The sequence below is a fragment of the Scleropages formosus genome, chromosome 14 (genome assembly GCF_900964775.1).
Source record: "Scleropages formosus chromosome 14, fSclFor1.1, whole genome shotgun sequence".
NCBI classification, from domain to species: domain Eukaryota; kingdom Metazoa; phylum Chordata; class Actinopteri; order Osteoglossiformes; family Osteoglossidae; genus Scleropages; species Scleropages formosus.
Window position 1 is genome coordinate 10,172,667 of NC_041819.1, and position 60,948 is coordinate 10,233,614.

The following is a 60,948-nucleotide window of genomic DNA, read 5'->3' on the forward strand; positions in this document are numbered from 1 at the left end:
ACAAGATTAGCAGCTGACAAAGTTCCTGTTTATATGACGCAGCTGAGTAGCATCTAATTCAAATGCAGTTTTTATTGCATCCTTTAGAAACTGAGCATTGTCTCAGAAGTTTGAGCTTTCTTACAGACATACATTTTTGCTTTGCTTTATAAAGTTAGATTCCATGCTGAAGAATTCAGTGTTAAAACATTTAAAAAATGTATATGTAGGATTTACATCCCCAGCCTGTATTACTAAGGCAAAGACTTCAGCGAGATCAGGAGTCTGCCAGCTGACATCACAGCTCACCAGCACATCCTTCAATTACTCACAGTCAGTGTCAACAATGAAGGAACGTGTTTCTGCCCACTGAGACTGGGAATGCCTCGGCGTGGGCCGAAGTGATGAATGTGGTGTCTGTTAGGGCTGTAGAAAAAAAAAAAATGTCCCCAAGAATACAGCTCCGCATCACTGTGGCTACTGAGAAAGTGCGAGCACAGGGAAGGGAACAATCTATTGCGGCAAGATGGGATCCAAGTTCCCCCTGAGCATGACCATTTCCCTTCCTTATCAGTTGCTCAGTAACACTCGTGTTAAAAACCCATGAAAATTTTATTTTTGCATTTCTGTTTTCAATAAATGTCCTTTGCTCACATTCTGTCTGATAAATCTCTCAAGTGTTTTACCTGCTCGCGACACGATTTTCCAATCATGAGCATTCCTGCAAGAGCCTGCATTATGAAAAAAAATTGACTTATGAGGGAACAATTACAGTAAGGAAACTGTTTTCATGCACAAATTGTAATATTTCCAGGGCTGGTTTACCAACACTGTGAAGTTTTGCCTGTGTGAACTCCAACAGTGTGGTGACCAGGACCAAATACAAATCGTGACAGGACAATACATAAAGTGCCAATTACAACTACTATATATTTTCAAGATTTTTAAAAAAATTCTTAAATGATGTTTTATTGTTTCCTATCAGTGTCTCAGTCTACTGGTCTAAGCGATGCTTTTCTAGTTGTAGCATATTTTAAATTATTTTTGAATGGTTATTATTGTTTGTATCTAATGAAACTTTAGTGCTCAACTGGAAAATTCATTAAAGACTTGCAATGAGTGGAGTTTTGCTCAGACTGGAGTTTTTAATTATTATACCCAGAATGAGGAAATTAATGGTTCTCTGTGCAGAATCCAGCATGTTCTCCTGGCACCTGTGCTGTTTCATAGCCCCAACAAAGAAGACTGGGTCATGTGACTAGTTATAAACATTAAATAAAAGACAAAATAACCTCTCTGGAGGACTGGATGATGTAGCCCTTAATACACGTGGAAAGGCTTTTGTCTACAGTGGGCCATCTTCTAAATAATGACATTTTAGAATGACTGAGGAAAGTGCTTCTGTGCATTACCTCAAGTCTGACTGTGGATCTACAAAGAATAACATATTTCCAGAGGATGTATTGGAGAAAACTGCTTACGACATTGTTCTTGCTAAAACTGCTGTACCTTTCAAAAAAAGCGTGTCTCCGAGGTCGGTTCGACGCCCTCCTCTCCCACACGACAAGGCTACAAGGCTGCGGCCTCCAGAACGTTCTGTGTTACAAGCGAACCGTGGCCGCTGTTCTCTCAGCCCCGGCACTTTCCTCACCTTCCTTGTACCTGAAAACTCCTTAAAGTACGTGCCATTTCTTTCAAGCGTTTGTTTGGAAAAAGGACTCTCGCATTCTCACTTCACTAAACTGTTGTCATTGCCGGAACGGCGGCTTCAGGCAGCTCTCCGGCCGTGAACCAGAAAGCTGCCAGAAGCCAACAAAGTAAGTTGACGGTGCCGGAAGGCTTTTCGGACAACATCTGCAGGTACGATTGTGATTCAGGTAACGTTTTTAGCGCACGACTGGTGTTTTTTTTTTCCTGTGAATAACATTCGGTACGGGCGACCTTGTCGGTGTCCCTTCCTGCCCTAGAAACGCGAGGACTCGGTCCGTCTTCTTCCCCGCAGACAACAGCTGCAGCCTTTCAAAACCGCTCTAATTTATTCGCGTCAGCCGCGAAATCGGCGCGAGGAGGGGGGGGTGGAAAATGAAAATCGCTCTGCGTCTCCCGCGCTTCTCACACCCTCGCGGCTGCTCGCTCGCTCGCTCGCTCGCTCACTCGCGCGCTCACGCAGCAGCAGCCTGCGCAGGGACGTGGCGCCGACGGCTCCGCTGAGCTGAGCAGCGTGACGGTGTTTATGAGCGCGACCTCAAAGCGTCGCCGCCCCCACCCTGCCCGCGCGAAGTCGGAGGAGGAGGAGGAGGAGGGGGGAGTACTAGGCAGCTCAGCAGCCCGGAAAATCCACAGCATTGATTTAGCACAGGCGGGCACGCGATTTTTTTAATGGATACATTAACTCCAAAGCAGAGAGAAATTACGGTTAAAACGGCAAATTCACGACAGCATAACCTAATATAGCCCTACATAACAGATCCGTAGGAACCCTGCAGAGCTGGATTAAGACCCCTCTCGCACTAACTGGAAATGCGTATTAGTAGGACTCTGAGTCTGGAGGCTAGGCGCGTGGACTTTCTGTTTCACTCTTTGGGTTACGTCGGTGTAAGGTTTCACACCTCCGACAAGGCGTTTGCATGTAGTGGCGTGAAAACCCCAAAGAAAAACAGTCATTTGCTAAAGGCGACCGTGTGGATCGGGAAAGGGGAGAGTCCCCGAGGACGAAAAGGTGCTCTGTGCTTGAGAAACGCTGGAACGGCGAGTGCCACTTGAAACGGCACCTTAAGCGGTTACCCGGGGCAGGGGCGGGCAGCGCTTCTCCTCTTGAATGGAATGGAATGGCACGGCCCCCGGGACGCCGGAGGCTGGAAGACGGCCTTCTTTCGTAGATGGTCACGAGCGATTCAAAACAATCCGCAGGTGGCTCGCGCTGATTAATAGCGGCTGCCCGAGAAGACTTCTTGCAGCCCGAGGTCAGCCGGAGACATTCTTCTGCTCCGGTCATCTTGCCCTGCTCGTGTCACAGCCCCTGCCACAACCACAACCTGAAACCGTACGCTGCTGTGAACCCAGAGAGTGGTAAAACTGTGGTAACTAGTGGTTTGTGATGATGGAACAGAGCGCTGGAACACTGCTTCCTTCTAAAGAGCAGATGTTTGGTTTTATTATTCCGTAACCGTGCTGTCCTAAATTAATGTCTCTCTTTCGGTTTGGGTCAAGTTCAAGACTTCTTCGGCTACCGTATCAGTCCAGCTTTGCGCTCTTTTGTACTTAACTAAGCTCGGTGGTGTGGAAGAGCACTTTCAACAATTCAGTGTGGTATTGAGGATTCAGGCGGTATGCAGTTTCTTTCCTGCCAACATATCTCAACATCAAAAACCTAAACACATGCAGGCCAAGACAGTACTAGTTTAAACTCCTATTTAACTCTGCAAACCTGGTAATAGAGGTTAATAAACTTACAAATGGGATAAGGGCTGGAGACCTGTTCTCAAGTCGTTGTAAGTGAAAATTTATTGGAAGCTGTGTGTAAAATTTCATTACAGTGTTAAATTCAGTAGCAGAGTGGCCCATGCCAATAGCAAAGGTGATGTTTTAAGTTTTTTTCACTTTGTTTAACTTTATTACTTTTATTATTTGTCACCAAGACAAATTCCTTGTATGTGCGAACATACCTGGCAATAAAGCTCGTTCTGATTCTGATTCTGATTATTTTACAACTATTTGACCCTGGTTGGGTTGGGTTGGCCCTGTCATCATTTTTCATTCACGCTGTATTGCATTAGTGAGCACAAAACAGCAAAAAAACATGCTGCAGTAATACAAATGCCAAATGACCACAATGATGGCAGCAACTTGGCAGAAAATACTAGTGAATTCTGTCATGTCTGGTGAACAAAATCTTTAGTGATGCAGTGGAAATAACTACCACCCGGTAGAGGAAATTGGACATATGGCTAAATTTGTTCAAACTGGACATTCAACTCCGTTCGTTAGCATCTTTGAAAATTATTAAATGGAAAACTTGTATATTTCTAAATATGTTTGTACAGCCAGGAAGAAGCATTTCCTGATCTCCAAGAGGGGCCTCCAAAAGGCATGATATTTTTGCATCAGAATTCGTTGCTTTCACAGATGATTGATGTTCTGCTCATTTTGAATGTTTAGAGCTTGCAGATCCAGTTAGTTTACGTATCCATTATTTCATGGTTGTGATTCAGCTTCAGAGTTTCATAAGCGCTGTCTGGGTTTGAGGGGTTTGACTTTGGGTAAAGAAATATACTTTTATATGGTGACAAGATGGCTACATCTGAGTCTGCACTTCACTTGGCATTCTGGTCTGATGTCTTCATCGTATGTCCCAAGGAAGTGTGACACTTTTGAGCAATGGTGTAAAGGATATCTGTGGATGGATGTGTTATATTGTGCCTCTGGCTGAAGCTCCTCGGGGCTGCTCTGTGGAAACCCCTAGGGTCATGTGTGGATCTTTGTGTCCCTTCCTAGCAACTCCATTTTCCCCATTTCATCCCACACTAGGTCTTCGTGTGCTTAGAATGTAATATCCCCATGAAACATGCAGTGAGCCGCTACAGTGCTATGGGCCCCAGAAGGCCAGGCTGCTTCATTTCCTTCGTGAATAATGCTATCCTTTCAGTTGGGCTCGACCAACTTCAGCTGGAAACATCCTCCTTTTTGCTCATCAGTGCTGTAGGACTGACAGGTATTGTAAAAGGCTGTCTCTCATCTAATTAACTTAGAAAGTATTTAATTTGCTGGAGGATGTTTTTTTTTTGTTCTTCACCTTAAAACTTGTTTGTATTTCCAACGGGCCATTTCACAGAAGACCTTACTAGATGCGCTCTGCACAGCTACTGTAATAAATGGCTCCCTCTATGTGATATGCTTACCCCCCTTTTATTTCATAATATTTACAGTAGCCCAAAGCCAGCTCTGTCTTTTTCACTCTAATGTGACACTTTGGTCATATTTGTTAATTTCTAATTGAAAAAACCATGAAGTCCTGCAGCAGATGTACTAAGATGGCAAAGAAATGTACCTTTTGCAGTCACTGCAGAATTTTATTTTTATGTTTACTCAGTGTCGTTAAATCTTCATTCAGGTATTTCAATGGTGCTAAATGCTTAATGTTAATGTATGAATGACCACATGCAATATTTTCTATTTACTACTGAAGCTGCAATAATGTAAGTTTAAACATGGCAAGGTCCCCCTCCACCCCAGAAGCCAAATCCCTTTCAGCATTCAAGAAGGGTCTCAAATTGTACCTCTTTCAGACCCTCTTCTCTCCCAATCTTATAATTTCTCCATAAACTTCCATCACATCATCTGTCACAATCACATTTACATTTCCTCTCAGTCTCTGTTCTATGGGCAGCTACTGGCGTAACATGTACACACAAAAATGTTAGTATCCGACTGCTCTATATGTTGAATTAATGAAGGATGTGATAGACAGATGGATAATGTTCTGCCAGTTAAATGTTGCAGTGTTAGTTGATTTGAATAGAGGTGTGTGGCCAAAGTTCTCTTCTACCCTTAACCATTGTGCCCTTAGAATTCTGTGGGCACAATCAAGTAAAGGAGTATTATTATTTTAGTTTTCTAAACAAATACAGACAACAATGAGTTCCAGTGGAAATAGCCCAAGCTGTAAATGTGTGTGAGAAAGGATTATGAGAGGCCAGTATGGTGGCAAGAGTTGACTGTGTTTGTGTGAGTGGAGGGGGAAAAAAAAAAAAAAAAATCACCGAATCAGTCTAACCATAAAGTTCCCAAGTTGGCTAAAGGCAGCTGAAAAAATGTGAGAGCAAACTGCATTCTTACTGTTTCGAGTAATTTAAGGAATGAATGTGCTACTTTGCGATAATTTTGAATTGAAAGTGAACGTACACTGGCACTGGCTGTAGAAACTGAAAACAATCAGAAGCTTAGTTGGAAGCAGGTTGCGTAAACACTTAGATGCTGTTTGTTTTGGTTTCCCTGGTGTGTAAACACACATTGATCTGCCTGTGCAAACAGGAGATTCCCATAGCACAGTGGTGTGAGGCAGAGCAGAAGCCTTTGCTGCTGCTGCTGCTGCTGCCGATGTCAGTATAGGTTCTACACGGTGAGCTAAAACAGAGAACACCAAGTCCTGAACATCACTGCCAGAGTTCATGCTGTTCCACTCTCAGTTCCTTTGTGTTTAGTGCATTTGACTTCTATCATTCGCACTTCAGGAAGTTTTATCTTAATTAGTAATTACTAATTGCTATAGAGTTAGGATGCAATGTACCAGTCGGCAATGGAGTATAATATGCATTGATAAAAAAAAAGACGCTTCATGATTCAAGACAGAGATAAATCCTTGTTTGCCACTGAGCGACAGCAGCACTGAGCGCTGATGAAATTCCAAGCCATAATAACGTAATGACAGGCGTTCAGGATGATCCGAGAAAAGAACCAGTTACCCCACAACTTTCAGATGCAAAGTAAACATGCTTGGCATTCCTCGCTTGAGAAATGAATAACCACATTAATGTTTTCACTTAAAAGTTGTCAAATTTGAAATATTTATAATATAATGTGCTGAATTTTTTGTGGCTGTGCAATACTCTACGCAGACTGCTGATGATGGCTTGAAATATGAAATTCCTTTGACATGAAAAATATAGCCGCCTCTCCATTCATTATCAATATAGGCCAGCCACAGCAGGTCCAGAGGCTATCCCAGAAGAGCAGGGCATCCAGCAGGATAGACCGTGGATGGGACAGTAGTGTGTTGCAGGGTAGTCAGTGACAAACACACATGAAGCACAATATAAAGTCAGTAATTTACCTGAAATACATGTCTTTGGACTGAGAGAAGAATAACAGCACCTAGGGGAAACCCACACTGTGAGGCTCTAGCACCACTTGCAGCATTGTTGTGCTGCCCCTGATGTCCATATACAAGTGGCAAATGTGCATAATAGTAGGTTTTCATTTGTTTACTCTTATTTGTCACTGTTTGAAAAGTTGCAGTAATGCAGATTCACAAAGAACAGCAAGACAGGATATACGATACTGTCATTATGCCCTTGGGTGTGGTGGTGTTTTAAAGAGAAGACTGCTTTACGATGCTTTTCACATTAATTTTTGTTAGTTTCAGTGTGTACATCTTATAACACAATAGTCTTGTTGCTTTTATGTCAGTTAATTTATATCGAGTGGTCTTGGAGGAAGACAGATTTTGATGTTGACATATCTCCCATATGAGAATTGTCATTTCTGTTCTGAGTATAGGCTGAAAGAAATGGGATTTATTTTAGCATAATTTCTGTGCTGTAGCTGAAACAAAAATTTTGTTTGAACACCTGCTTATTTTCTCAAACTTTTAATGATATTGACTAAGGCCTACTGATGACTATGTGAACTTAGTATAGCCGGGTTCCAAATATCTAATACCACTTCCTGATAACAGAAACGCCGTCTGAAACCGCTTGTCCCGAGTGGGGTCGTGGTGAATCGGAGCCTAACCCGGCCACATGGGGTGCAAGACTGGAGGGGGAGGGGACACACCCTGGACGGGACCCCAGTCCACCGCAGGCACCCCAAGCAGGACTCGATGCCCAGATTTGCTGCACAGTGGGACCTGGCCAAACCCACTGTGCCACCGCGCTCCCCCCCATTTCCTGATAAAAGACATCTGTATTTGCAGTGGAAAGTTCTACTTCCATGTTGTCTGGGTCAGATAATTCTTGTTATGCATTTTTTCCTGCAATCTCTTGATTTGGAACTTGAGGTGCATCACAGCTGGCCCACAGGGACAATACCTCTACGGGCCAGAGGAGGTGCCACTCAGTGCCACTAGCTCGGACCCATACACCTGTTCACAATCTGGTTAGCGAAGCACAAAAAGAACTCGCAACTGAGGATAGATGACAGATTCTTAATCAGTGTTCCATTGAGATTTCCTAGTGAACTTTAGTTATCCATTCTCAAGTTTTGTTCCATAGGTGTTTATGTTCCAGTCCTGAGTGCCTGTCCTGTTTACGCCTGTCTTTAGTGCTCCTGATCAGGCTTAGCATTCCAGTCTGGTGTTCTGTCACACCTCCGTATTCAAGTCCCACTCAGATTCATGGTTCACTTCTCACCTTTATGAGAATACACTGTGCGCCTCTTTGTCCCGTGTTCACCATTTCACCTTTACTCATCTTCACAGTTTGCGTTGTGCACTTATAAATACGCTGCACATGGGGTCATTATACTTTACGTCCATGTTCGGACGTTAGAGCAGCACGCGTCCGTGTCGGACTCAGGTCCAGATGCGACAGCATCCACCCCATGGGAAGCTCATTGATGTCTAGGTGAATGTGCTGTAAAAATGTTAAACTAAGATGCAAAAAGCAGACTATCTGAAACATAGTTCACTATATTTTTCATATTTAAGATCAGAGAACCTAATCATAATTAGGAGCTTTGGTAGAAATGGTAGCCTACTCTTAATGAGTCGAAACATCATAGCCTATAATACGTCCACAAATGATCAAAGGCAATAGCTTCAACTACAACTTAAACTAGCTTAGAGGATAAACTGCAAAATTAAAGCATTTTAATTTAATTAAGGATAGCACTAAGGAAAACTTCTGATCTCTCCATTCGCTCTCATTTAAATAAAATGAAATGTAGACCTACCTGTGTATTTTGGCTTTACTCCGTAGCTGCTTCCTGTTCCTCTGCCTTGTGGCTTATAAAAAAGTTTTCTATTGCCAATAATCCTATGTATATTATTCAGGCCCATATGTAAAAATCTGCTCCAACTCAGAGCAGAACCTTTTAAAATGTAAGCAGAGCTAAAAGAAAGACTAATCAAAACTTCAGCAATGCACTTTTTGGTGTACGGTATACGCTACATACAGTAAATTGTGCTGGTGGAATAGAGTCTGTGCAAATTGTCTGCTGGATCAGACACTGATCACAACACAATGACAGCCATATGGTCTTTCGATTGTTACAATAATTCCACCACTAGTTGGCGTTACACCAATTAGCTAACACCCCTCAGCTGAGTGACGTGTAGCTCATGGTCTATCTTGTTCAGGTGAATCACGCAGTTCCATAGAGTGTACCTGGTCCTATAAAATGCCCTTGTATTCCTTAGTATTATATGACAGTGCAGAGCGATCATCAGATTGAGTCACACCCACAAAATGAGTGCCCATCCCATTGAGGATCCTCCACTTGCCATGCATCTAGCAAGATGCCGGTCAGACTTCATGCATGGAAATTGTTGTCCAAAGTGTCGTGATCCGAAGAGCGAGGGTCATGATCCGAGGAGGTTGGGTTCGCAGGCGAAGGTTTTAGTCCATGGAGTCATGCTCATGGTCTGAAGCAAGGGTCGTTATCCAAAGGGCAATTGACAAGGCATAAAGAATAATGCTGAGCACGAGGAGAGGTTTCTCAGTGAGATTCCACCACTACTGCAGGTAGGTGGTCTTCCTTTACAGGGTGTTTTTAATGAGCTGTGGGTGTTTGTCATATATGTGAATTTAGCTCTGATGACCTTCTCCTGTGGTCCTCTGGTGTAATCAACCCGAGATCGTGACACCAGCCATAAGCTCCATATGTACAGTTTTTATTGACCGATCACAGAGGTGCTGATCTGATTCTGCGGTTATTTTTGAGGCTGTTCTTTTGTGGCATTTAGCCACAACACATTACTGTCTTGCTGAATTGGTCAAGTTTCACCTTGTGACCATTGTTCCTCTTTGCCAGTGCAGCTTGTCCGCTGTTACTCCGGTAGTTACCTCACTTTACTTTGAAAATTCACATACCAAAGGTTTAATTGCCAGACCTCTTTTATAGGTCATACATACTACTAATTGCCAGTCGGCCTAACATGACTGACCTTTGCGGCTTACGTTTGCAATCAATTTAGTTACTTCAAAATTAAGCTCCTTTATCATTGGTGCTTTTATTACTTTTATCCACCCTCCTGTATATTAAGAAAGAAGACAGGTCAATGTCACTGTCACGGTTTAGGTAGGTACAGTAGTTGATTCAGGCAGATTAAACTGTCAGCACCAGTACTCTGCAAGTAGTGCAAAATGTTGCTTCTGCGGTTGTAGCTGAAAAACATCTACAGGTGGTCCCTGATGTACGATGATTCAACTTACAATTTTTCAACTTTACGATGGTGAGCTGACGATAGACATTCAGTAGAAACTGTACTTCAGATTTTGATTTTTTTTTTTCTTTTTTTTCCTGGGCAAGCGATATGCGGAACAATACTCTCTTGCGATGCTGGGCAGCGGCAGCGATCCGCAGCTCCCATTCTGTCACGCAGAGGTGTGTATTAGGTGTATTAAATGCATTTTCAACTTACGATATTTTTGACTTCCGATGGGTTTCGTGGAACTAACCCCATCATAAATCGGGGACCACCTGTACATGATCATACAGCGCCTCTTTCAGCATTGTGTCACTGATTACCAGGGAAAGGACTAGCAGATTACAAGTCCACACCAGACAGAAAGCAGATCATTGTATGGTGTGGACTGGCATAGCCTTTAACACCTGTCCATGTCCTAGGCTCCGTTCTCATCCCTTTTGATGCTGCACTTCTGGACTTGTGGTGAGGCTACAAAATGTTGTTTTTCACTTTACGTCCCTGCGCTGATTTGCCCTGCTACTCTGTTTTAACCCCCTTCTTTAGTGTACTTTTCCTCTCTGTCCTCCAATTATTTTTCATCTCCACAAACCCATAAATAAAACTCTAAACCTCACTGGACTACAACAAGACTGACCTTCAAGTCAAAAAAATTATTTTTCAGCATTTTTAAGCTTTAACTCAATTAGTTTTTTTTTTTTCTCTAGAAAATGCATTTTTCTTTTTTTTTAAAACATATTTCTGTACTGTAATAAAAATAAGAGGGTTAGTAGGATCTGCTGTTAATTATGTAAGTGAAATAAGTCTTTCTGGTAAAGACTACCTTTATTCAAGTGCACATCACTAATTATGCTTGTTAATATGTTTGGTAACATTGTAATAATGAGTTTTTAATTTGTTAGTGAAAACAGTTCCCCTTATATCCTGAAACACACAGGGCTTTGAATTTGTTTTATTATAAGGATGAGGCCAAGTCATAATTTATTTTTCATCTTCATGTCTGTAGTAACAAGATGCTAATATCAATTGTGAATCTGTATCGCAGAAAATAGGGTTTAGAACAAGGGACATTAAGCAACTAAGAATCAATATCGTCTGGCTCTTCTCTTGAGGGATTGTGCGGCGCGGCTGAGGATGCACATGTGTCAGGAGAGAGCTGGTGCTGCGGCAGCGGCATACTGATCTAAATTTCCTCATCATCTTCCCCAGACTGGCTGCAGCTGGCTACGGCTGACTGCACTGGTGATGACATTACGCTTAAGTTGCTTGCCTCTGGGAATATTTTGCTGACAATTAAGTATTCAGCAGAAGCTCGGCAATCCTAGACTCGTCATGACTTTGGTCCGTTTCGTGAAGACATTGGCCTAGCACCATTGTTTTCTGAGATCTAACAGAAATGTAATGTATGTTTTGACCGAGATGTTACAGTGCCAGTTGCTCTCTTTGTGTCAGTCAGTCTGCTCATTATGAAATGCTTTTGCATGTACAGAAATAGGTTGCTCAGCTGTATGTTTCTCCTGGATTTTGGCCTTTTCATTGTCAAGATTGAAGCAGTTCAGACCTTTTTTCTTCTTCTTCTCTAATGCATTTAATAAATTGCATAGTACTACCGTCACCATCATTATTGGTAAAATTAAAAGTTTAAAAGAGACTTATGCTGTGGACTTTGTAGCGCGAAGGTGCCTGATCGGTATGTTGCGTGATCACTTAATTGGTGAGATATGCCGAACCCATTGCGTAATGCAGCGGTGCTAACCACTACCACCTTGCTGTCAGTCTTTTGGGGCTTTTTAACGGGAATGACTTACTGTGATGTGACTTCCATGAAACTGTCACCTAAATTGCACAAACATTCAGTAAAGTGACATCTTGAAATGTGTATAGTGTGCAGTAATGTTTTATGAGTGTGCAAAGGAACAAGTCTGGATTGGGTTACTTTCTTCTTTCAACCTTTCTAGGGCAGCGGAGCCCATATTATGCAGGCAGCGCCACCACTGACTGTAAATGTTTTTTCGGTGACCAATCTGTTGAAACCATCTTACCGTAGTCAGCTCATACCATACTGGGTCTCCTTGCCATGTCAGGCTGTTTAAGAATATTTCCTTACGCCTACTCCTCACAGATTCCATTTGAGGCCCTAAGAGGTTGTAATCAATAGGGTGACAGAGCAGTAATTCCGGTGCGTGCTGAAGAGCGTCACTGCCCACAGAGGCACGAAATTAAGCAAAATGGTATCCTGCTTCTTTTGTGAAGGAGCTGACACCATTTCCTTCATGCTAAAAAAAGAAAGCAGGCTTAGTGACATTATTCCCAGGATGTTAGTGGAATTATAAAAGGCTGGTATTATAAGTGTGGTCTTCTGTCCTTGGAGCACCTTGTTTTGTCACGTGGTATTGCTGTTCGTCAATAACTGGAGATTTGCAATCTTTCGCAAACCGATACGGTGTGAGCAGTGAGAAAGAAAATCTCATTCTAATGAGTCCATTTTGAAGTGCACCATAGACCTGATGTAACGCGGACAAAAGGCTCCAAAATTTTGGAACTCATCAAAAGTGAGTCCCTGTTGTCACATTGATATGTTTTAACGTAAAGTTACTGATGTTTCGTAGTTGGAAACCAACACCCTAAAGGACAGACTACAGCTAACGATGGTTACACGTGAATGAGTGAAAATAAGATAATGAGATGATTTTGATTTCATTTTGATATGAACAGCTGTCCCAGTGTACACAGTAGCCCACATGCCTTACCATACCCTATGGTTTTCTTAATAGCCTTTTTGCAATTTCAGTTATTGATTTCAGATTAAAGGATGTGAATCATATCAACATTCTCTAGCTCCACCCGACAACTGTTTAAATTTGAAGCATATCCATGTGGACAGTGGAGGGATGGAATTAGGGTCCAGCCTGCATCCACATTATATCGAGTCTACAATGTAACGCCACATACCCTCAAGTATATTTCTGTTCAAATTACGCGCTGTCACTCAGAGTACAATATTTAGTATAGTGTGTGTGAGTGGCAGAGAGAGAGAGTGTGTTGTATGGATGAGTGACCCATTGTAAGTAGTCTATCTAGCAGTGTAAGTCACCTTGGTGAATAAGGTGTGTGGGCTCATAACACTATTTTCAATGGGACATTGGAAGTCGCTTTTGGAGAAAAGCGTCTGCTAAATAAATAAATGTAAATGACAATGTAAGAGGAATCGCAGTTACCCGCTGGCTGCCAGAAGCTCCGGCGGCTCCGCTCTCGGTTGTGTCCGACCATCTCGACCAGCCGCGCACCGCGCTACAGTCCAGCGCCCTCGATCGCGGTGGTGGTGATTGGAAAGGTGCAGGGGAGTCCGTTTCTTTACAATGAAGTTGGAAGCGGTAGCGCGGTGTGCGCTGGCCTCGCAGGAAAAGCGCAAGTCGGAGCGGCGGCGCGCAGAAAAGTCACGCGCAGCGCTGGAGACCGCGTACAATACGCAATAACTGCCGCGAAGCCGGCGTCGCGCTAAAGCTGATGCGTTCAAGGCTGTTGGTATTTGGCAACTCGAACCATTTGCGTGTATAGGTGTAGGAATGTCAAAATTTCGCTGTAGTATTCATCATTATTTTCAATGGGACAATCAATGAATATTGTTTAAAATACGCGACGTTTGAAAGAGGTGGGCGTTTCCAGAACGCAACTTTGGCCCAAACTAAGAAATGCAGTATAATTAGTTACTTGCTGCATCAATTAAAGGTTCAGAGTCGAGATCAGTCTGATTTCTCATCCTTGTTACCCAGAAGACTCGCACGTCTTTCAGAAACAACAAACACGTGCCACTGGAAACTTAGGATTTTATTGCCATTTAGAGGAACTTTTTTGTAAAATATAAATACAAACGGGGATTTTTTTTTAATTACAAAGTTTAAACACATCTCCAAAAACGATAAACACACCAGTCAGAAACATTTACGGTAGTTACCACCCTATTATTTACAAGTTAAAGCATGTTTCATGAAAAACAGCTTATTTTAGTATCTTAAAAGTTCTTTAATATTTTACAAAAAAACACAAGAAAGTATTTTAAATTCTCATCTTAAATAAGGGACAAAAGGAATGAAGACAAGTTTAAACACAAGTACAAAACTGTTCCTGAACACCGAACTCTGAGGAACAACACCCCGACTGGGCGTCGTCTTTCTATGAACGTCAACTCGTTCCAAGAAATATTCAAAAATAACTTTAGTTTGCAAACAATATTTATTCACCTGACCAAGGCAGGCAAGTCAATAATGCACTGCGTAAATTAGAATAAAATATATATAAAAGCTTCTTCTCTTCTGCAGTCTCATGAGCATTTGATCTCACAGTGAGCCTCTCTTTCCGCTCCATCAGCTCTGATTTCTGAGTTTTAAAATGAGCTAAAGGTAAACATTTTTCCACAGAGGAAAAACAAGCTGCATATATAAAATAAAAGATCGAAAAGAAATATATATTTGTACATTTATATTTATAAAAATAAGGTAGTAGTTAATTTAACTCTTTGAACGGAACTAGACAAATCTCCTTTGCTGTTTGGACAGTCAGCCAGATGACTGTGTTGTCCAGTCCACTGTGTTCTCTGGTATCTACACAATGTACACAAAGTGACCAGGGCCATGTCCAGGTCATGATCTTGTCAAGGAAACAGGGTCCCATCGGTCATCAAGGCACTCCAAGGATGATCCTAGGAGGGCCACTAGCTCCCTGTTGATCTCCACCAGGTCCAGTGGCTCCTTGCTATCAGGCAAGAAGCCTTCGAGTTCCTCAGGGCAGGAGAAGAGCTGACTGAGGGAGGCTTGCTTGTAAAACTCAGCCTCAGGGATGGAAACCACTTCGATGTGTGCAAAGTTTGTGCGGAAGTCCTGTGCTGACATCTTCAACCTCTTTAACACGTCTGACAGCAGCAGCCAGTTGCGGGGCCTGAGAGAAGACAGGAAAAACATCACAAATGTGCTGAAAGCAGCCTCCAGATTTTTTCTTAACCTTTAAATGGTACTTCATCACATATGGATTTTAAGCCACACAGTTTTGCACCTCACAGTTTCTAGGCTACCGTGTACAGCAGGAGAGCCTCACACACACCACACACAAACTGGAGAGGAGCAGAACCTATGCAAGTGATGCCACTTGAACATTTGAAGGTCATTGCTTTTTCGTGGCCAGCTGAGTGGAGAAATGGAAATGTGCGGAGCTCTAACAGTGCAGATCAGATACAGCCGACTGTGCAGCACAGCAGAGCCATTAATCCTGCATCAGGATGAAGTGACTGCTGAAGAGGGCTCCCAACAGCCCCTGGATGGCTCCTAGAGGGCCCAGGCCATAGTGCCAGCAAGCAAAGCCATGTGGCAGGCAACGAGGTCCATCTGAACAACACCGTACCACCGACTGCAGTGGTCATGTGGCCCCTCAAGCTCTGTGTATCCGTAGGGCCGATAAGCTGACACAGCAAGAGCTGTTCCAGCCCCAGTGCTCCCCTCCCCACGCTACATAAATTACTACCTCCCAGACAGCCCCCGTGACAACTCCCTGCAGGCGGCTGGCTAATGACCCCCCTGGCTCCCAGGTGAGACTTATTACTTTATCAATACTCCAGTAATAATGATCCCTTGCTCGGTCATTTAATTAAAAGCCCTACATGAGTGCGGCTGCGAAAGCGTGCCTAGGCATAGGAGTCTGGGTAACTGGCAATTACTAATCTTGCACGAGAGTGACTCAGACAGAGATTACATGACGTGCTTTTTGACTGATAAAAACTTGAGAAAGAGAGACTAAAAAAAGTTATAGAACCAAATGTTTTGCCTACAGTCAGTGTTTCTGTCAAATTCGTTTCTAGTTCTTAAAGAAGAGCCATAAGAATTATTTGTATGTCATGTACATTCCCACATTGCTATATTCTGGGGGTGCCAAGATGTGGGGGCACTAGATGTCTTGCTAAACACGTTATGAGGAGACATGTTGTGCGTGCCTAGCATAAATTAACGTGAGTTACTCACCCCTGGGAGAGGGACACCTGGATGTTGTAGCACGGCAGCAGCGGGCGATCTGAGAATTCAAACTCAAACACCTCCCTCTGCTGCTGCTCGTCGTCATTGCCTGGGCCGGGTGGGTTGGCCAGGACGTCGAAGGCTGCCAAGTCCTCCGGAGGCTCTGTAAACATTGAGGCACAAAGGGTTTTAACAACCTCGCATAATGCCGGTGCAGACACACACGCAAACTGCAGCTGGAGCGTAGACTGAGGAAGCCCCGTGAGGCCTCCGGAGTGGGGTTTGAACGCGGGTCACATGACATACTGGGCATGCATCCGTCTGTGGGCGATTTAGGGCAAGCTCTCTACAATAACAGGAGGTTACGGTGCGTTGCTCTGGGCATTCTTGCATGAGCTGCGCTACCAGGTGTTTCCCTACGGCTAGCTGTTCTGCTCTGCCTGAATAATTTAGATGCAGGACCATCCCAGCAGACCAGCCTGACAGCTTTGTATTGGAGGGGGAGGCCTCAGTCTGGCTGTCTGGATGCACCACTCTCATCATTTTCCAAGGAAATTTATTTTAAAATCACACCTTGTTGTACAAAGTCTGTTTTCTGGAGAATGGTGAATATGCAAAAACAGTGTGACCAAACAGCAATTAGCTGAACAGAATTTAAATTCTGTTATCTCTGTTTATAAAGATGTGCCCATACTGTAGCCTGCATAACCATATCTTTCTTGGGGTTAGAAGAAACTCATTTTGGAAAAAATTAAGGCTCCCCTGTCCTGTCCACCATGGCAGGAAAGTAAAAGGGCTCTGAAACAGAACCACTGTTCTTCTTATGGTAGTGGCACCAACAAAAGAGTTATGGGAAATCAGCAGCAGAAGAGGACTTTTCACACTCTTTTTTCACATTCTCTGTGTTCACTGATAATTATCTTTACAGCAAATTTGAGTTCAACAGCTGATTAAAGGCTTCAAGTGATAAAATATTTACATTATTGGCATCTCTAGGGACAAACTAAGAAAACTGATGGTGCTCCTTTTAAGAATAAAAAAATTATAAACAGTTCTGCCTTTCTCTGAATCTGTGGTTGTTATATTCAGACTTTAGGGCTTTCATTCTATTTTTTGTTTTTTGCCCTCCTGCTCCTACGTCCTGAGCTATGTCAGTTTTGCAGAACTCACCGCAAACTGAGCTCCCGTACAGTTCCCAGTACAACCTAGGGTCATCATCGTCACGGCCCTGCAGGTCAGCAAAGTAATCTGTAAGACAAAAAGGGGAAAAGTACAGCCCATCTGGGGGAGTCCAACCACAAAACAAGTGTATTGAAAACAGTTGAGGATAGACCACGGCCGTTCTTCATCTGCAGGGGATAAACTACTTGTGTTACTGATGTGAAACACTAACTACCAGAGGCCAGCGAACATTGTTATGGTTTATGCCGAGGTTTCAAATAGGCTGGAGAAGTTACGGTCAAGTTCGTGAGTTAAAGAAAAGAACACCGTGCGGAGCAGGACTGGGTGGCAGCTGTGTGACTCGGTAGGACTGCTGCCGCTATAAACGATCGCGGGTGCATTCCCGCTGCACAGCCGTTAACAGCTGCGCCTGGCAGCACGCTGCCCTCATTAATATAAGCCGAGGCGCAGCGCGGGCAGCGAAGGGACGGGATGGGGCGAACGAGGAGAGTGGGTGCGCAGCGCTTGATTAGAAATCTCCCACCGTGCGGGCAGAACAGGCCGGGGGAGGGGGACGTAAATCAGGCAGGCAGACAGCGCGACGGGTCAGAGCTCTGATTTACCACGCTCTTTCTGCCGTGCGCCTTGACGATACCCTTGGAAAGGATGAATCAAGCAGACAGGAGGAGAAAAAAACCCTCCAGCATGTGACTGCGCTGGCCTCCGTCGCTCTCGCCGCACATCCATCACAGGCTGCCTTGGCCCAGCCAATAGGGGAACACTACTGAAAGCCTCCAAAACCGCTGTGTGAGAACAGGGCACCCTTTGTCAGACGACACCCTGACACCCAGTTCAGTGTCTGCCCTTTTAATAAGAAACTATCCAAGACTGAACTGCCAGTGACACACACTCGCACAGAATCAGGCAGCACGCAGCAGCCGGACAGGCAAGCAGCATAAACGACATGTAACATGCCTCACTATTCTCACCAGTCAACACATCATCTCTGTCCCACAAGAGCACGTGGTGGTACTGTGTGACGAAGGAGGTGCAACTGGGAAGGTTTATTACAAGAACTTGAGCATGAAAACCGCCTTGCTCTGAAATCTCAATCTACTTATCTGGGGCACTTTGCTGATCCCAAAAACACCAAGTCCTATAGTAAAACATATTCAATATCCACAGCTGAATTTTATCAATCTACTCATTCAATCAGTTTAATCAATTAAGAGTATTGTTTTTCATGTCAAGAAAATGAATATATTTCATATTTTCACACACACACATACAGACAGTATCTTATCTGGGTGTTTGATTAGGTATTTCTACAACAAGCAATGGATCCTTTAGAGATCCAAGTTTCATGAGAACATAAACAGAAGGGGGACTAGTGAAAGAAAGCAGGAGACACTAAAGGAAGCTTCATCTTCATCTTGACGACTGTGGTTCTCCCCGGCAGCACGCAGTGGGGAATGCGGGGAGCAAGTGTTTTAAATGCTAAGCAGGAGATAATGATTAGAGGAGGAACGGCACAAGGACCCTAATTGCAGGCTCTCGTTTGCACTTCCCTGCCCCCCGGCGCAACGCTCTCCTTGACTAATGTAGGTCACGGCGCTGCAATTCTCGGCACGCATTGCTCTAGCGAGCGCTCTCCAGACGCAGCAGCCACCTCGGCAGGGGGCAAGCCCTCATGCCAGCGGGCACCGCCTGTCACATGCCCACATATACAGCTAGACGGACACACAGTCATGGCAAACACAGTAAACGTCGACGGCTGCCTTTTCCACACAAAGTTCCGCTGTCCTCGACCTTGTGCTGACCCTGCGAAGAGTTTCTACAATACACCAGTTAGGAAGGGAATTCTATTTCAAGAGAGAGAAAGCAAATGCAAGAAAAAGATGTATAATTTCAGGATATGCCACAGCCAGAGAAGAACAAAGCAGTGGGAACAGGGATAAGTCAGTAAGACTGCCATTTATGACCTTTTGCCCTAGAGGCTGAGAACACAACTTGTCTCCCATGCACAATGATTATGGAACTGTACAAATGCTTAATATGTTTCCACACACATAAGAGAAAAGACTTCAAGCCAGTAAATGACAGTTTCCAGGTGAGTTTAATGATTTGAAAACTTCAAGAGGCAAAGGAAGCACTTTCATCCCATTGGGCAAGATTATGAAAATAGCATCTGCAAAATCTCATTAGCAGAGTTGTGGATTAGTGTGGACCTCAAAACACTCAATTCTGGTAACTCAGTAAACTTTAAACTTGCCTCAGGGAATGGCCCTTTGAAGGGGAAATGAAAATTTGCCCATCTAATTTAATCCCCAGTGTTACGTTGGGGTAAATATGATGAGAACTTATCTTTGACAGGGATATTCTGTGAAGGTGCTGTTGGTGTATCAGGATATTTCCACTTACGTTCCACTTGCTAATATTCTGTCTGCTAAATGACAGTTTCTGTTCTGCTACAATATATGTGAATGAGTAATTTATTTCTTTAAAACTTGAGAGAGAAAGTAGTTATTCACAACTGGAGATGAGTCCACAGCTAGCGCCACTGGATCTTTGGCCTGATGTGTAGTGGAAGGTGTTGGCAGTGGTGCTCTCCTGCTCTCCCCTTGTCTGAGTGAATGCTGAAATTAGGACCTTCTTAACACAGGATACACAGACCCAGCCTGCAACACTGAAGCTTTGCGTATGGGCGAGCATGTGTGCCGAGCGTCAGTAGAGAGGCACGCAGGAGCGTACGTCTGCCTCGGGCCTGGCTGATTAATAAAGCTCTGACACACAAGGAGGGGGAGGGGCACCATCAGGGCTGGGCAAAGCACGTGGCAGAGCTACACTAGCACGTGCTTTGCCCTTTACATATCCCTTTGAAAAGAGATCCTTGCATCCATCTGTTGAGGACAGTGCCAGCGCCTGGGATGACAGCATATGCTGCTAACGTTTAGCTGTCCGAGACTGCGCTCCGTCGCAGCCCTAATCCCATGACACATTTTATGCGACTTTCGCAGCCCTACTGATGGGTCTTATGGTTTATATTACATCACCGTCAACCTTCATTTTGACAAACTCTTATTTATGGCACTTTATTCATTATAATTTCTGTCATTGTTTAAAAGGATTGAGGCTGAAAAATATTCCAGACAACAGCAAGAAACAAAAAAGAACAAAGGACCCACAAAAAACTATGAAAATAGTTAAATGAGCGCTGAATCTGTTATCAGGAGCAAACAATTTCCCTACTCCAGGAGAACTGGCACTTAAGCAAATACATCAGCCGTTGCTTAGTAACCAGACACCACAGCCAAGCACAGCAAAGTCTGAACAAGAGTCTTTTTCACAAATTCAAAAGGGATGGCAGTCATAGGGATGGGTCAGACCAGAGGCACTCACCTAACAGGAAGCATTCCATTACGTCACTGTGGGTCATTTTGAGGAGGCCACGGCCTGAATAGGTGGCCAGTGTGGGGTCTGCCCCGTAAGACAGCAGCAGACGGACAACGTCCAAGTGGTCGTTCTCTACAGCGTCATGGATAGGCCTTAGGGAGACAAAAGCCCACAAAGCTTTGTTAATGCAGTGCAAGTGTCATTCTCATTCTCAGACCTGGCCCTTAATATTTCAAGTTAAAACAAATAAAACATAAGAGTGACGGCAGACAGCAGTGAAAGATTCGGTCACATGGTAAATGTACCTCATAATTAATAGGAGTTCTCCTGGAAGCCAGCTTGCATTAGCCATGTAATTCTACCTCTTAGTATGATATTGGCAATTGCTTGGGCACAGGGGTTTGGAAGAAGAAGGAGTAGTCACTGAAGGTGTACCTTGTTCCATCTTGGGCACTGCAGTTGATGTCAGCACCGTGCTCCACGAGATGCTGCACAATGGACAGCCAGCCACGGGCACAGGCTTCGTGCAAGGCGCAGTAGCCAGCATTGTCACGATGATTTATGTCACACACCTTATTCTCCAGGCAGTAAAGCACCACTTCCTACAGAAAGGGAGAGAACAAAAAAGAAGTCAGAGGAGCGTTACTAGGACTGTGATTGGAATGAACCCATCCAAGGTGCTGGACAAGTCAACTCTTAGCCTTCAGTCTGTTCCAGCCAGACGGCAGCTATGACAAAACATTTCTGCATACCCCCAAGGGTTCCACTACTTTGTGAAGTCAACAGCCCAAATAGAGTGCAACACATCCATTTATAACAATATCCACAAAAAAACTTGATGACACTATTGGCTCAATGATATTATTCTGTTCATAAGCAATTTTCTATATACCTCACATTATTTTGACCGGTAACAAAACAAATTAAGAGGGTTAGAGGAAGCTGATAATTGGTTTAATGTATGGGTCATTCTGGTAAACCCTGTTTCCATCTTTTTTGTGGACAGAAACAGAAGAGCAATGGAGCTACGTTTAATAGACTCTGGAAGAAAACAGCTCATTTGAACTTCAATCTTTTGAAATTCCTATTTCTATGCAAATTTTGGCAATTCCAAACAAGGCTTTTATAATTTTCTCCCTTCTTTGCAAATGGCGGGGCTGAGAGCAGCTCATCCAATCTGTCCACAATGGTCAAATGAATATTTTGGACATCTAGATAATATAAATGTAGTTCAGGAAACTGCATGTTTTTCATCAGCTGAATCTCCACCTCTGTATCAGTGGGATGAGGAGGAAAGAAACACATTCAGTTTCATCAGTGTCTTTTACTGATGAAATCTCCCTACGACATAATAATCTCCACACAGCCAGGTCAGGAGAATACACACACACACACACACATTTTCAGAACCGCTTGTCCCTTACGGGGTCACGGGGAACCGGAGCCTACCCGGCAACACAGGGCGTAAGGCCAGAGGGGGAAGGGGACACACCCAGGACGGGACGCCAGTCCGCCGCAAGGCACCCCAAGTGGGACTTGAACCCCAGACCCACCGGACAGCAGGACTGCGGTCCAACCCACTGCGCCACCGCACCCCCTCAGGAGAATACAGTAAGTTAGAAAAACAAAATAAAACGCTTGCTCACGGCTTCTTTGACTTGTCAGTCACATTGGTTCCCCATAAGGATCTGATCAATGCATGTTCTCCCCTCTGCAGGTTTGCACTCTATGAAAGACAACTTGCTTTCTTAGAGCAAGGTGTACCATAAGCATTTGAGACATTCTCATCCTTGATCTCTCTACCATAAGTAATATTTGATGAGAGAGATGGTTCATTTAAAAAAGGTGTCTTGGTACAGTGTTAAAAAACGTGATTAACATGGGGTAAAAACTTTAAAGTGATGACTCAGATCCAAAGTTATACTCACTGGATGATATGTCTAAAGACAGAGTGCTTTGGCTGGCAGGCAGAAGGGTTTAGACAACTTAAGGAAATGCTGCAAAGTTATCTGTGTGTTAATTTCTGTGCACATAAAACCTGTTAATTTCAAGAGCACTGAATGAAAAAAAGACTTCAATTTACGCCCCCAATTTCTCAAGGCTGCTGCATGTTTCATTAACACGTCTTTGAGTAGAACAATATAAGTAAACATAACAAAGCTATATTAACTCAACTCTTATGCAAACACTGTCCTTTGCAATCTTTAGTTCACTTCAGCAGTAACTGCACTAACACCACTTCACACTGTCAGAGTGTCATCAACTCAGACTCCTCCACTGTAGCCTTAACCACAAAGAGAGTTTCTCACGATCGTGAAGTTAGGAAAAAACAAAGCTTCAAACTCAGACAGTGACACCTAACGAGTAAACTGAACCGCCTTTGATAATTCTCTTGTAACAATCAAGTCTGTGGTTTGCGTTTCTCAATAAAAAAATCTACTAAAAAATAACTGAACAGGAAGGGATGGAAAAGGCCATCTCAACCCAGTGATTAGTGAAGGGAACGCAGGCAGAATATACAGCCAATTTCCTTTCAACAACTGTCCTTCTCTTTAACCTACTGCCAAGTGGATCCATTCATCCCAGAGACCAGGACGCAATGGTACACGTGCTTACACTGCTGCATCCATGTTCGCTCAGACAGACTCCAATGGTGTGGGGACTGGTTTCTAGGATACAGCACGGAAGAGCGGCAGTGAGGCCTCCACGCCAACCAGGTTAACATGGACATTGGCTGACTAATGAGCAAAACTCGTGTCCATCAGCAGTGCAGCAGACACCCCGGCTGCCTGCTCGTGTCTCACAGAAGGAGCGAAGACATGCTGGGGAAAAACATCCCAACTATCCCACACAGCATGCCTGTAATTCAATCCCTTCCCAAAGGAGACCAAGTTAGACCAGCGGTACCTTCTCCGGAGAAGAGCAAGTACAAAGTCCACGTCCTCTGTGGTGCACAGCTGCAGCGTACCTCTGAGTTGTTGCAGTATTAAGCAATGGCAGTCCTCTTGAACATGACAGGAGAGGGACATGCCTTGGGAGCTGTCACCCATTGACATTACACAGTGCATTAAATGGACCAATAAAGCTGTTTAATAGCGCGAGGAAAGAGCACGTTCTCACTGAAAGCCCTCAATTGTAGTAAGGTGCTTCCGCAGTAAGACAGGAATCCTAAGTCTCCTACCTACTTCTCATTTCTGCTCTTCCTTTTAATCATCTTTTTTAGAGTGCTACCTGTGTATACTATACTAGTGCTGCGAAAACAAAAGGTTAAAAGTTCTTGCTCAAGTTAAAGCAAAGACATTAATGTGCACATTAATCACAAGTAGGTGAGGTGCCTTTCGAGGATATGACAGAAATTTTCCTTAAAGACAACAAACTTCTTACTAGATGCTCATTGTACAAATGAAAACATTGCAGAAATATGTAAAAAAATTGTCAGTGATAAATATAGCTATTATAAAAAAGAGAATCACCTTACATTAAATGGGCTGGTGTGCACAGCGGGATCAGTAGAGTGCATAGCAATACGCGTAGCAGAGTGTGCTTGTTTGCACCAAACCCCCCAAGCTGTCAGTGCTGAGCTCATGTGGGTCTAATAAAACCCGATATTCAGCTGGAAGCCTCCATTTTCCCCAGTGAAAAAAATTTGCGAGCTGTCCTTGGTATTGTCCCTAGCACTGTCCCAGCCTACCTCCATCCAGTTCAAAACGTACAGTGTTGGTATGAGAGAGCTCTGAAATAACCCTTCTGTAGGCAAACGTGCTGGAGAGAGATCAGCATCTCGGCCCTCTCGGTCACATTCTAGCACTGGCGCATCCACAGCTCTGCGCTAATTTGGAGCACAACTCGGAGGAGGCCACTGTCAGGACTTGCTGTTTGGCTGGTACACTAAAACAAGGCTGACTGGAAAGAGTGCTGTGAAAAGACTGAAGATCACTAAGTGGGGGCTTTTAATTAAGAGCAAGCGTTGTGAGCACACAATCAGCCAGCTAGTGGGAGCCGTGCTGATGGGGGGGAGAAGTGTCATTACAGTCTAGCTGGAATTTTCTCTGACAGCTCCCGGAGACAGACCTGGAGGGGCAGTGTGGGGGCAGGGCTCTGAAGGAGGGCCAATATGGCTCCCATTTAGGAGAGAGTAGGAGCGCCTAAGATTGCAGATAAATTCAAGAGCTGAATGCGTGGGGGACAGCATCGTGTGTGTGTGTGTGTGTGTGTGTGTGTGTGTGTGTGTGTGTGTGTGTGTGCGTGCACTGTGGTGCACGTATGTGCATGTCTGTGGTGCCTAGCCATGCTTTCCCTTGTAACTGTGATTTTAACACAAAAAGCAAAGATGTTGAGACTCCTCACAGTTGCAACGCTGTTACTTCTTTAGCCTAGATGAGCCAAGTTCTAACAGGCAGAGAAAAGCCCTGCAAACATCAATAACCCATAAATTAAAAAAGGCTTTGACATGGGCTCAGTGAAGCCACCGTATAGTATAGATGCTTCTGAGTTGCAGCAATTAGAGATTATTTTTTATCATTATCATAATGTATTTAGGGGACACCTTTGTTCATGGTGACTTACAGGGACAGACTGACAGGTGCTGAATCCTTTCAATCTGCAGGTAAACAAACTGGATGGATAAAGGACAGATTCTACACACACTCACACTTCCACATGGACAGATTCATGTGTATGCATGCACTCTTTCTCACACACACACACACACACACACACAAAATAGGTTGCTGAATGGCCCTCAGAGCCATTTTTTCATGTATAACAAATAGTGTCCCCACAATGTAACTCCAATAAATCAAATGAATACCTAATGGATCCACTTCTGATGAATGTCTAGGAAATCCCAGTGGAATGCTCTCGTTTCTACTGCACTGGCCTGAATTTGTTTTGGAGGTGTCAGAAAAGCAAGGCACACTTCTCCAGTGTGTGCGCAGCAGCACTGAGTGTTGAAAGGCTGGTCTCGCGGCTCCGTCGTATTTCACTTGGCGCTAAGCCCCTGGGAGTTGCTGATGGCTTATCACACACGGGCAGTTAGAGAAGCACTTCCTGTCTGCATCCCTCTGAAGGGGGGGCTTCAGGGAAGCGTGTGAGAAGGAGGGGGAGGGACTCAGACTGCATAAACACGGGCCTGACCGCTGCGCAAACAAGATCCTGGCAATGTCCTGCCTGTCATGGCCCAGGGCAGGTTCTGACTGAGAACACAGAGGCCAAGGGGGATAGGAGGGGGCAGGGGCTCCTGCGCAGCACTATGGCAGCAAAGCAAAATGCGCTTCAGCCTCCCTGAGAAGCCTATTCATCTGAAAGGCGCACAGGCGTACATTTAGAATATGCCTTGCTGATGGCAGACCTGCTGTTCTAGAAACTGAACCACAGCATCTTCAAACAGCCACCGGGCCGAAGTGCTCATGTGCATTATAAAGCAATTAGGATGCAGTTATACAGCAGTCCAACCGGAGTAATTAGCAGGTGGCAAGTTTGTAGATATCACAAAAGTTACAGTTCACTCAGGATAATCCTTTGGTGAATAGTTGCCTATAAAATGTCTGTCTGTCTCTCTCTTTCTCTCTTACACACACATATACAGTAAATACTGTATATACAGTAAATGCAACAAGAATAAAATGGGGGGGAGTATAAACTAATCCAGCAGGTAGGTGTTAATGTGCCCTGCCCTTTGGTCAATGAAAGATGATCTCTCCAGTGACTGCTGGCTCTCCGTGACTAATTCTCCCCTCCCCCATCCAACTCAGCAAGTAGCTGCGATGAAGAGCACCTGACCTAAGGGCCACTTGCAGGCCAGGCCCTTTGGACAGCAGACAGCTAATGGCCTCAAAACAGCACCTATTTAGCACCTTCACTGCAAACCATCCTCACAGAGGACATTAATAAGCAGCAGACAGAGGAGCGGTAAAGTCAGGTAACTGATTCTGATTCTGGTTACTGAACACAGGACTGTTTGGTGTCAAAGTCACCTAAAAGCAGGAGCATCCAAAAAACAAAAAGGTTGTTTCAAGGGCATCACAGATGCTTGTGTCATGGTCATACAAAGTTACTCCGTTAAGTAAGTGATAGATTGCGAGTGTGCGTGCCAGACTGCAGAGAAGGGCGATGATCAGACAGAGCCAGGAGAGAGACGGCCCTAGTTTGCCTGAAGCACAAGCCCTCAGACTGGGCCGGAAAACTGACATCCTGTAGCTGATCGAAGTACTGCTTTCCTTTTGATGTTGCTAGTGCTAACTGCATGTCTTTGACTTTCTCACTTTGGCGACGAGAGACAAGAGTAGGAGGGAGGCAAGAGCAAAAATAAAAAGACACATTTGGCTTCGAATCCATAGAAGTTTACAGCATCTGTTACACAGGTTATTAGATTTGTGGTGAACACTTTAAGACTGAGATTAATTCTAGAGAATTTCAAATTCTGTTTACACCATCCAAATTTATAATGAAATTATATCATATTCTGCTGTCTTTTGTGTAATCACGTCTGAGTAAAGAGCTAGAAAATCTATTGACTGCAGGAGAAAATAATTCATTTACTGGGCTTTTTCTTGTTAAAATGTGAAAAAAACGGAACTGCTTTTTTATGAAGGTCACATCCCCAGATATTGGCAAAAAAAAAAGGTTAAGGGCTGAGTCTACAGCTACAAGGAGATGTATTCCAGACCCCGTTTCTGAGGGACTGTGAGCAAGTGCGTACTAAACGATCGCTCCGTGCCTGTCGTGGATGCTTACATGCCACACTTGGTCTCGCGGAGAATTAACGAGGTGTGAGGAAGCAAGGGAGAACAGCAAGCCGTGCTGCACAAAAAAGGGAAGGGGGGGCTTAGAGAGCGTTGCAAATGACAAGTGAACTCACAGCAAAAAGAAGAGAATAGGGAGGGGGACACACACAAGGGAAAACTGGGTGGAGCAAAAGGAGATTCGGGAGGGGGAAGCAACAAAGACAAAGCAGTGTACCTCGTAGCCCAGACGGGCTGCCCTCTGCAGTAACGTCTCGCCGGCATTTTTGTTTACGATGAGCCTCCGAGCCTCAGGTGGCATGGGCCGGCTGGCAGGGGTTTCCACCGGGGGGTTCCCAATAGTTTGCGGGGAAGGCTGGGAGGGGGGCTGTGAAAAGGGGCTCTCAGTATCGATGGCGAAGGGAGATTGAGGGCGGGCCTTGACAGGAGAACAGTCGCTGATATCCGATAGCGATTCTGACCTCTTCCGTGAAGATCGCTTCAGAGTAACCTGTTCAGGGAAATAGGACCGCAGTAGTTCAAGAAATAAAGACTGCCAGTATCAAATGCAGCACTACAAAATAGTAGGCTATAAATGAAGTACAAAAATGGGCAGCAAAATCAGCAGGGAAACAATATAGAACAAAATGGGGATCTGGAAGGGATGAAGAGCCTGGAAGCATCCACAATGATGGGATTTAGACTGGGTCTTCCAAATGACAGATTGATGTAACAGATCCAGAAGTATCTACTGTAGATACAGACAATGAATAATGAACTGGAGAACTGATCACCAAACTACCCTGCTTTAATTTTTTGCTTAATCTCTGTATTATTTTCCTCTAGTATTTCCATTTTTGTCTGTCTGCAAAAGCATCAGATATTTTTATTCCAAGCCTGGGTGATGAAGAGGATTCCTGGAAAAGTACATTTTCAGCTTCTTCCTTTCCTTTGAGGCAAGAACAAAACAGCAGCATTCTTATAAATCCCTTATCATACAAATGAGCACTGTCATTGCTAAAAATTAGCAGGGCGTTCAATCACCTCTGAAGAGGATGAGGAGAGATCCTGCTCAGTACATGTGTATGTGTTTGTGGTGTGTCTGTGTGGATATGGGGGGGAGGGGCATTGCATCCAAAGCCCACATGTATAAATATCAGCATTTGATGTAGGGAGGGGGTGCATTTACAGAATCATATCATTTATATCCTATTCATACATGTCACTCTGCAGTAATTGGAAACAAGGCTGTGCAATGTGAAGGAGAAAAGCTCCAAAGCATCACACGTGTCAGGCAAATAAACCTTCCTGCATGATTGGGGGAAGGGGTGCCGTTTTCACAGCAATGCATTGCATCGAATTTCTACAAACTGGGGCAGAACCATAAAATGCACTCATAGATGTATATATTTTTAATTTTCCCATGCGGGCAAAAACATTCAATCACGTGAAAGCCTCCCGTTGCTTCCTGCAAAAAAATGTTGGTTGTCAAACTCATTCACAACAAGGGAGCACTCTGCAGGAAACTGGTCTTTCCAACGGACCGAATTCTTTCAAGGAGCACAAAGAGCGTAAGAGGCAATGACCAAGTGGGAGGGCGGCCTGATGTCCACCCACTCCTGTGGAATTACGCAGCAGAAGGGCCACTGGCACAGCCCAAGTAACACCGCGTGACTGCCAGTTCCCAGCAAACACTGAGCTATGCATTGGGGTGAGGAACAAACACAGGGACTGTATGCTGAGGGATGGGGTGGGTGAACAGGCGGGAGCCAAAACGGGCCTTTCATTTGGCCTCTCTGCAGAGCAATGGACGCCCACAACACTGAAGCCGACAAATTCCTGAAAATCAGGACAAAGCCCTGAACTGAGCGCTACGGGGGATCCAGTCGGAGCTGGCTCTGTATACTTACAACAGAGGTTATATCAGAAACATTGGGGGCTTCTTGTGTTATGTAAAGAGCTCACATTGTCTTAGCGCAGGACACTGACAGTTCTGCTAGGCAGGGCTTGTGCCAGGATCTCTAAAGGGACTGGCTCCTCCTCCCTTTACCCCCATCGCCCTCTCCTCTGGGAGGCTGCGTGTCAGTGCATGAGGAGGTCACAGCAGCAGCGCTGCAAACAGCACATTTCCTCTCCATAGCCAAGAGCATGACTTATGCAGAGGTGGGAAATGGTAGGGCAGGAAAAGCTTAGCAGTACTGCAATTGAAATGACCGCAAGCCCACCTTCAACCTGCCTCCACAGCAGGCTACAGCAAGACCTTTAAGGGCATGGATCATTAAGAAAGCTGCCACCTGCAGCATATTTCAGTAGCCCTTTTCAAACTCACATATTTTAGGCGCCATTGATGCTATTGTTGGAAGGTCTTGTATGAGGGCTGCTGACAGCATTGACCCTGAAGCCAAACCAGGGTTTTTGTATGCCACTGGGTTCCTGCAGGCTCACCTTATGTTCTAGGCTAGGATCTGTGTCCTGGCAGTCCTCTTCTGTCTGCAAGGCCCTCCTGCGCTCCCTCAGGCTCATGTGCTTGGTCTTGCACTGACGCTTTCCCTTAGGCTTGTCCGAGTCCCCTTGTCTGCGTAGTCTTGGTGCTGGCTCTGCGTCCATGCCCTTGTCCCCTTCCCTGTCCGTCGAAGGAGGCCACCATCCACCGGCCCTCTGCTGCTCCAGCTTCAGCCTCTGCCGCTTGTCTGACAACTTCTTGTGGGACTGCAAAGATACCCTCTTGACACCAGTGTCTGGGCATGATGAGCCCACCCGGTCCACATGCACTGGGGTGAGTGGAGTGGTCTGCAGTGCTGAAAACACAAAAACAAGGAGTTTTTGACCATGAATATGATCTCCTTCAATAACACACCTTGGAGGAAACAAGCTGCCTGGATCAAATTTAAGACCCTGGTCATAGCCTACAAATGCGTTAATAGAACTGCTCCCAGCCAAGACTTGATCAACCACTACACCCCAACCAGGGTAAGGTAAAGCACGGAGGTTCTCGGTTCTGGCTTTGTGGCGGTGGAATGATGTCCCCCTCTTACTCAGAAACGCTGAAACTCTGTCCACATTTAAAAAGGGTCTGAAAGCTCACCTCTTCCAGACTCACCTTGCCCATGATCTCTTAAGTTCATGTAAGGTGTAAATGTTCATGCACCGTAACTTTATGATCATACCCGGATAAGCCTTTATGCAGCTACTCCTGTAATGTACATAAATGTTTGTGTATTTCAGTAAAATAAAAAAAAATTAGTATGAAGGTGATCAGGAATTGGGGGGGTGCGGTGGCGCAGTGGGTTGGACCACAGTCCTGCTCTCCGGTGGGTCTGGGGTTCGAGTCCCGCTTGGGGTGCTTTGCGACGGACTGGCGTCCCGTCATGGGTGTGTCCCCTCCCCTTACGCCCTGTGTTACCGGGTTGGCTCCGGTTCCCCGCGACCCTGTATGGGACAAGCGGTTTTGAAACTGTGTGTGTGTGTGTGAGATCAGGAATCGTTGATGTTCTGAGTTTTATGCAGCTACTTGTGTGATGAACATTGGTCCATATGGTGGAAAGAAACAAACTAACTGTACTTAAGAATCACACATCTGCAACTATGTCTCTTTCTCCGAAGGTAATGCACAAATGATATTCTATGAGAGTACGTCACTTTGGAGAAAAGCATCTGCTACATGAATAAATGTAAATGTAAATGTAAGACAAGGACAAACAGCGTTTTCAAGCAACAGGAAAACTGCAACAAAATGAAGGCCACAGTGTACAGACAATTGTATGCTTTAAACAAAACCAAACTAAACATACATATGGACAGGCACACTTCCGTCACCTACACTGCACAGAAAGCACTACGAAAGTGAGGAATCAGTAAATATTTTAATGTGAGTTTTCACTAATAAAATTTTCCTTTCTGTTTATGGCGAGCTGCTGTTAAGAAATGTATGAAAAAATTGAAAGAATGCAGCTTGGTTATGGCTACGACTATAGTGGACCATACATCTATTTAACCACATTTGATCACTTGGTGACAACAAAAAAGGTGGAGTCAGAAAGATTCATTTGTTTATACATCTCCAAGACCGGCTGAAAACTGTAATCAACCTCCCACAGATTTTTCAGAAAATCCTCCCAAAAAACACTGTCATGAGTTTTCCTCTTTATTCCTAATACATTATTCATCAGGATGCCAGTCTCAGTAAATGTGTCTTTGAACAAACCGGTAAAAAAAAACTCAGTTGGGACACAAGTTTGCCAAGTCTTAGATGCAACGCTTCCAAGACACAGTCATTGACAGCAGACGGAGGGTCATGCATTTGCACAACAGTCACTCACAGACGCATGACACGTACAAAGGGTAACCCCTCCGCTTTACTACTAAAAAAGTAAAGCCTTCATTATAAAGCCAGGGGCTGACGGGAGCACAAAAATCTTTGTTTGCCTCTCTGGGGACAGTGAACCTTCAGTGGTACTGATCTGCACCCTTCAGACCGGCTGGTCCCTGATTGATGGCTAAATCCTGAGTGACTTACAGCTGTTAGGAAATGCATTTTTTTATTGCCGTATGATTATTGTTATTAGTTGCAATAGCAGTAGTGGAAGCATCTGCAATGATATACCTGCTCAGTGAATAAGGAATTAGCCAGGAAGGGAATTAAGACTTAGCTGCTGCCATTGTAGGGGCGCCTAACTGTGTAAGCCCCAGCAATAAGACTGAGATCAACCCCCCTCCCCTGCACCCTGAACACTGCACAGCATGTTCTTGCGTAAACCGCTCCAATAAGGCTTAATTAATGGCCTCCCGTATGCAGCCCCAAGGAAAGCAGTTAAAAGCCCGTTTCTGTGCTTCGAGTACGATATGCGACGGCACAGCAATCTGCCGCTGGTACTTCCCTGCCTCTTGGATTACCAAACGAGCCTTGAGAAATCGTCTGTTTATTGCTGCCACATCAGCCCAGACTTACGCTTTGCGTGCGCGTCTGTATTTGAGGAGAATTCAAAACAAATCCACAGAGAACGCTTGCGGTGGCGGCAACAGCGAGTTGTCGTTCATAACAGACGGCAAACAAGCAGGGAGACCAAATTCCACAGTCACTGCTGGAATGTTACATAGAATTACTCTACTCTCTACAGTCAAGTATTCAAAGTATCTATAGCATTCAGAATACACACACACTTTCCTAACCGCTTGTCCCATACAGGGTCACGGGGAACCGGAGCCTACCCGGCAACACAGGGCGTAAGGCCGGAGGGGGAGGGGACACACCCAGGACGGGACGCCAGTCTATCGCAAGGCACCCCAAGCAGGACTCGAACCCCAGACCCCCTGGAGAGCAGGACCCGGTCCAACCCACTGCGCCACCACACCCCCTATGCATTCAGAATAATCGTGTCCAAAGACCGAACAAGTGCTATAGAAGACTTTTTTATTAATAAAATTCTATTAATGAGGCTCCTCAGAGACATCAACAAGATACTTAAACACAAGCCACAGATAATAATACAAAGCTTCATGTGTATTTTGGTTCTGCCGATGATTTTATGATTTTAGAACATGATTTTAGACTTGACTTGCTGCAGTCTTTAGGCTCTTATCCAAGGGGTTAGTTTCAGATTTTTCATTGATACAATGACAGAAAGAACACAGAGGGGGAAAAAAGTAAAATAGGAGGTCCACCGGGACTGGGTAGCTCATGTCACAGACAACTGAGGCGATACTACCACAGTATCCAGGGGATCTGGAAGACCCTGCAGACAGGCTACAGTCAGCTGTTTCACAATTTGTAGGCAGGGGTCTCATTCTATGTGTAAGGAAGGAGTCACTGGCTTTGCAGTCAAAATCAGACACACAACCACACTGCACTTTAATAGCTACGTCACACAAGATGCGAGTTTCCCTTTTGCCACCCTTGCTTTCCCCTCACTTTCTTATATTTCACCTACAGCTCAAATGATTCACTGAGTCTTCTTCAAAACACAAGATTAATCATACTTTCTCAGTTTCTCTTTGTTTTACATTCTTGGCACATTACCGTGAGAATGCACAAGACTGTAATCCAAGGAGAGCAAGGCAGCTCACGGCTATACAGATGACATTCTCCCCTTGACTGAAGTGGCAGGGCTCAGCAATGCTGCTCCTGCTCCTGAACAGGTAGACCTTGCGAGCATGAATCAAAGAGACACTCCGTACAGAGGCCATTTAGAAGGCCATCTACCATAAAGAGAGGCAACTAAACTGTCTCTAACAAAGGAAACTATTAGTCATAGGACTCTTCCCTGTGATGGAAAAGGTCCTTAAACACAGAACCCAACATGCTGCTGTGCGCTGCTCTGGTATTGAGTGACAAAGGCTTATCTGTGCTGATTTTCAGTGTGTTTTGAGAAAAGGCAACATTGTATGAACACTGACTACTGAACACAGAGCAATATGCACAAATCCGCATGCTCTAAAGTTCAAGTAGGCAGATCTCTACCCAAGGGAAGGGGTATTGCTCTGCAAAAGGTAACTAAACAGTAAAGGAACAGTTGCCTGGTCAGACAGGTCCACATCCTCATAATCACAACCCCTTCGGACTACCTTCAGTAGAATCAGGAGATTGAAAAAGCCCAAGTGTGGCCAGTCTCAGCTGTGGCTGTAGCTTGGTGTGGGTACCTTGTTCAGTGTCACTGTTACACAGTGCCTTGTTGCACCAGCTCCTATTCACCTCTGACCTGTCCTTGGTAGGCTTTTCTTCAAATGAGGGGCCCCTGACCTTTCTGTCAACCTCTTGCGGGGAGGGCTAACCTGTTCTATCCTGCTGAGGTTTGGGGGTACTGGAGGGTAAGGGGCTTGTCTGTGCTGACCTTTGACCTCTCTGTAGATACCTGCTCTTCACACAGCCCCTGGAGGTGCTGTAGGTGCTGTGGCTTGCAAAGCCACAGTCCCTTCAGTTCAGTACACACTTTCAGGTTTTTCACCTCCTCCAAGAGAGGCTCTGAGGGGTGGGTAATACCACTCTAAGGCCAATCATCTGAAGAGACAACTTGAATTAATGAACAACACACCACAGACTGCACTAAGCTCAAACAGATGCCATGTGTCTTCCCCTCAACACTGAATTTCACTCGGCACAGTTTGAAAACACATCTTACACAATGGAAAACCTGAGCTCATAAAAGGTTATTTTCCCATCTTCTAGTATAGCGAGGCAAAAAAGAGGTTGTCGTTTCCATCTCTTTAACCTCAGTCACCAATACTAACGCCTCCAAACAAGGTTCTTAGATTCTCAGCTTCATCAGTGCTACCATCAGATTTTCCTCTGCCCCATCGGTGGCTTCAAAGCCAAAAATGAACACAAAGCGGCTAATTACCTTGGCTCCAGCACTCTCTCAGACAAGGAACAGCCTGATAAAAGCCAGCCTGAGGGCAATGCTGGGGTTAAATTAATTGAAAACTAAATGTTCCAGTTGGACAAAGTGATCCATCACATGCATCCCTTCCGACCCAAAAAATAAATGCTAATCACAGGAAAGCATTTCCAACAGGATTGTAAACAAGCCAAAATCGAGGGAAATGTAACCTCTCAAATCTCTGAAGAGGAAGGAAAAAAAATCACAAGAGCATGCAATTGGCAGAGGAGGCTCAAGTGAAGCAGAATAAATGCAATTTTTTTTTTTACCAATGTTCCCAAACATATGCCTGATACAAAACCGTGGTGTGACAAAGTCTCCTCCAGAATTCCAATTTTGTGGTTATTTGCCTTCATATTGCAGAAATAAAAAAATCCCAAAAACACAATGGGAGAGCTGGTAGAATACTGATGAGGAGGTAACTTCATGAGAAGCTACCACTCTCCTCATCCGATGTGGGCATGTACACATTTGTGTTCACTTATTACTTTCTCTGAGATGTATGTCGCTTTGGAGAAAAGCATCTGCTAAATGAATAAATGTAAATGTACTTATTAAATATGATGACTCACAAAATGCTGCATACAGAAAAAAGAGAACAAACAATGTAAGAAATAAGGAAAGGGAGAAAATATACAGACAAAATACTTTAGAAGCAGATGAACTTGTCCGTGAGAGATGAAGGGGTGCAGCACTGAGCCCAATCTGTTGATTTGGAGAAAAGCAGCAGTGTTTTCCTTCATACTAGTAGAACATGCCATTAAAGGATTGTATCCATGCTTGTCAGTGAAGTGAGCACTGACAGAGGATGGGAGGACAAGATGGTCTTCATCACTGAGACTCTTACCCGTGACTTGCTTGGATCTCTTCTCTCTGAGGACAGCTCCCTCCTCCTCCTCTTCTCCTTGGTAGGCCTGGGCCTGCTCTCTTTGGTGGGGGCGCTTCCTGCCGGGCATGGTGCCGAGGCTCACATTCTCCAGGGGTTTCTCTTCTGCTGTCAGGGGCCGGCCAGCCGGCTCCTCAGAGGCCACAGCTCCCCCCTCCCTCGTCCTCTCTCTGACCCTCGCCTCTCTGTTGGCCCACCCCTGCTCCCTCTCCCGGAGGGGCTGACTTTGATTCTGTGTGACACATCTCTGCACAACAGGTACCTTGTTGTTCTCACTCACAGGTCTCAAACCTGGGGATGAGTAAAGAGAGACATTACCCATTAAACACGTTGTCTAGATCTCAGCACAGATGAAAATGCTAAGTCAGACACATTGTGAGACCCCACCACTGGGGGCAATCAAAAACACCCTTCACATGAAAACATTGAATGCATAAATGAGTAATGAATTACTATGAATGACGTTCAGTGATTCAAGAAGGCAATTTTGGACTATTACAGCAAAGCAGAGTGGAAAATTTAGGCTAAAACAAAAACATTAACCGACCTACACCACACCCGTCCCACATGCAGCGTGACTGGGGCTCACCAAACTAAGCTCTTTCGTCGCTCAGTTCTTTAATTAAACTTTAAACGTCAGCTCCGGCCCCATTCCAAAACAAGTACGCTCTTGGAAATTTCCCCTCCCCCTTATTTTGAGTGTGCCGTGCAGATGAGGACTGTATAAAGGCTTCTTGAGAATGCAGCGATGCGGCCAAAAACGGCACACTAGATCGAGCCTGCCGGCCGGGGCCTCTGCTCACGCCTGCTGCAGCTGGGCCCACACTGGCGGCTGTACAGAGCTGGCCTTATGCTGGCCCGAACAGGAATGTGCTCGCTGCCTGCTCTGCCCCGGGCACTCATGGGAGGCACAGATGTGGTGGAACGCCGCTGACACAGGCTTAAATCACTTGATCTGTGAACAACAATCATATGACTCATGGCACATGCATCCCATAATTTATCACCATGTTTGCGCTATGGCAACTCTCTACCGTAGGGGATCACTATAGCAACAATGTCCACTTTGCCCATAGCAACTGAGCAGCTTCACTATTCACTTAAAATGTCCAATGATTACCAGACATGCAGAAAAAAACACTGGGCACTGAGGGGTCATCCTTGCTTTACATTCACTGTTAAGGCTTGTTTTTCTGCCATTTTCCCTTTTCATCAGCCAAGGCTCAAAGTTTGGGTACAAACGCTCCATCCAATGGCTGTGGTGCAGTAATGAATGACGCTTTCACAATATATTCAACAAAATGCACAATAATGAGGCACTAAGTTTCATTTAAAATTTGGATTAGTTGCCTAATCGAGAAATTCACTTAGATACATTTAGCTTTGAAAATCAAGATGTGATGCTCTAGTATATTGTTTTCTAATACTGTAGATGAAAACAAATATATTTCAAAAACTAAAAATGCAGTAAATGACAAAGTCAAACCAAGAAAAGATGAACAGCATATTGCCCTCTTTTTACATAGAATAAACTAGGCAACGACCACATCAAGACTGGCAACAACATAAACACTAAAATAATAAAAAATGTGTTTTTACTTCAATCAAAATCTGAAATCTTTGCATGTAGCAATATATTTAAGAGAGAATTAAATTTCAAAGATGTATGGGGCAAAGTTTTCTAATGAGAAAAAAATGATGTCAAAAATATAGGTATTAAACCACTCTGTACCAAAAACTCACTTATGCAATAAGACACCAAAACTGTACCTGAACAACTGCTTTTTTAAAATTTCTTTCTCCTACTACTACACCATTATTGCACTATGGCCTCACCCCTACTGGATTTACTAGTAGATACACTTCATGACAAAACCCCCAGTTTCTGCTGCACAGTCCCTGCTTGGCAATAGGTGTTACTTTTAGGAACTGGACCTGTGACCAAAGGATTGCAGTTTACATACAAGAAGGGGGCCTGGTATTGTATCTTTGGGAAAGGTGCTAAACCTATACTACTTTAACAAATATCCAGCTGTTAAAACAAGTAAAAATTCCAGTGGTCGTTAAAATACACTTTGGATAACAAATTGAATAATAAAACATTCACTGATGTAAAATTGTTTGGTTGTGTTTCACTATTGCAGCAGGAGGACATTTTTAATTTTACCTTTTACTTTCCCTCTGTTTCTATTCCACATCTGCAACTGCTACTACACCAAGGGGCCTGACATCAGCCATTAGCATCTGTTCCTTATGGAGCGACTGCCCTGCTGTGCTAGGAGTGAGTTCAGAACGCTGACTCCTTACCCTCCTTCCCAGGGTCGTTGGACAGGGCTGTGCCCTCTGGCCGGGTGCTCCGCTGGCTGCCTTCCCAGACCGCCTGGCTGTGCTGGCCTCCAGCCAACTCACGGCTTGCCGCGGCACCTCCCTCCTTCTCTTTCAGTTCCAGCTCAGAGAAGCGCAGCATTGCACGCTGCAGGCACACACAAACAAACATACATGAAATAGCCATGAAAACCTCCAATACCTGCTTCATCTTTCTTAGCCCATCCTACGTTCCTTCTCTTCTACAATTTTGTGCTTTACAAAGGCTCACAATGACAGAAATCTCTGAGACATGACAGACAGCTGCTGTACCAGGAAAGTAATTCCACCTTGGTATACAGTATACTTTCAGAACATACATTTGTCTTCTGCAGTGTACACAATTGGAAGTTCTGAGACACGAGAATTCAGTATAAGAAAACCTAATACATTGTAATAAACTTTTGAAAAAGTATTTAAGTAAAAACATTTTGTATGACAAAATTAACTGACCTCCCAGTAAGCAGCAGATTGCTTTATATTAGTGTCCTCTTGTGATAAGCCTTCCATCTAAGCAATTAAAATAGGTGTTCAATATATATTTCAATAATTTTAATTACATAACATCTGTATCATTATATGCATAAAACCACAGACCTTTTTTATAACTTACAATCTGTAAAAATTAATATATACGATAAACCAGATGTGATGCTGTAGTGTCTTAAAAAAATCTAGAATGGATTTTAATTTTTTCAACAGGAAAGTGAATTCATTACAGACTGCTATGTCATTAGTTCTATCCAAACATGTGCTGCTGTTCTTGGTTAATAAATAAATTAAAAATGACACTTTATAAAAAATTATTATTACAGAAAGCAGAGCCTCATATGTTGATGTTTAATCCAGAAATTCAGCTTTAATTATTTTGTGGTGCACATCCAAAGTCTGCAAGCAGAAATGAAAAAGAAAAATCCCAAGAACTTTCACCTGTGGCTCATGGAAGGTACACGTGCCAAGTGTTTGCATCAGAGTGGGACACTTCTTTTTCTAAAATAATCACATAGCTTACACATGACAGTAAAAAATATAGAGTCCTTCAAATGAGCAATGCATTGTGAAGAATACATTAATATTTATAAATCACCCACAAGTGGGCCACTTCACTAGTGTACAGATCAAATAATAAGCCTTGACACAAAAACACGGTATACATTATCTGGTTGGGCCAATGTGTACAAATTTCTCTTTCACAGAAAAGGTCAAAATTTCAGCAAGAGAGCACAAGCTGACTTCTTCATTTGTCCTGAGGGAGCAGAGGGCAGGGACACTGAAGGATGACAGTGACCTCCGGCTGCACACAACTACACTTCTTTCACTCACTCTCACACACAATAAGCATGCGGATAATCTTTGCTCTTCGGTAGTCTGGAAGTGGGGGGGGGGGGGGGGGGGGGGGGGGGTGATAATGCAGGGTCTGTTGAAGACTCTTGCAGATGCACTGACAATCATAGAACTTAAGGAATGCCTCAAAGTCTCTTTTTCGTTCTGCCCATCACAAATTAGGTTCTGGCAGAAATGCTAGCAAACATGTTCTACACATTCAGTGTGTGATTTTCAATGTTTTCAACATCCCCACTGTTTGTGCATTTGAACTCAAAGCCACATCAGCCAATACGGATTGGGTCCAAATGCATTTTTTATTCTTTCTGCTGAAGGAGCTGTCAGGACTTATTTAATGTGTAAGACAAATTATGACTGGCAACAGATTTATACAGCTTCCTTTTTCCTATACAGACTTTTGACAACTCACCTGTAGAGCACGCTGCTCCCGGCTGAGTTTACTGGAATCTGCATACAGCTCGGTTGTGATGCACTTGAAACGATCTCCCACATAACCAGAAGAATTGGCAATTCTTTTGGCCAAGCTAGACCTCCTGGTCTTGGAGGAGCTATGGCTATCATCATCATCTTCATGGGACTCTGTTTCTTCTGGACCATGTTTATTCAGCTCATTGCACAACTCGGTGCCTTGTCTCTCAGATTTACGACTCTCCTCTGAGGTCCTGTCACCAGATGTCCTGGCACACCGCAGAGTCTGGTGCTCAGGCAGGTCCAGGAGAGGGCTTTTCTCAGCAGGACTTTCCACACCATGGCTGCTCACAGGAGAAGCATGATCTTGGCAGACAGAAAGTGGCAGGCAGCCCTGCCCCTGTAGCTTAAGTTTGCCACTGATCTCTGCCCGTTTGTCTGGCTCAGCTAGGCTCTGTGAGGAAGCCTGGTTAGACAGGAACTGTTGCTCTTTTCTGTCACTACTGTCACTATTTCTACTGCTTGCAGGCCTGGTGGGATCTCCTTTATTGGCAAGAAAGTCACTGTGTCTCTCAGAGCCTCCTCCATTTGTGTTATTCTGAATCAAGTCAACGCAAACTATCTTCTCTTTCACTGTTGCCTGAGGCTTGGTCTGCAGCTTAGAAGTTTGGCATGCAAAGTTTTCAGATTCTTTCTCAGGCCTACGAGTTGTATCAAAACCCTCTGTAGTGTGGCAAGTCATGTATGCAGTGTCTTCATTGTGCCTGTGCTTGTCCTGGGACTTGGGCCTTCTTTCTAACCGTTCACTGGATTTGGTATCGAGAGTTATGTGGGGAGACATCAAAGGGTGCACCATTTCCTGTGAATTGTGATAGGTTAAGAATTCCCCATGACTGGAAGCCATTCCATATGGGAGGTTGTGCTTTGGGGTTAAGCGTGCAGGATAGAGGCTACTACTATTTAACAAAACAGGATGAGGGTAAACCGGGACTTTTCCTGGCAACGGTAAGTGATGAAGGGGCATACTATCAGGACCGGGATATGGTAAGTATCGGTTTCCATACGGTAAGCTTGGAGCCATAAAAGTCTCATTCTGGGACAAGTACAAGTGGCTTGAAGTTTGACCATTCTCCAGGAGGGGCTGTTGTGGTTTATAAGTTACTTCTTGGGATTCTGATCTTTTAGGGGCTTTCACTGACTTCCCTGTTGCAGGCTGACTGCTTACATAGCCAGCCATTGGAGATTTTTCAGTAAGGTTAGGACTCGACTTTGGACATTCACCGTTTACGGTGGGAGAAGGAGAAGCAGAAGCTGGGCGACCAATGGAAGTCACTACAGTGGCAGTGGGATTAGTAGGAGGGCTGCTGTTAGACTCTCCAATCCTAGGACAGGAGGAACTACGCTGCTGAGGTATCACCTGTTCCAAGCTTTTATTTTTAATTACAGAAGGGCCTTTATTCTGGCCAGAGTCCACATTAAGGACTGAAGCAGAGCCATGACTAGGTACCACCCAAGTAGAACGTAAGTTGCTGATTATTTCAGGTCTTTCAGGGGGTTTGGAGGAAGTACTGACTGCAGAAGATGGAGGTGAGACTGCTTCCTTCAGCTCTTGACTGGGGTGCAGTCCATAGCGAGTTGTTGGAGAATGACCTAGTTTAACGAGGGCCTCTAGTCTATGGTTAAATCCATTAGGTGGTGTTCCAAAATCCATTTTAGAAGACAAGTCCAAAGGCTTATCTGCAGGATCTTTAGTTGGAACTTGCTGAATGCATTTTTCAGATGTTGTTTTTGGAGGCGTTTTGCTTGACTTTCTTTCACCTCCACTACCTCTGTGGTGATCTGTGTTTCCATCCTTCGATTTGGACTTATGACTAGAACCCCGAGCGGGAGAAGAATGCTCTAAGGCTAGACTGCTCATATAGAAAGGGTGAGACACGGCTGTTGAGGATGATGATGAGGAGGAAGTGCCTCGAGGCAGTGGCTTCTGGAAGTCCAAAGAATTTTCAATAAGTAGAGGTGGAGGAGGAGGGACAAGGGGTTGGGTCTGCCGAGAAGCTGTGCGAGAAGACTGCATCAGGAGAGTTGCAGTGGAATCCACTGAGAGGCTGCTACAACTGCTACTAATGGTACTACTGCTGCAAGCACTGCTGCTACTACCAGATCCTTTGCTAGAGGAAATACGACTGGACTTACTACTATGCAATCTGTCGTCATGCGAATGGTGATGTGGAGGAGGCTGCTGCTGGTGTAGCTGCTGTCCAAAAGAAGATGGCTCATGGTGAACCCTGGGTCCAATGCTCTGCATACTTTTGTCTTGACAGTGCACCAGTGGAGAAAGTGGAGTTGTTGCAACGGTTGCTGCTGGGATCCGCATAGGAGGTGCCAGTGGAGAGGATAAAGGAGCTGGAGGGTATGGGGGCATGTAGAACAAGCGATCAGCACTTGCAGCACTGGCCCCAGCTCCAGCACACAGAGACTGATAGGCCAAATGTTGGGGAAGGTAGGGAGATGGTTGAGACATGAAGGAGGCCTTGTACATGTTAAGGGCAGCATACTTTGACGAATCCAAAAAAGAATACATTCCTGTATCTGGGTAAGGGCTCATCCAGGGTAGACGCAGGTAACTGCTCCCACCATTTAGACCTAAGTCTGTCTGTTTTTCAGCTGGCCCTACACGAATGTCAAGGCCCAAGCTATCCCCTCCTGGCACCATAAGAGGCTTTTGAAGACCTGGAGGAGGGCTCTTGTAGAGCCCAATGTAGCCATTAGTGGCCTTTCTGTTCTCAAGTGAGACGTCATGCTTGTAGTGCAGGTCAGGAACATAGCCTAAGGGCATGGCTGAAGCCTCTTGGGTTTTGAGTCCAGGGTACACAATACCGCCATGAACATGCAGGCTCTCCCTCATCATGTTGCTCCGGTCCATGCCCAAAGTTGCCATCGGGTTCATCCTGCAGGTTGTGCTCGCATCCACCTGCAACAATTATCAAATATCTTAGAAAAATAAGAGGTCTCGTGAGTCATGTAATTTATATTGTAAAAGATGTAACCCCACCAAAATCCACTGTGGTGGAATTTAAACACTCCATTATTCATAAAGACTTAGAGGTCATTTATGTAAATTTTGGAGAAAAGGTGCACCAAAAAACATACCAAACTGACCATTCCCTATACATGATTCAAACTCCACAAATATAAAAAAACCTAGATTTCTGCATTAGGGTGATGATCAGGCAAATACACAGACGACACACTCACTATTGCCAATAGTCACATTGTCCTACATACCTTCTGAATATATTGCTGACCCTATCTTGATCAGAAACACACTACAACAGTTATATAATACACTCTTATAAGGAAACTGATAATTTATGTTTTCTGTCATGTCATCCACTCAAATTCAGACAAACTCACAAACTGAATCAAAAGATCAGAGGCAGTACATATTTTAATCAAACTTGCTTGGCTCACCTAGCTGCTAAAATGACACTGAACTATTGAGAAATATTACTGTCCAAGGATTTGTGTTGAGGATTAGTGGATCTCTTCCATAGACAGAAATGTAGAGTTAATTGTGTGAGATACAAAATAAGCTTTACCATGCTTTGTGTGATGTGTGTTTCCCTTTTCAATTCCAGGCAGATCTCTTGAAGTTCAGCATCACTTACTTGTGCTCTCCTGTCAAGAGGAAAACCAAGACAGTAAATCAAACATCAAAATTTGTTAAGTCGTCATTGAACCAGTTGAAATCTAAGGTGGGTGTAAATTCTTCCGATCAGACATACAAACGCTATATTTTCTAAAATTGAGCCAGTTTAAAAGATGTCTTAATTGATATAATCCATACCTCCCAGAGTTTGTGTCTTGGCCTTTTAACAGTGCGATGTGCAACACAACAGTGTCAAATGTCATTTTGCACAGAAAAAGTTTTTGTCATTACAAAAGAGGTAGATGCAGTCTTATGTCGCACTTTAGAACAGGAAATAGTATTACAAATCTTTGCTAGGCTGCTGGATAAAGACTGTTATTTACACATTTGCAGGCCAGAGTTTTCGATCAGGCAAACCAGTCCTTATCTTCCAGAGACTTCTATCACGTGAAGAGGCAACCTAGGGTTTTGGGGGGAGGAAAGGAGGGAATAGACATGGATAGGGGGCAGACAGTCTTATTACATCTATCACACTGCCTTCTGCTTCCCTCCCACCTCCAATTAAAGTACCTCCAGCCTTTGGAAATGAAAGCACAGCAAAGCCCATTCTTATTCCATTTTTTCCAACCCCCACTCCTCCTCTCCTTTAAACCTATTCCACCCAGCCTAAAGGAGGCATTGTCAAAGACACTGAATTGCATCCTCCACACTCATTTTCTATGGCCTCCACGACCCTAAAACTCACAGAGCTAGGAGTGGGAGAGACCATTGTACACCTCAGACATGATGGCTGAAGACCATTTCACATGAAGTGTGAAATCCCTTGCTTAGGTAACAATAAACTATTTATGTACAATAAGCATATACATGTAAATCTGTTTCCATAACACAAAAGGCCTAAAAGTATTAAAAAGTAATGTCCCTTTGTTCCCATTCTGTTTAATTATTAGACCAGTACAACTGAATTTCTCACATAAAAACTGCAGTTCTTTTGAAATTATGTGACAAATTTAACTCAGCCAGAACTGCTTTACATATCTTTACATATTAATTAATTTCAGGCCAAAGGTGCTACTCTGATCAATAATAATTTCAACATCAATACCAGTGAAGAGTATGTCAATGCAATGCATCTCTGATTACATCAATTTGAAGAGCCCACAGACACCTTGTGGGTCTTTGAAGCACTGCTTCCTATGAAAATAGCACTAACTAAAATGTTAAAAATGCAATTATTTTATTATCAATGAAATAATTATTTATGTAGGTAACAAGTGTTGGTAAAATAAATGGAGTACAATATTTTCTCTGAATTTATGGACAGCATGGACATATTCTTAAAGGGGTCCATCACCTAAAAAAGTGAACTGCTGATCTAGGCTAGAAGTAGACACATCATACAGTGGCATTTGAACAGACGGCATATTACTTTTCACATTAAAACAGATGCCTAGGTTAGACTGAAAGACATGGGCCCTTAATTTACATGTGACCATGTTCACCAAGACAACTTCACACTCAGCGGAAAGGAGAACACCAGCAATAAAAGCTCTAATTTAGCGACCACCTGAACACTTCAGTCTGACGAACCTTCTCATGAGCTGCAAGATTCTAAACTACAGCGATGAACATGCATGTCCCCAGCCATCAGTGCACTGCGTGTACCGTATATTCAGATTCCAGACAACACCTCATCTCTCTTTTGTACTTGTGCTAATCCTTAACTGTGCATTGAGCTTTGGTCCTCAGATGACATCTTTCTGAAATCTGAGACAGTGAACAGCATGCTTAATACCCAATAATAAAACATTTCTTCCAGTATGTAGGCTATATGCTTAATTAAAATTTTTACCCATGCTCTAGTCTAGATTACATAAGGATTGCCAGAACAATCCATATATTAATAAACGGCGACGATGAAGCACCAGGAACAGCGTTATCGATAGATGTTTCCAAGCAGTGCGATCATAACTGTTCCGCTCTGAACCTACACAATCCCTCTTTTCTAGCGATATTACATTAATTGTTATTCGTCGTGTCTTCCAGGGTGTTTTACAGTTTCCTACACTCGCAGATAAAATGTGTGTAGTGAGGCACCATACAATGTGGCAACACCAGGACAGGAAGGCGCCAAACATCAATCTTCCCGCCAAAACTGCGAACAGCAGTGCTGTGGGAGCGGTTACTTGCCTACCTTATTTAATGAGATCTTATTTTATTCGAATTAAGCAGCAATATATTTATAACGCTGACCCAAATCAGAAGAAAACTATTTAGGTTTAACATATTAACAACCCTGTTTAGCATATTTATTATGTAATATTTACATGCTAAAGGAAGCAGCTGCGAAAATAAACGTGCTTGCTTGCTTCTGTTTTCCAGTCTTTAAAACTGTCATATGAGCGTTAATAATTTGAATGTAATAAGTTAAAAAACGTTTGTATGTAACGTACAGGTAGAAGGAAAATTCGCTTCACTGAAAAAGTCGACCGGCTCCTCGCCTCGCGCTGGAAGCAACAACAGTCGCTCGCCGGCTCTCACGCGCTGCCCCTCTCCGCTCAGCTCGCACGAGAGTGGCGTGCTCGCGCTTGTCCCACGCGCTCGTGGCTGATCTCTCACGTCACCCGACCTTAGGGTTACACACCAAAGTGACTGCGCGCTGCGAATGTGTCACGGTGTTCGCATTTCGTGTGAAATTTCACGATTCAGTAATTCAATTAGTAAGACGGCTGCTCCGCTACAAGCCTGAGTGGAAAGGCTGCGGAAGAAAAAAATGTGACGTCGTTCTTTCCTAAACTGACTAGCTGAGGGCTCCTCCAAACCAAAAACACAACAGGCGCCGTTCTCTTCTCGGTGGGTGGTTTCGGATGACACTTTGCGGAAAAGGTCGCGACGCGCTGAAATGTGCGCTTACTTTCGGCGCTGTGCACCCACTGGTATCAGATCCTGTATCAGCTGATAAACGTGTCCGAGCCAGTGCTTTGTGCCTCGGGCTCGTGACCTTATCTAACGCTGAAGCTTGCGAACACTCAGATGAAGTTTGAACTTTTATAAACCGAGCCGAGTTACGTTATCGTGTACACGGGTAAAAAAAGGGGGGAGGCGAAGGCTTTGCCTTGATGATGAACAATAAGTGTCTTCCCAATAGTTCGTCTCCCTCCTCCTGACAGATGTCACATCAGGAGAGATCAGGAGAGTCAGGAGTAATTAGAGTAATTAATTAAAGTAATGGAACGGCGCTGCGCGGAAAACGAGATGGACCACTTTATTTAACCACACACTGTACTACATTCCGTATGTTCCAGCAGGTAGTGTAGTGGTTAGGGCTGTCCCCTTGCAGTTTAAAGTCCCTGGTCCAAATCAGACTTGCTGAATTACACTTGATCGAGGTACTTACAAGCGGTTTCAGACAGTGTGTGTGTGTACATTACTCGATTTAAACACCACACATATTCCAATTATCCCAGTGGAATTTTTTTTTTTTTTTTTTTTTTTTTTGCAATGTCTGCAACCGCTTTTCCCAACCAAACCAAGGTCACGGCGAGCCGGAGCCTAGCCGGCAACACAGGGTGCAAGGCCGAAGGGGGAGGGGACACACCATGGACGGGACCCCCGTCCGCTGCGAGGAACCCCAAGCAGGGCTTGACCCCAAGACCCACCGCACAGCGAGCACAGGCCAAACCTGTTGTGCCACGGCACCTCCCCAATGAAATTAGAAAATAATGTTTTTTTCACATTACTTTCTAAAAAAACATAAAAAAAGTCTGTTTATGTTTATTATATGTAAAATAACGCATAGTGACATAAAATTACAACTTCCATAACCACTAAATCCTTATTAACATGTCGCAATTTTGGTATAACACTTCTTCACTTTTGATGCCCAAATTTCAATTTACAGAACATAAAAAAATCTGTGTAATGAAATTTATCTGATGCGTTTCCAAAAAAATTTAAAAATGTTCATTACGCCAGTGAACTGGAAGTGCAGTAATGCACTGTAGTTGGCGCATATGTTTCCAGATCTCTCTCTCTTGGTGTGTGAAGATTGTGAGAGTGTTGCTTTAAGTGGGAAGTCACCTATGGGAAAAGTATTAAATCCCATAGCTGTGTCTGTCAGCTGTCCTGAGTGTGTCCCCTCCCCCTCCAGCCTTGCGCCCTGTGCTGCCGGGTTAGGCACCATTTCCCCGCGACCGCGTTTGGGACAAGCGGTTTCAAACAATATGTGTTTGTGTGTCTGTCAGTCATATGAGTATGTTATTTAATTGAATGACTGTTAAGACAGTATATCACACACACACACACACACACACACACACACACACACACACACACACACACACAATTTTCAGAACCGCTTGTCCCAGACGGGGTCGCGGGGAACCGGAGCCTACCCGGTAACACAGGGCGTAAGGCTGGAGGGGGAGGGGACACACCCAGGACGGGACACCAGTCCATCGCAAGGCACCCCAAGCGGGACTCGAACCCCAGACCCACCGGAGAGCAGGACTGTGGCCCAACCCACTGCACCACTGCACCCCCTTGACAGTATATCAATTAGCAGAAAAGGTGCTTTTCAGGTTATGTACGTACATTTTAGTAGTAATGTGCAGTTTTACAAAGTTGTTCACAATAAACCCAACATGCTCAGTGGATCCCTGCTTGGTTTATTGCTCATCTTGAGGAGAAGTGATCAATCACAAGGAAAAGTAGAAATTAGTCTTGAACAGTACCTCCACAAAACAGCCTAGGGTTTTCTAAGATTGGTCCGGAAGCAGGACAGCAAAAGTAAGAGGTGGAATGCAATTTTATATTGTTTTCTGAGATGTACATTACTTTGCAGAAAAGTGTCTCCTAAATAAACAAATGCAAATGTGTTTTACATTGCGCTGAAATCATGGGCTGATAGTTATATTGGTGACTTAAGTGTGGGAAAATTACATTGGGATTTTCTGATCATTGGGAATGCATTATTATTTTTCCCATTTAAAATAATGGGAAATAAGCTTTTGGTATTCAGAATTTCGATGATATGCACCGTTTTCAGGAATGGACTCATTTTGTAAATCAAGGCATACCTGTATTGTGAAACTACAGTGTTTTTAGATCTGGCATTAATAAGGTCAATTACAAAACAATAAGTATATTTGGTATTCTAACAATGCTGTCCAATATAACTGGTTGTTGCTATCTTGCTGTAAAAATTACTTGCTTTAAATGTTGGAAAAAAATCTAGATGTGTATATTATTCAAAAAACAGTAAAATGGTTACTTGTAAATTTTTACCAGAACATGAGATGTTCACACACACATTTTCAGAACCGCTTGTCCCATACGGGGTCACGGGGAACCGGAGCCTACCCGGCAACACAGGGCGTAAGGCCGGAAGGGGAGGGGACACACCCAGAACGGGACGCCAGTCTGTCGCAAGGCACCCCAAGCGGGACTCGAACCCCAGACCCACCGGAGAGCAGGACTGTGGTCCAACCCACCGCGCCCCCTATATGAGATGTTCAATTAATTAAAAATATTTAAAGTACAGTACACTAAGTGAAGGTCAGTACCTTTATAGGCTGCTATTTAGTTACTTAGTAAAAGCTTTTACCAAAAGCAAATCTGCACCATTTCCTAAGTTGCATTTTTACTGCAAAAATTCAGGTTAAGGGTATTAAGCTACGACTGGAAGTTGTGTTGAAAAAGTTAAGGTTACTGTGGTTATCTTACTTCACCACAAACTGCCCAGAGGCATTTGTGTGTTAATACTGGACATCAGCAGTCACTTCTGTATAAATCTGTGTATTTTTTAAACATTTTGACCACACATATACAAGAAAGGAAAGAAAGCTCCGGCAGAATGTGTCCATTTTAAACACCCATGAATCTGTTCAGGTCATTCAACAGTGGGTGGACTGTGGTCAAGTGAATATTCAACTAATACTGCTCAATGACATGCACTCTGAAGAAACATGCAATTACAGAGCCAGTTTGGAGCATCTGAGGCTGGGGCTGACCAACTACATGCTCAGACTGGCATATGATTGCAAAAATAAGCTTCTGATTGAATTCATCAGCACATGATAACCCCTTTCCCTTTGATGGCATTGTTTGCTCGTCACATCCATTCACTCACAGCTACACTGCCGTCTTCAGTTCCTGACTGGACACCAAAAGGTTCCATATTATTCATCTTTATTTTCCTGACAGCTTTTTTTTAAGGTAACTTGCAATGTCAGATTGGCAACTTTACAGTGATTTACTCATTTATAGTGTGCTCTTATCAATTCAGAGTAGGTAAATCAATCAAGGGTCTTACGACAGGAGGGTAATACAAACTAGAAGTGTTCATATTACAAGATGACAGCTCTAACCAGGACACTATATATGGCATGTTTTCCACATAAATTAATTGTTCAACACAAGGCTTAGATGTTATGAATATGCTGATGACTTTGATCACAAATGGCATTTGACAATGTTTCTGTAAGAATCATAATCTTTGCCAGGCCATATACTATACCTTAAAAAGCCTTTTATATACAGTAATACCTCAAGATATGCCCATTTGAGTTACGAGAATTTGATCTTGAGTAATTTTATTTAATGCCCCTATTTCAGCTCATGAGGCATTTCTTTGTATTTATGAAGACTGAATTTGGATTTCAAGCACATTCCGAAAGTTGAGTGGACATGTACATGTATTTGTTTAACAGACACTTTCTTTCAAAGCATCGGCCAATGATTGGCGAGTATTTAGCTGTCAGCTTTATCCAAGGGAATTTACAGTTATTATACACTGTGCCAAACTCCCTACAATTATATCTATGCACCGAAGACACACATCACACACTCACACCCACCCAATAGGGGCATTTAAAGTTATGTCTTCAAGTTAAGAAAATTCACTTTACAAAGGGTTTTTCAGGAATGGATTGCCTTTGAGGCAGGAGAAGACTGTAATAAAGTTTTACTGAAAACTATTAAAATATAGTACTGTTGCTACATCTTAGCAAACATATAGGTGCCTCTGCATTGTGGTTTCCTAAAAAAGGTGTCTTTGCTACAACTATTGTACATAGTTTGGGGAAAAAAAAAACCTGAAGTAATTAAACGCTCTGCAAGTGTTCAACGTCTTAGGTTGAAGTTATAAAGTTATTTTATTTGAGGAGCCTAACAAGTGAGAGAAACATAGGACTAAGGTGGAGTCACAGATCTACCTTTAAGGATACAAAAATAAAATAAGTGACAAGTAACCTAGTACCAAAATGTGTTGTCGCACAAATATTTTTAAAGGAGTGGATTTCACAGAGTATCAAAGTCTTGAAAAGACTACAGCCATTGTTTATAAATTGTTTGACAATGTATCAAAATCCGGAGAACTATGTGTATTTACAGTTTATATAGCTGGAATTATAAAACATCAGCAGTCGTTTAGGATCTGAACAAAACCTGGTGCTGTATCATTTCTATAATGAAGGCATTATACAGAAAGCTATGACACAGGGGAGGGGTGGGAGTGCTATATTGTCTTGAGGGAAAAAGCCACTGTGGCTGTGGAGAACAACCCGCAGCTGTCACATTATTTGCACCAGCTAAGAGGCCTTCTACCCCAACCGGAGCAAGGATAGAACCAAACTGGCGCGACCACTATTGACAGGATAGACGCAAACAATGGACTCTTTGTGAGATTATTCATGACTGCAGCTGAAGGCAATTTGGAACAGGTCAAAGACAAATGTGATGCCCAACGTTACATAAAAATATGAAGGGGAAATATTACACCTTTCCAATAACTGTTAGACTAATGTGAATTCCCACTGGAAATGCACTTGAAACATAACTACTAAAATATATCCGTCAACGCGGGTCAGGTTTCAGAGCTGATTCTTCTCTTGTGCTGCTCCTGTATAAAAAATAAAGTGAGGAGAAAACGAACAATCATGAGCGTGAAAATAATTTCAGCGCAGAAAACCATTACGAACACGTTGGTATTGCCACATTTCAACCAGAAGAATCGGCTAATGTGTAATGTGGGGAAGAGCAGGCACCCTTGCGCCCTTCTACACGCGGGCAAGGATGGCGAGTGGGGAGTGGGGACCGCACGTGCGTGGACACACTGAAGTGTACAGCCTCCTCCTGGTGTACCGACTGAGGTACGACGCAACCACGGACCAAAAACACGCGTCTTCTAGCGAAACCGCTTATTGCGGGACCAGCAGCATTTACAATAAAATGATGTTTGAGTCCAAGGGGAACATTTTGTGTAAAACAGCTCCAAGTGTCGACTCGATTCATGTTTCGTGCGGCTTCCTGCGGCTTCCTGCGGCCCATGCTGCGGCGACGTGTGGAGGGGCTGCATTTCAGACGTATTTCATCAGCATTAATGTCCCCGTCAGTGACATCACAGACCTGGAGCGTCATCGGGACCAAGTCGGCACGACGGAGCAAAACATCCATCCTACACAGACACGATGTAGGCAGCCCTACAACGCGGCGCTGTGTCTGTGGCAAAGTCGGTTCCCAACACATGGATGGAACTTGTAACCCCGCGGTGAGCAACACCTATCTGATTATTTATTTGTGGCACGCTATTCGTTTTGATTAAATGTAGGACGGACGCCAAAGCCCCCCCCTCCTGGCTTGTTTGTGACAGTACACCATGGCATGGCATCAGGAATAATAAATTATAAAGTGTATCCCCACGAACGTTTTTGCGTGCCCGATTGCTTGCTCCAACACAAACAGCACGCGGAGCACGTCGCGGCTCCGGGTGGAGAGGCCGCCGTTACACGTGTCCTCGTGAGAGCGAGCGCCGTCCCACACGCGCGCGCAGCGATCCCGCGGCACAAAGGCGCTCTGGAGCGGAGAGAAAGAAAGAGCTCCTCTGTTCCTCCTGCTCGAGATCCGCCGTCCCGCGGGAGGCCTGGCCTGAGCGCAACTTCAATCAAAGCGTGACGTCCCCTGCGGGAGCCGCCGAAACGCGATCTCCTCGGCGCAGTCCCACATGTGCGCCTTTATTTACACGCTTCCTTGTGTCAGACACGCGCAGATACGGAGAGTGGCGTCGAAACGCGCTAATCGACAGCACAAGCGTCCCTTTCCTCGATGTGACGCAAGTTGCCTGCTGCTCGAACGCGTGGCTTCCCGTTGACCACCAAGTAAAATACTAATACAGTCACTGTCATATCACCCAGTAAACGTTGAGGAAAACCGCATTTGCTGCACACAAAGATCGCAGTTAAGACTTTACGCCTCGGAATTAAACGCAAAGAGAACACAGTAATAGTATAGTAATAATAGCTATACGACGTATGGGGCAGCCGGCTGTCGCCTTATCACCTGAAGGTATTCCGTTCGAATCCCTTTCCTGCAGGAGTACCCTTGACCAAGGCACTTACCGTTAATTGATGTAACAGAAAAAATCCCTGCTGTGAGTAAATCTTGCCACCTTCGGCAAAGGCGTCACATAAATAGCCTCATAAATACAACGTACCTCTACGTTTTAATTACGTCCAATAATAAACCGCAGGCATACACAGACAGAGTTTTGTCAGGAAACTGTTAAATATGATTGGCTTCATGTGATAAAAACACTTAAAACGGAACATTTCCAAGGATTAAATGGGCGAAAAATACTTAGTGAAAACTTTTAAGGATTATCTTTTCAGTAGTGTCGATTAATACTTTAAAACATAGCCCAAGCCAATACATACAAAGAAATACTACAATGATCTTTTATAGTGAATCTAAAACAACTCAATAAAAGTGAGTACCTATGACAGCGATGTCAGTAATCACACGTTATTTCACTTAGAACATTACTTTCTGAACCGTATACATTACTGTAAACAAAACAACGGCTTTCGTTGTCCAAGTCCTAGGCTAAAGTCTCCAGCTGGATTGACGCGGAACGTTAAAGTGTCCAGATCTGCCACATATCTGTTTGGGAGCTGAGTTTAATGTTGGTCTGCTGATGACATGTCCATCCAGCCGCTGTCATTATCTGCCCGTAGAGTTAGGGACGTCGGGATCCGGAGCCACGAAGAACACAGCAGTCCATCCACGCGCGCTAACCACAGTTCAGTCCACACTTGACCAGAATTTAACACGAGAAGGAACCGCAGCCAACACATATAACCGTGGAACAGAACCAGGTAGCGTACTGCTTACAGTTGCTACTTTGTAATCTAATGTTTGGCTAATGGTTCGAATCCCCCTCCTATTGCAGTACCCTTGATCAAGGTAGTTGCCTGTGTTCATTCAAAAAGATACCCTGTTGTATAAAAGGGTAACCAAATGTGAAAATGATTATGTATCACTGCACTTCTCCTTCGACAAAGCTGACACTAAACAGCGGTTAATAATAGTAACCTGTCCCGCCGGTGCTGAGGCTGAAGTGATGCTCTTGTAGCCGACAGGTCCCTTTCCGGGTACTCAGTAAGGTGGACATACGGAAAATCCACCTGCCTCTCGGTTCACCTTCTAGTAACTGAGCCCAGGAGCGATTCAGTACCCAGCAAACTCCCAATGAGCAAAGTTCGCAGTCGCAGGTCAACTCGACAGTGCGTGTAGTCAATTCATTCTTATTATTTTTAATTAAATTAAACGCATGTACCCCCCTCCCCCAAGACAGCGACGCACTAAACTTCTAAACACACGGTCCGTTGTTCGGGCAAGGGTGGGGGGGGGGGGCGTCTTTGCCGCAGTCTGCCTATCTATCTACCCCGTATCTTGTACTCTACCCCCACGAGGCACGAATCCGCACCCCCGCCCCCACACACACACACACACACACACACCCCTCCCCCCCGTCCCCTTCCCCTCCCCCTTCCCCTGCCACACGAGCTCGCAGACGGCAGCACGCGGATGCCCTCCCACAGCGCTCCACTGCGAACTCTCATTTAAACGGCTCATTACCATAAACAGGGCGAGGCTCAAACCCTCCACCTCGTGGAGTCCCGGGCCCCCGGGAAAACAACACTGCGCTGCCCCACGCAACAGCAACACCTCCAAATCCCACAGATCGAGGGAAAAAGTGCTTACAACTATTCCGGTGAAAACAATGAAAATCGTTTTCCGTGCTGGATTTTTGCTCGCGGGCAATAGAGTGGGCCAGTGGAGGGGAAACCCCGTCACGCTGTGGGAGATCACACACCACCGTCGGCAGAGTGTAAAACCGTCAGTTTTATTACCAGTCTGCGTCAGGCAAACCGCGCTTTTACACCAAAAAAAAAAAAAAAAAATAAAATAAATCCTTTCTTTAAAATGTTCATACGACAAAGTGTGAGTAAACATGGGCTGCTGTTGAACGTGACAGTCACACTCCTCCCGGGTGGGTGAAGAACGGCACGAACATGACATTGTTCAGGAGATCCACAATGGACACACATGATTACTGTACAAAAAAAACACAACTGGAATTTCACTGTAAAATCGGACCAGCGAACGCGGTGCGAAACGTCGTGCTGCAGAGACGAAAGTGGACAAATAACATTTTTAGAGACATGATTCATTGATTCTCACCTGAACCCACTCCGGACTTCTTCGCGCGAAGTATCCGGGCGAGTGTGAATCGGATTTTACAATTATTCTCCCGTTCCAAGTTTCCGAGAGAGACAGACGGCTCACATCCAAGATCCGAGACTCGGGGTCCACGATCCACGGTCCTGTTTACGGCTCACGAAGAACAAACAAAAACATCCCGGTGCGAATTCTCAACGGCTTCCTCATAAAAAGAGCGACAAAAAATCGCGGAGCACCTGACTGCTATTTTATTTACCAGGCAAGCAGCGGGCACTCTGATATATTTAGTATTATTAATAATATTCTTTCTTCATTAACACTTCTGCTAACTGAGTACACTTTTTCTTTGTACCCATCCAAAGTATCGGCGTATTTCCAGTGCGGAAAACTGCGCAGAACGGCAGTGGAACACAGACATCCTCGGAGATCCAGATCCAGACGGGTGTGAGATCCAGACGGGTGCGTATAGTATATTCCCGAGTCCAGGCGGGTTTAGATCCTCATGTTGGCCAGGGGTACAGGTGGCGGCGCTCCTTCGGACTCCAGTGATCAAGTGTGTGTGGTAACGACTCGCAGCGCCATGTTGGGTTACAGCTCGCACACTTACACACACACACACACACACACTCACCATACACACACAGCGCTTCGAAACGAACCTCCCCGGCAGTAGTCACGTTTATTCCAATAACACATCTAGGATGAAATCCTGTCCGCTTTCCACATGTTCACTCTGCTCTTTTGTTTCGTTTTGCCCGAGTCTTAGGCTTTTTCGGGTTTTTTTGTTGTTTTTTTTTTTTAAATATATAATTTCTAAGGTCCTCGTACCCGGGTCTCCGCTGTCTGTTGCCTTCTCCGAGCGCCGAGCGGAGACTGAGAGTCGAGCCCAGCAGATCGGTTCGCTCGCGCTGACACACACGCACGCACGCACGCACACACGCACACACACACACACACACACACACGGACACACGCGCGCGCTCTCTCTCTCTCTCTCTCTCTCTACCCAGAAGGCCAGTCGGGGAACCGCAATTACCATAAACCTCCTGCACGCTCCGCTCCGCGGACGTGTAAAACAAAACGGAGGGGGTGGCAAGGGGGGGGGTTGCGGGGGAGAGATGGCGGCCTTGAGCGGACGGAGCGAAATCACACAGACGAACGGGCTTCTTCTTCACACGCCGCTTCAAAAAGAGCCTTAGAAAACTATGGTTCGTTGTGTGTTCCACGCAATATCTATAACTGTGTTATTTCATACCCTTTCCTTCCTCTGCTAACCTCTACAAAGCTGACTCCTTGTCCAAGACGAACTTGGTTGGCTTAGACAATCATCAACTTCGCAGTGATTTACCTATATACAGCAGGCTATTCTTACTCTTTAAGTTCAAGGTCAACATGTTGATCAGGTACCACCAGGAGTGGGATTCGAACCGGAGACATTCGGGTTAAAAGAAATCCTGCCCTAAGGGGCTACTCGAGCTGAGAGCGCTCAAATCGTGACATTCCGCGAACACCATCATCAGCGAGAAACGTATAATAGGTGGTGCTGTACTTTTACCTGGTCGGTGCTTTAACCCAGTAGCATTCAGGTCCACCGCTGAGACGCTGCTTGCAGCTGCGCGCACTGCGCTGCCTGGACGCGGCTGTACGGAACGGTGGAGCGTCATTGGCACTGACTGCGCGTGTAACCCTGTATAGCTTATGGGAAAAAATACACAAAAATAAATATAGCGCGCATAATGGTAAATATGTTTCATGAAACTTGTCAATTGTAGTTGCTAAAAGTAAGAAGCCGTAAAACAATAGAAAATTATGTACAGCACTGTACGTACGTTATAGTTTTAACCGTATTCTTAGACTGAGAAAGCGACATTCTGCGGGTCATGTGGGAGTTTCGTCGGTCACCGGGAAAGCTTTGAGGAAGACAGGCAGGATCCATTAAAAAAACGGGGATCCACCGTGAGACCCCGTAAGTGGAATGCGTGTAAAATGCGACTGCGCTGTGGTAGTAAACTGTCAAAGACCAGTTGTCTTTAACCTCGTTTACCCAGCTAGGCAGTATAAATCACGCACGTCGTGCTTATAATAAGATTGTCTGTATCATGGTACAGTGTTAACAGCAACCCTGCAAATACCTCAGGCCCCAGAGTCATATGAACACCACCAAAATGCTTGCGTGACTATGTATTCCTAAACATCATGGCCAGTTTATTGAAGAATTCACTTCTATTAAATTTTAAGTGTGCAAGGACACCATTTAATCTGCTATTGCTGCTGCAAGCAATATTTCTGTACGTTATAACTGTGATTAAAACATAAAAACTACTAATGCTGCTTAAGCAATGCGTGATGAACGGGGTAACCTGGGAGTAAATGAAGCATCAGTTTCAAAGAACCCTAAATGGGTCGTGTTGCCTATTCAGCCTAGGTACTTTCTTGAAAAAAAAAGTTCTTATACTGGAAATGAAGAGAAAATAAAGATATTCATAGTTTTAAAAGAAAAAAAAAATCAATATAAAACCCAATCTAAATGGCACATATGCAACGATCGGTTTCGTTGCAAGGTTTTACAATACAGGATGCATGGAACTGACCTCCACATGTTATATTCCCTAATATCCGTAATTTTGTACCTGGAAACATTGCAATAAAATTATTAACCTTTTTTAATTGACTAGCACCTTTGCCCGTGGCGGCTTACAATGCTGGTATCGTTTCAATGTTTATAACAGGGTATTACTGTATAAATTCAGCTTTAGGTACCTTGGCCAAGCCCCCCCCCACACACGCGCGCGCGCGCACACACACACACACACACACACACACACACACACACACAGGCGCGCGCGTCTCTGCTTTCCGAGGAGCGCTCAAGTTCGCGGATGGTCTTCTGCTTCTGGCATTGTCGGGAGATGTTCCGCTCCCCTTTCGGACGAGTAAAAGCTGCAGCCGCCGGCCGTGTGAGGCTGGGTGTGTGGAAAGGCCTCGTGCCGCCCCGTTCATTTAACGTCACACAAATGCCGCGGGACCGAGACAAAGCAAAGGCTCCGAGAAAAGGGCCCGAAGCCCCGCGCTGCTGGACGCGCTCCGACTGCGACTCCGACTGCGACTCCGCCGAGCGGCGCGCCGCGGCAGGTGACCGCAGCTCCGGGAGCATTTGGCGAATTTATTAATCTGCCTAAGAGCTCGGAGACTGCGCTCGATTTAATGCGCTCTCAAAGCACATGGCAGCGCGGCTCCAGTGAATTGGAGTCCTGCGTCTGTTTGGGCACGGAGATTAAGGAAACCGGGGGCAAGAGGCACGCGAGTGCGGGGCTTAGCGGGACCGACCGGCGACTCGACTGCGTCTCTGGTTTGGGGCCATCGGCGGCCCCAGACTGTCGCCGATGTCCAGATGCGCTCCACATGAGCAAGGGGTTACACGTAGAATGAAGAAATCTCAGCGAGGCTTTGGGTTATTAATATTTACACGTCCTAACACCTTTGTCCAAAGCTTACAATGATTTTCCCATTTGTACAGCAGCGTGTTGTTCCTTCGATGTGAAATCAGTGTAATGTACCTTAAGCGCGGGTATTGCAGCAGGAGCAGGATTCTGAACAGGGACCTTCCCGCTGCACGGAGCCTGACTAGTTGGTATGTCACACGTTTGCGTAAAGTCAAAAGTGGATATTTTTCAGTCATGCTTCTTGTTAATACAAAGGCTACATTAATAATGCAAATAGTAATACATGTATACAGATAAATCACCATCGCAAGCTTTCATTGAAATAATCTCGGACTCGGAGTGCAAACTGAATAACTGTAAGATTTTATGCAAAAATTGTTCGTACTTAATTTGAATCAGAAAGTGAAATTCTCAGGGTCCGAAAAGCATTATCTTAAAACACAGCCATAACAATGGGGGGGGGGGGGGGGTCATACCTGACAAGTGGTAACTGCGTTTTTATCTTTTTAATTCTTTCTCTTGGGCACGCAATATTTGCATGATGAATCTTTGCTGCTGTCCAGGGATGTTTAATCTTTTGGGTAGTTAACCCTTTAGGGTTGTGAAAGGCTTTGGATAAAGGCGATGAAAGCTCACAGCATCTTTCTACACTGACGGTACAAATTGAAGGATCTCCCCGCCTAACTGTACTCATCATAGATTAACTAAACCCACAATCGTGTGACCTGGGTGGTCTCACCCCCCCCCAGACCTTGTCCAAGAAGGAATTAGATGTACCCCACTCGTTTCTTTTTTACTTTAAAGCGAATATGCGATCCATTGCTAAAATACCAACGGTCAGTGGTGTAGATTATTGGCACATCATTAATGCAGGTCTCAACCCCTTTTCAAAAGACGTTTTACACCGAACAGATGGATCACGGGGGGGTGGGGGTGGGGCACGTGGTTCGGAGTTTTCCCTTGAAATGAGAGATGTCCACATTTCTGAAAGCAGGAAGACACAAAATGTGGCATAATCTGTACTACAGATCAATATGAAGGTTTACAATGTTTACTTGTGACGTAATCCGAAGGGCTTCGGTTCAAATGTCACACCTGCTATATTTACCTTAGATCGGTATCAGCACACCGTGCGTGCGGTATAAAAGGGTAAATCGCTCTAAAGTTTATTATCTCGCATCGTATGTTACCTTGAATAAAGATGCGAGCTAAATAAAGGGAAATCATTCCTTACATAGAGAGCGGCTAAACTGGGGGCCGCTGAAGTGTGTGTGTGTGTGTGAGACGGGCTCGCTTCGGACTTGAGGCGGAGCGGGGCGCGCGCGTGGCAGCACGCGGCACAAGATTAAGGATCGCAAAGATTTTGTGATCCTTCAACCCTTTTCCATCCATGCGCAAAGAGCCCGTCTTTCCGAATTCTGCAAAAAAAAGTCTAACTGCACTTTTATTCTTTCATCTGTCGAAGGACTTTGGCAGACAGCTCTCTATCGAGGCCAAATGCCTTCCCGTAATGGTCTGCAAGTGGTACGCTAAGTCACCATTCGACTTCCGTCTGACACCACTTTTCCTGCAAACACGCACACACACAGACACACACACACACACCTTGCTTTGGAGGCATCCTTGGATGACCCTGACAGCCAAAATGTATTGAAATCCAGGTGCACTTTTGTCTGAGAATTAAGCGAGCAGGATTTTTAAAACTGTCTCTTATACGTGTCATATGTCATTCTTTCCCACCACTCCCCGCATACTCCAATGACTCCTATTATGAATTATTATTATTATTATTATTGTTATTTTTCGCACAATGCCAAGTGTTTACAAGGTCAGAAGATAACACTGAGATTTTGACAATCCAGGACGAAATATTGTGTTGCAGCTACTGCACACGATCAGCCAAAACCTGCAACAGACACTGACTGTCATTTAATAAAAGAAAGACTTAAAACCAAGGGAAGAATAGTATTACAGGTAAACTTGACAATCTATTGTAAAGAATCAAAAGCTAAGAATATGTATATTTGCATGAGTTTCACCATCAGTAGCTTTACAATGGACTTAATTTGTGTCATGACGCACAAAGAAAACACTTTGGAAAGAAAAGGAAGGGAAAACGGTAACAGTGGGAATAATTAAATTCGCTCATTTGAAAGCCTGGACCTCGAATACAAGTGCGGTGTTTAGCGCCCCCTGGCGGTTGTTTGTCTTATTTGTCACCGCGTCGTTCTTGCTACGTTTCAAGGTACAAGAGCGCCCCCTATCGAACACATTTACTGTAACGCTGCAATGGCCATGTGAACTGAGTCGTTCATTTACAAAATGTAGATGCGGAGAGAGCGGCGCAGCGGAGAAGGTTTTCAATTTAGGAACGTGACACACTACACACAGTCTTATGAATAAGCTGAAGGAAGCAGCTTGCAGAAGCACAAACACCTGTCAGCAGGGAATTAAAATGAAGCAGTTGAGCTTGGAGAGAACAAGGGCCTAGGCGAGGAGCCGGGTGGCATAGTAAGTGAGGAAGGGATGGATTTTACAGACGGTAACAGAATAAGGCTGGTAAAAT

General features: G+C 44.5%; 1 protein-coding gene across 5 annotated transcripts; it reads right to left on the reverse strand.

Annotated features, from left to right (window-relative positions):
- Nucleotides 1-13,930: 13,930 nt before the first annotated feature.
- On the reverse strand, nucleotides 13,931-55,894 carry LOC108920538 (BCL-6 corepressor-like). 5 transcript variants are annotated; one of them, XM_018729333.2, is made up of 14 exons: nucleotides 54,940-55,894; nucleotides 43,370-43,448; nucleotides 39,772-42,741; nucleotides 38,949-39,008; nucleotides 38,472-38,528; nucleotides 37,962-38,127; nucleotides 35,616-35,945; nucleotides 29,841-30,193; nucleotides 27,634-27,906; nucleotides 21,109-21,275; nucleotides 20,680-20,825; nucleotides 17,290-17,367; nucleotides 16,129-16,282; nucleotides 13,931-15,055 (listed from the first exon to the last, which is right to left on the reverse strand). In XM_018729333.2, the coding sequence occupies exons 2-14, from the start codon at nucleotides 43,370-43,372 to the stop codon at nucleotides 14,761-14,763; spliced, it is 5,052 nt and encodes a 1,683-aa protein (XP_018584849.2). In that variant the 5' UTR covers nucleotides 43,373-43,448; nucleotides 54,940-55,894; the 3' UTR covers nucleotides 13,931-14,760. The 5 variants fall into 5 exon arrangements, with proteins under 5 accessions (XP_018584849.2, XP_018584851.2, XP_018584852.2 ...); XM_018729335.2 differs by lacking the exon at nucleotides 54,940-55,894 and adding an exon at nucleotides 45,873-46,869; XM_018729336.2 differs by lacking the exon at nucleotides 38,949-39,008.
- Nucleotides 55,895-60,948: the final 5,054 nt, after the last annotated feature.

Bases quoted from the DNA above. Each gene is read 5' to 3' on its own strand.
- LOC108920538 (XM_018729333.2), bottom strand. The intron at 27,907-29,840 runs GTGAGCCTGCAG...TTCCCTGAACAG, and splicing joins ATCCTAGCCTAGAACATAAG to GTTACTCTGAAGCGATCTTC. The intron at 20,826-21,108 runs GTACACCTTCAG...TGTCTCCCTAAG, and splicing joins AGTGCCCAAGATGGAACAAG to GCCTATCCATGACGCTGTAG.